General features: G+C 41.1%; 1 protein-coding gene across 3 annotated transcripts; it reads left to right on the top strand.

Moving 5' to 3' along the window:
- The first annotated feature begins 23,760 nt into the window (after positions 1 to 23,760).
- Positions 23,761 to 62,703, top strand: LOC148874337 (erythroid differentiation factor-like protein). Of its 3 annotated transcripts, XR_016101786.1 has the most exons (10): positions 23,761 to 24,076; positions 24,195 to 24,316; positions 43,795 to 44,002; positions 44,091 to 44,670; positions 44,741 to 44,992; positions 45,097 to 45,288; positions 45,376 to 45,450; positions 45,577 to 48,114; positions 61,982 to 62,064; positions 62,155 to 62,291. XR_016101786.1 is itself a non-coding variant. In XM_088952984.1 (9 exons), exons 1-9 carry the CDS (start codon positions 23,916 to 23,918, stop codon positions 62,491 to 62,493), a joined length of 4,467 nt encoding a protein of 1,488 aa, XP_088809110.1. In that variant the 5' UTR covers positions 23,761 to 23,915; the 3' UTR covers positions 62,494 to 62,703. The 3 variants fall into 3 exon arrangements, 2 of the variants coding, with proteins under 2 accessions (XP_088809110.1, XP_088809193.1); XM_088952984.1 differs by lacking the exon at positions 61,982 to 62,064 and having other exon boundaries at positions 62,155 to 62,703; XM_088953067.1 differs by lacking the exons at positions 61,982 to 62,064; positions 62,155 to 62,291 and adding an exon at positions 61,700 to 61,960.
- The last annotated feature ends 9,386 nt before the right edge of the window (positions 62,704 to 72,089 follow it).

The raw sequence follows: 72,089 nt of genomic DNA, 5'->3' as shown, positions 1-72,089 counted from the left end.
CCATTGGTCAAGCTCTTTCTCCTCCATATTCCGGGAGCTGATCTAGGTCTACCTCCAAGTCCTATTTCCCCTTGTCTTTCAAGGCCACCACATAGCACTTGTGAGACCCTAACTAGTTTCCACGTACTACACCCACCCAGTAGTCAATGGGGAACTTCATCGTGAGGTGGTATGTGGATACCACCGCTCTAAGGGAATGCAAGATCGGGTGGCCTAATATAGTGTTGTAGGGTGATGTTGTAGCTACCACCAAAATATCATGGTTGAATCTAATGTTGTTCGGGGTGGACCCCACTGATACCGAAAAGTTTATTCTTCCGAGAGGCCAAACCACCTCTCCACAAATTCTAACTAGAGGTACTTTGGCTGGGGATTGGTCCTTCTTCTACAGCCCCATCTACTCAAATGCTTCCAAGAACAATATGTTTGCCGTGTTGTTGGAGTCCACAAGGATGCACTTCACCTCCTAGTCATGGATGACAAGTTTCACAAAAGGTAATGGACTCTACACATGTCATCTTCAATGAAATAGACATCTTCTTCGATGCATGATTGTCTTTCTTGATGAACTACTTGAGGTATCCCCTCCTGATCAGTTCCTCGATCTCATCTTTCAAGTTCTGGCAATTCTTTGCATCGTGTCCCCTTTATCTATGGAAGTGGCAGAACTTATCTTGGTTCTGGTTGGTGGGATTTCCTTTCAATGGAGTCGACCACTTCAGATACTCGGCCAACTTAATTTCCATCAAGATCTCTCCCCTTTTGGCATTAAGTGACATGCAGTTCTTAGTCTTTATGGGGGGATTCTAGGAGCGTCGGTTAGACAACTTACGACTTCTTTGGAGGGATCTAGTTTTGTAGTAGGGAAGCCTGCTTCTTTTGGGTGAATTGCTTCTTTTTCTATGCTTTCTGTTGCCACCCTAATCATCTTCTTAGACCCAAGCACTTCTTTGGCCTTGATATACTAATGCGTATTTGCTACACTAGCAAGTGCACTAGTCGCACAAGTAATAGAGTGATGAATTGAGTATCGTTTCCCACGAGGACTTATGCAGCAATTACTAGTAGTATATCAACCTTCTATTATCTGATTAACCGAAATGCTAACCTAATCAAAACTGAAATTCTATCTAACAAACTATTTCTAGCAAATTGAATCAAACACCTTTCATGCAATTGAGAAGATAAGCTAAATATGCACAGAATTGCTTCAACAATTAATTTTCTAGGTCATTCGATTAGATTAGAATTCAGCCTTGGTTTGGTGAAACCCCAAGGCAGTGAACAACCTCTCTCAAGTGCATGTTCACTCTATTCATGAGTGGTGGTTCTTCTATCTCTAGCAAGAATCTAATCTCCATGCATGCATTAATATCTAGGCATTCTAGAGCCTCAATTCAGATTGAATGAGCATCAACTGAATTTTGCAATTTATCTCTAACCTTGTACTTAATTCGGTTCTTGATTAGCAGATCCGAAATTCTAGAGTCTTTCTCAAGCACTCTAGAACTTCCAAGAATCAAGAATAGTTTGGCCAAACTGAATTAAAATTGCCTAAATTCTTTCTCAAGCAATTCAGACATTACAAAATCAAGATCAATTCGGATAGCAGTTCTAACAATTAAATTTCTAATCAAGAAACATCAGTGTTGCATTTAATCCATTTGAATGAACCTAGAAAGATAATTATAGATCTGAATTTACAGAAAGAATGCTTTAGTTACAACAAGAAAGAAAAACTAATGGAGAAAATAACATGAAACCCTAGCTGAATTCGATTACCACTTGTGCAGAAATCAAGGAAGAAGACAACCTAGATTGATCTCCTCCAATGGCTTCTCCTCCAAATTCAAAATCAGCATTTTCTCCTTCTTGAATCTTCTCCTCCTTTCTCTCTTGCGCACCTTTCTTCCCAAATCTCCCAAAAGGTCTTGACCCCCTTTTCCCCTCTTTCTCTTCTCCTTTTATATCCTTCTCATCTAGAAAGTTTGGCGCCTTTAGGCTCTCTTGAACCTTCTAGAAAGTGCTGCCCCTAGCTTCTCTCAAACTTTCTAGAAATTTCTGCCCCTAACTTCTCTTGAACTTTCTAGAAGTTGTTGCCCTTAGCTTATCTTGGGCTGCAATTTGGGCTACTCTTGAGCTGCAAATGGGCCTCCTCCTTGTTGGGCCGAATAGGCTCCCTTGGACAGCTGGGCTATCTCTTTGGGCTTTCTCAAATAGTGTTGCATGGGTTTTAAGGGCCAAATAGCCCTCCTTTGACTTTTCGGTTGAGCCTTTCTCCCAGTTGGGTTGTATTACCTCCAATTTGGCCTCTTGTAGCATGGTTTTATGTTATTTTTCCCCTAGACTTGTCCCCTTTGATAATTTCCTGAAATCAAGCTAAATAGGGGTAAGAATTTACCCAAATAAGCATCAAAACCATGCATAAACACCAAAATTTAAATATAAATTGTGCACACATCATATACTTGCCCACCTAGTTGAGGAACTCCTTCATGTTGGCAGGAGGGTTCAACTTGATTTCCCAGCATAGGTTAGTGTGTCAGATGCCATTGATTGTCGTAGTGAGTTGGATGGAATGGTCAAGGTTTGGAACTTGCAACCTCTTTAGGTTGAACCACTTCACATAGTCTTTGAATGACTCATCGCGGACTTAGGGCAGCACTTGCTAGTAGCGAAGTAGGTCATAAATGAGTCCACGAACTACCTCTAGGTTTGGATCAAGTTTGTGGATAGCCCGGAATATCACGTCTGAGTTGTGCCTCAAAAAGTAGTCTAAAAGGCCAGGCACATGCTCACATTTAAGGCCTCGTGTAGATGCATTAGGGCTTGAAAACTCTTGATGTGATCCATCAGGTCGTCGGTGCCATCATACAACTCTAGGATGGGGGCCTTGAAGCCCTTGGGGTGAGGGGCCGTAAGGATCTTGATCAACAATGGGGAAGTGCAAGAAACATGCGGAGTAGATGATGTGCCAGTTCGACTAACTCCTTCCTCTTTCTTTGGGGCTTCATCATCCTTCAGTGTGAAATGACTTTTTCTATGGTCAAGTTGGGTACGTCTTCAGTGTCTTCTTTGGGACCCCTCAATGAAGCTATTATTTGAGGGCCCAACTGAGGAGGTAGCACAATTGGCCTCTTCGCTTGGGATGTATGTTGAATCCCATTCTTCCAAGGTGTAAGTCTTCTCCAAGTCAACGGTCTCGGGTGCTTGCATGTTGTTGGTGAGAGGGATGTTTTGCTTACAGAGGGGCTCTTGCACTTGGTTTTGATTCTACTCACCAGGCTATTGGTTCAGGATGACTGTTGGAGTGGGAAACTAGTTGGTGACGTATTGTTGAGGTACATGTGGCATCTGCAAGTTGGACATAAATTGTGTTGCGCCCAGGCCATCGCAGCGAGATGACCTTCCCAACTCTACATCCACAAGTCGATGCCGCTGATGTAAACTATTGGTCACCAACACCAACGAGAACCACGAATGGCTCGACCTACGGGGAGGCACAGTCGAAGTAGGCAACACCGAGATGCTTAGCATTGTTAGGGGGACTGAAGTCTACCCGATCTGTATATTCTAAGTTGATGCATTCTATACAGGATGGTTCTGCTCCCCAGTTTAGGTGATGTCAATCTAAGCATTGTCGGCATTGTTGTTGTTGTTGTTGTTATTGTTGCTAGTTGAGGTCATTGTGTTGGTTCCTACAAATGGTGCCAATTGATGATGCGCAATCTGGTGCTTCCTACTAGAGGATAGCTTAGACATTGAGGTGACAAGGGTGGCTGGTTTAGCTAAAAAAAATAGTCAGAGTACCCGAGGTGGGCACTCCAATGCTTAAGTCAACGAAGAGTATTTGAAAATTCTAGAAATCCAAAACTACACGCAACTTTTTTGGTTGAAGGGGGTTCCTTTATATAGACATAGGTAGTCGTGAGCTTCACATAGCGCATCCAAGATTTTCGAGAGGACATGGCTTATTGGTCTGCCACGCTCGGAGGTGTTTTCCGCATAAAGTGGTAAAGCTTATCCTGTTATCCCCAAAGTGGGCAGCACAAGAGCTTGCTCCATCGGTCAGGCGATGTGATCCTAGAGGGCTTGGTGATGATAAGTCACACATAGTGGAGGCCGATCGCCACATCACATAGGTTGCCATCTAAACCTCAATTAGGTTAGTGGAACCTTGGAGGGAGGTCGCCACTCATCCTAAGGTCCTTGGCCTAGTCCTAACAATAGCGCCAATCTGCTTTTGCCGAGGTGCATACAAGTCATCCCTAGATGAGGCGGTGTTAGGTGCTCCCCAAGGTGCGCGAGGTGCCTTCAAGGTGTGTGAAGTGGTTCCAAGGTGAACTCAACCAACTTGGCAAATGCACCTCATTGCCTACGTGGTGCCAATGTGTTATGCAATGGTTCGGAAGTGCCACATGGTGTGATGTCACTAGAGGGCCAAATTACCTCTTATCAAATCAGATTAGGATACATTGACTAGGACTTATACTATTTCAGGGTTAAGCCCTTCGACCTCAAGAATAATGATGCCATATACCAATGGCTTTTCAACAGGATCTTCTTCAAATCGGCCAAAACATGAAGGCATATATTGATGATATGTTGGTGAAAAGCGTTAGACAACCAATGCCTTGTCAGCTTGGAGGAAATCTTTGACATCCTTAGAAAGCACAGTATGAAGCTTAATCCGAATGTGTATGTCTAGGGTCAGCTTGAGCAGGTTCTTTGGATTTATGATGATGCAAAGGGGTATTGAAGCAAACCTAGAAAAGATACAAGCCATCCTTGACATGACTTTACATTGGATTATGAAGGAAAGCCAATACTGCTTAATAGGGTGGATTGCAAAACCCAATCGTTTTGGGTCCAGGTTGGCTAAGAAGTGTCTACCCTTTTTAAGTCTCATAAAAGGAAAGGGGGTTCTAGTGGATTGAAAATTGTGAATAATCATTCTAAAAGCCAAATGAATGCTTATGCTTGATGCTGCTTGTCATAGAGTAGAACCTAGTAATGAGCTTTTCCTGTATTTATTATTACCAGACAAAATCATTAGCAGTCCTCATCAAAGATGAAGCTAGAGTTTCGAGTTTGATCTACTACATTAGCAAGGCTCTACAAGATGTTGAGATGAAGTACCCCGATTTAAAGAAGGTTGTCTTGGCACTAGTTTTCTCATCAAGAAAGTTGAGACTACACTTTTGTGCCCATAACATTATAGTGTTGACTGATTAACCGATTTGCTAGATCCTCCAATAATTGGAGACTTCAGGTCAATTAACCAAGTGGGCCATGGAACTAGGACATTTTGATATTCATTACAAGCATCGGCCAGCGACTAGAGCACATGCCAATGCCGATTTCATAGCTAAGTGCACCTTGCCATAGATTCCTTAGCCTCTACCATGTGGACTTTACAAGTTGATGGATCATCCTATTAAAAGGGAAGAAATTCTAGCTCATCTTGCTAGGTAGGGATGTCAATTTTTTCTGTAAAACTGGGTCCCGCATCACCCTGCTTCCAATGGGGTGGGTTTCCCCTAATCTTAAATGGAGATAGAAGCTACATCTGACCCCCCTCAGAATGTGCCACAAAAACATCCTACAGCACATCTCAATTGTGTATTGGGAACATCTCCCAATGACAAGTACGAGAGATGTTCTTAATGCATGTTGAGATGTGCATGTGGGACGTTTTTAGGGTGCATTTTGTGGGGAGCATATGTGAATTCACGAAGATGGGGTGGTGCGGAAGGGGAAAATATTTTTTCCCCAAATTGAGGACGAGCGAGGATAGGATTTGCATATAATTCCTTGAATCCAACGATAAATTATTAAAATATTTCTAGATTTAATATTAATTTATAAAATATCCTTAAATTTACCCCAAATTCAAAAAAAAAGCCCTAAAATCCCATAATCACATATTTAAAATACTCCCAAATTTCCATAATCCTATATCTAAAATATTTTTTATATTTAATGTATTTATTAATAATTTATTCTAATTAAGTAAGGACGGGGAAGGGTAACCCGCCCCATTGCCATTCTTATTGCTAGGCCTTAATAATACTGCCCTAGAGTGCACCATATGGTTTGGTTTCAAGGCCTCCAATAATGGAGTAGAGTGTGACGTCCTTATTGCTGCAATTAGTTTTACCAAGGAGCTTAGAGTGGACAAGTTAGAAGCTTTTAGTGACTTCCAACTCATTGTCAGCCAGGTCAATGATGATTATGAAATTCGGGATCCATCGAGGGCCAAGTACTTATAGAAGGCTTGTAGCCTCATTAGTGGCCTAAACAACGTACTATGCAATAGATACTTTGATTGGAGAACGTTCGAGCTGATTGTTAGATAGTGTATCATCTCAGCTCCAATAGAAGTGTTGTAAATTGATATTTGTTATTATTTCATGTGTGTATGGTATGTTTTTATGTAATACCCATTAAGTCGGACATTTATGAGGGTTATGTTAGCTTAAAATGTTCTTGGATAATTGGTAAACTTGGGGAGTTTCGGCCGATTGATAAATTGGGGAGTTTATCATGTCAAGGCTGACATTCTTGTGCTACCAAATGGTGGAGCAGTATGTCTCAATTCCTTAGGTTGGACCTAAGGTACATGGATTGGGTATTTGAGAAATAATGAATGGGAATATTTTTAGTTTAACCCTAGATATTGGAGATAGATGGGTAAAACTGAAAAGTTGCATTTGATCCCTTGGCTTGACAATGATATATGTTGGGTGGTGGACTGATTTGTTTTTGATATGTCAACTAGTGAAATCTTTTTAGGGTTAAATACTTGGGAATGTTGTAGCTGATTGAAAAGATTCTTTAGTGAGTGATTGCCGTGATAGGATTAATCACTTTGTCTAACAAAGAGAGTATCCCAATTATGTTCTCGTTGTTGGATTTAAACATATTTTGAAATCATTTTATGAAATGTATTTATATTTATAAATAATTTATTTTGATAAATTTGCAAATGATTTTAATTATGGGATGCATTATGAATAGAGGTTGTGACACTACATTTAGAAGTTTAGGAAAAAGGTCCTTTCCTATTTATAGTGTTATACTATTATTGGCTAGGAGATTTTATGCAAGTGACTTCTTAGACCTTAAATACCTGGAGCTCATTAACTTAGTCTAAATTAATGGTCTTGGAATCATAGGGTGGCTGAGATCCAAGTTTAAATATAAGGCTTAATGGGACAATTGTTGGGACCAAAATACTTGAGCGAGTTCACTTGTATGAACAAGTTGAATTTGGCCAATGTGTTTAAGTGAAGTGTGGACCATGAATCGTTACTATGTCATTATTGATTTGGCTGAGATCTTGTGGGTTCTGTGCCAAATGGATAGCTTTTCTCACTTATCCTAATTCCCAACAAGTTTTAGAAGTAACCTAATGATGGTTAAAGTCTAATTAGAAAGAGTTCTTGTTGCAGTCATAATTAACATGTATTGACCGGTCAAAGTCCTAGCTGAATTAGAAGTTCCAATTGGATTGGGATTTTCCTAATCAGATTAGGAGAGGGTTTGGGCAACATTTACTGGATTCTAAGGCTTATATAAACCTTTGGATTGACCAGATCATGCACCTTCTTGCAATCTATTATTTTGAGAAAATTTGTGAGAAAACAGCTCAACAACAATAAGAGGGAAAATGTAAGATTGCCATTAGGGTTTTGTCTCCCAATCTTGGAAAACATTCAGTCTTGTTCTTAGTGAAGATCAAGGCATAAATTGACCATCTTTCAGAGTTTAATCAGAGGTAAAACGTTGTTGGTTCATCAGGGATCAAGGAACAATCTTGGAGATGCGCCATCTTTGTCTCCAACATTGTACCAATGAAATTGTGATGGGGTGAACTACCACTTGGACGATATGCACTTGTGGATTATCAAAATTTTAGATATATGAGAATTTTTATTTTCTTCTTTAGGTGTAAAAAATCGTAATGAAAATTTTGGATGTTGATCCAACAATCTTGGGTGAATTTCGATTTGAAAACCTTTAACTGATTTGATTTGAAAACCTTAAACTGATTTGCTGGATTTGAATTCAGCATGTCATAAAGGTTTTGCACTATAATCATTTCTTTAATGGTATTGGAAAATTAGGGTTTGAATCTTAAGATTTAGATCAGGTTTATCAGCCTAATTAATCAGATTATTTTTCCCATATATTAGTAAATCGCTTTTGCTTGAATCGCTAGAATTGTTCTAAGCGATTTTGGAGAATTAGATCCTCTCGTATTTTTAGGCATATGATCTGAATAATTCTTTTATATTTGCTATAATTTTTTAATTACTTATATGATAGAATGGCTGGAGTGTGGTGGTTGATTAAGGCTTTAATTTTTATGAATAATGTTTGGGCATTTATATGCCTCAGTTGTTATGGGTAATCGACTATAGGTTTACACTATCCTCGGGCGCCAAGGGTAGTCGGCTATAGGAAAATCAGCAGTCAATTATTAACAATTCCAACATCAGAAACTTCAGAAATTTTGGTCCAACGGTTTGGAAAACATTCCCTTAGCTTTCAAATGTGATTTTCAACATTTTAATTTTAGTTTAAAAACTAGGAAAAGCATAGGAACCATGCAAACCTAATCTAACCATTGGTATCTAAAGTTAGCTTAACTTAGTCTGGTGTTGTTGAGCTTAATGTGTTGTGCATAACTAACAAAATTGTTACATCAAGAATCTAATGACAATACACTTAGGGCTTGTTCATTTTCTATGAAGTCTGGCATCTGAAAGTGCAATAATTACATTAAGAGGTATATTGGTATTGGTGAACTTTTATTTTCTCTGAACTCTGAATGTAAATAATGTTGTTCTGAATTCTAAATTCTAAAAATTATCAAATATCCATTTCGACCCCCATAATGAGAGTTTTTGTTTGTCTTTTTGGGGGTATTATTGGAAAATAAAAAGTATGATTGTACTTTAAGAGATAAAAGATAAGAGTAAAGGAACATTCATTTTTCTCTTAAAATTAAAAGATAAGATCTAAGAGGAAATGAATAGGTCCTTAGACTCATGGGACTTGATGCTTATTCTTCTTGAGATGATGTAGCATGTTTTCTTTAGTTTCTCTTTTGTTCATTTGCATCTTGGTCATTTTTCTTTTTTGGAGCTTCCTTCTTCATTAGAGAGAATGATGACGATGTTTAGCTATTCATAAGCAATTCTTCCATTTTCTTCTTTATGGAGTGATTAACAAATTATAGCTCAGTAAAGTAAACTTAACCAATTGCAAGTTTAGCACAACATTAGTACCATCAATGAATTTATTATCATCAAAATACATAGGGTCAACACAATCCTCTAAAGTGCATACTTAAGTGACTATTAGCATCAGTGTACACTTCTATCTTCATATAACCATTATTCTTAAAGAGTATACCTCTGTCTAAACACCTATTCAAGTAGGCAATAGTACTAATTAAAAACATTGATATTGATGTAGCGCGATCTGGTCACTCCTAACTGGCGCTCGCGTGGCTCCTGAGAGGTACCTGAGACGAGAAGAAAGAGGAAGAACTCCCAAGGGGGGTTTTTCAGTGGGAATGCTTCGATGCTTAAGTTAGTATTGTATGCAAGAAGCAAAGGGTAAACGAAGGCTAAGAGTGCAAATGGCACGAGTGATTCGAAGGTACTTTGTTCCTTGAGGATAAGCCTCTTATAACTGAATTCTATTGCTTCAGGCCCTCTAACTTCTGACAGGGCAGGTATAACCACCACTGTCAGTCTGCCACAGCCATTACAGGCAAGGTTGAGGTGGCATGCGTGGGGCCGTCATTGTAGGGTACGTGTCTGTCAGGTGTGGGACACCTTTCTAAAGGTGGCAGGCGTGGTGTTATATGACGAGGGACATGTCTGCTGTCCACAGATTTGACGGGTATGGCAGTCGAGCAGGAAGCCCTCCTGTGGTATACCGAACTACCCTCCCGCGAATTACCCCAAGTCGGGCCGTCCTTTGAATGATGAGCCGCCTGTAGCTGGTTATGCCGAGCTAGCTGACCCGAGGTGCCTATGCCTCAGGGTGTCTAGTGAAGGATCAGTGTTTTCTTGCCTAGGAGTGGGTTACGCGTGGATGTCACGCAATTTGAACTTCGCGAACATCAAAAACGCGCTCAACCATTTTCGCCTCGAGGAACCCGCAGCCTTGGCTATAAATAGGGGGACCCTTGGCCATTTCCTCCGCCACAAAGTTCTTGTCATTATCGTTTGAGCTCGCGTCGGAGGTCTCTTAGCTTGAGTCTTCCGGTTCATCCTGTTCTCCCAGTCCGGTCGCGATTCGTTTGGTGAGTCTCCCCGAGCTTCCTTCCCCTTTTCAATTTGCTTCTTTCTTTTAGTTCGCTATGTCGTCTAGTGTAGATAGCCTTTTCGATGAGCTCGAGGTGGGTACCTCGGCTCGGGGTGGCTCCTCTACTGCCCAATCATCCGAAGTATGGGTGGCGTCGAGTCATCTGGTGTCCACCTCCCACTGAGGTCGGAAACTTCCATAATGACTTCAGAGAGGCTTTAGGACATCATACAGAGGTTCTGCCTCCCTAAGGAATACTCATATATCCTTCCCACTGGCAACTTCCCATGGGAGCACGGTCCCGACGAGATTGTGATCTTCAGGGAGCAACTGATAGCCGGGCTCCAACTTCCTCTTCACCCTCTGATCATTGAGGTGTTGGTACACTTCAACATCACCTTGGACCAACTCCACCCAAACTCCATACGGAACGTGGTGTGGTCCATCTCTCTTTGCTTTGATCGCTCCCTCACCATAGATTTAGATGTTCTTAGTACAATTTTGGCTATAAAGGAGAGCGCTTCAGGCGCTCTTCCCAGGCACAGGCAGTCCTACTACCTGTCCCCCCGCCCGGGTTTCAAACTCATGCACAAGCTCCCGATCCTACTACCTCGGAGCAGTACGGGGTGGCCCTTCCCCACCGATTGGAGGATAGCCGTTCAAGACCCTGGTGTCATCCTAGATGGAAAGACCAAGAAGGTGCTCCAGTCACTGGCTCAGCTCGGGTTGAATTATAAAGACTTCACTTCTGAGGAGAAGCTCGTCCAGGCGAGCTTGAGCCCGGGTAGGTTTTCCCCACTTCGGCTTTCTGTTCAGATGTTTGCTTCGGGTTGTTGATGTCGTGTTTCACTACTGGTCCCATGGAGGTGGAGAGAATAGACAACCAGAAGCTCTTCCGCCAGATAAATAGAAAGAAACACGTAGCCAAGAAGGCGCGTGTTGAGTCCTCGCAAGCTTCGGTCGAGCCCCAACCTCCGCAGATTTCTGCCTCGGGGCCCGAGGTGGTAGCCGCCCCTATCGTTGACTTGGAAGAAGGGGTCATGCCTAAGGGACCCGAGGTGATGGCGAAACCTACCGTTAGGCCCACCGAGCCTGCTGCCAAGCCCACTAGACGTGCTAGTGATAGCGTTGCCGAGGCCAATGCTATTGCTACAGGGGCTCATCTTGCGGAAGTTGCCGCCAAAGCCTCTGAGAGTTACACTCGTGATGTGGAGATGATAGCTTCCAGCTCGGAGGGTCAGGGGAGCCAAATCATCCTGAACCCCCAATGCAGCCTGAAGAAGAGCAAGCTGGTTGCATACCCGGGGGAGGTCAGCGATTGGGCCAAACTCACTCTTGAATAGCTCGGCGCCCGAGCTGCTACTCATACTATGGTGGTGAGTTTTTCTTCTTCTTTTCTCTCCATTTTTTTTTTATTTCTCTCTTGATCGGTTTCCCTTTTGCAAGTGAACACTGCCATTCGCGCCTTGACCCTTCAATCAGATCAGCACCTGAGGCAGGCTCTAGAGGCCGAGAAGTCATCTCGCGCAACCCATACTGAGTTGAGGGCAGCTCGTTGTCAGGTTCACCACCTGGAGAGTGACGCCTCGGCTCAAAAGAGCTTCATCGAGGTGTTAATGGCAGAGAAGGGGGAGCTGGCCCGAGACAAAGACAAGTTGAGGGCCGAGGTGAACGGCCTCAACGTCGGTCAAGAGGTCTTAGGGCTCGAGGTGAACAGCCTCAAGGCTGAGCGGGATGCCTTGAAGCTCGAAGTGCAAGGCCTCAAGGAGGCGAAGGGGAAGCTGGAGCATGAAGTGGGGTGTCTCGAGGAGGACATAAGAGAGAAAACTACAATCTTCGAGGGTGCTCTTGAGGAGGCCAGGACTCAGGCTGTCATTGACTATGTCAACTCTTCAAGGTTCGACGATGTAATGACGGAGGCCTACCGTAAGGGCTTCAAGCTTAGTCAGTGGCTGATCAGGCACCTCTACCCCGACCTGGATACGAGTGCCATCACTACTTCACGAATCACCGACGACATCGTGCATCAGTCAAGAGATGATTCAGATTCTAAAGACGAGGGTGCCAAAGGTGAAGCAAAGGATATTGGCCCAGTTACTACCCCCGAGGAGGTCCCTAACAGAGGCAATGAGCTTCCAAAGTAGTTTGCTCTCTGTATTTGTAAACTTAATTTCCCTTGTAATCAAGTCGTTCTTAATGAAATTTGTGTACCAAACTTCCCATAACGAAGAGATTTTTTCTTTCTTTTTGCCAAGAATTTTGTGCACTCCATCTTGTTGAAGTGGCCATTCACCCCAAGCTGCTAATTTATCGAATTGAACTTCCGAGGTGGGAGTTCCTTGATGACCATCGCTGCCCCGAACTATTTAGTAGGGGTAGCCTTGTGTATGCCCAGCTGAGGGGCATAGTAGGGCTCATGCCCAACCTATCTGCACCCGAAGTAGTTTGTTGCCACTTGTCCTTACCGATTTAACTCTTCGCATGCCAGGGCAGGCTATTTGTCATAAGGCTCGTGCCCGAACAACCTGTACCTCAGGCGATGCAGGTACTCGGTTTGTGCTGATGGGGCAACTTAGCTTTGTATGCTGCCGAGGTTCCTTCATTAGCTCAGCGTTTCAGCCCCTAGGCTGGGGGAGTGGCTCGTGGCCCGCTCTCGGACTTTGCCCATGCCATAGAGGTGACTGGGTCCTATTGTGCCGAGGTCATATTAGCTCGGTATTTTGGCCCTTAGGCTTTGGGAGCGGCTCGTAGCCTACTCGATTCTTGCAGATAGTATTGTCTTAGGTTGACAATATTCCATGCTCGATGTACTTGTTTCCCTTCGAGGGTCTCGAGCTCGTAGGTATCCTCCCCGAGCACTCGCTTCACTCAGTAGGGACCTTCCCAGTTGGACCCGAGCTTGCCAGCGCCAGGCTTAGGTACCATAACTTTACACAAGGTCAGGTCGCCAATGTGGAGGTTTCGTCTCCTGACCCTGGCGTTATAGTACCGAGCTACTCTTTGCTAGTAGGCTACGATCCTGATGTACGCGACGTTCCTTACTTCGTTAAGTAGATTGAGGTTGGTGCGCAGCTCATCTTCGTTTGTCTGATCACTGTATGCTTTTAACCATAGCATAGGTACTTCGAGCAGGGATCACCGCTTTGGTGCCGTAAGTGAATTAAAGGGTGTTTCTCCCGTGGTGGTCTTCTCCATGGTCTGGTAGGCCCATAGAACACAAGGTAGTTCATCTGCCCATAATCGTTTAGCTCGGTCCAGTCGTGCTTTTAGTCCATGGAGGATGGCTCTGTTCGTGACTTCTGTCTGGCCATTTGCTTGAGGGTGTGCGACTGAAGTAAAATTCAGTCAGATACCCATGTCTTGGCACTAGTCTTGGAATTTGATATCCTCGAACTGCTTGTCATTGTCAGAAATCAATATCCGAGGTAATCCAAAGCGGCACACGATGTTTTTCCAAAAGAAGTTTTAGACATTTCGGGCTGTGATTGTTACAAGGGGTTCGGCCTCTACCCACTTGGTAAAGTAGTCCACTGCCACTACTAAGAACTTCCTTCCACCCGTTGTTGGCGGGAATGGCCCGAGTGGATCGATGCCTCATTGTGCAAAGGGCCACGGGCTGGTGAGATACTTGAGGTCGGCAGCGGGTTGGTGGTGAATATTGGCATGTCTTTGGTATTTGTCACATTTTCTAATGAGTTCAATGGCATCTGCCTTCATTGTTGGCCAATAATACCCTTGTCGAAGTGCTTTCTGGGCAAGGGCTCTGCTCCCCAAGTGCCCGCTGCACAACCCCTCATGAGTGTCGCGGAGTACGAGCTCTACTTCGGTAGGCCGCAAGCAATGTAGATAGGGGAGCGTGTTGGATCTCCTGTACAGCCATTCATCTATCATGACGTATTTGGCTGCCTGGTGCTGCACCTTTCTGGCTGCATTGCAATCTGCAGGGAGGGTTCCGTGTAGCAGGAAGTTCGTGAGTGGGTCAATCCAGCTCGGCTCTGCTTGAACGATGGGAGGTCGTACTCGTTGAGTTCAATGGCCCACTTTGTCAACCAACCAGAGACCTCATGCTTAAGCAAGATTTGCCTCAGAGTTTTGTCGGTGAGGACGATAACAGTATGATCTTGGAAGTATGGGCAGAGCTTCCGAGCTACGATTATCAGTGCATATGCTAGCTTTTCCATCTTCGGGTATCTCGTCTCTACTCCTTACAATGCTTTACTAACATAATAGATGGGTCATTGGACCCGATCTACTTCCTTTATTAGTACTGAACTGACCACTTCGTCGTTCGTCGAGAGGTACAGCTCTAAAATGTTGCCCTCCTCGGGCCGGGTTAAGGTCGGCACACTAGCGAGGTATTTCTTGAGCTCATCGAACGCAAGCTGCCAGTCTTGGGTCCATTCGAACCCTTTGCTCTTAATTGCCTTAAAGAACGACAGACAACGGTCCGCCGGTTTGGACATGAAGCGGCTTTGGGCGGCTATGCGATCATTCAACCTTTGAACCTCCTTCAACTTCCGGGCTGGTCTCATATCTAAAATGGCCTTAATCTTATCCCGATTGGCTTCAATGCCATGCCGGTTAACGATGTATCCTAGGAAGTTGCTTGAGGTCACACCAAACACACAATTGTTTGGGTTTAGTCTCATATTAAACTTACGCAGAATTTCAAAAACGGAATGCAAATCTTGTATTAATTCATGTGAGAATTGAGTTTTAATGACCATGTCGTCTACATAGCATTCTACTTTCCTACCGATTAATGGCACAAACAAGTTATTCACAAGCCTTTGAAAGGTTGCCTCTGCGTTTTTCAACCTGAAGGGCATAACCTTGTAACAATATAGGCCAAATTTCGTGATGAAGGCAGTCTTTTCTTCATCCGCCGGGTCCATCTTGATATGGTTATAGCCCAAATAGTCGTCCAAGAAACTTAACAACTCGTACCCTGAGGTCGCGTCCACCAAGCGGTCAATTCTAGGGAGAGGGAAGCAGTTTTTTGGGCAAGCCCGGTTCAGGTCGTGTAGTCGACGCACATGCACCACTTGCCATTGGCCTTCTTTACCAGGACGGGTTGGCTACCCAGCTTGGGTAGTGGACTTCTCTTATGAAGTCAGTTGCGAGGAGCTTTTTGACTTCCTCGTTGACCGCTTTCCACCGCTCTGGGGTAGGTTGCATTTCTTCTGTCTAACAGGCCTAACTACAGGATCAGTATTCAGCTTGTGAGTTATGAGTTTGGGGTCTATCCTGGCATCTCTGTTGCGGACCAAGCAAAAATGTCTAAATTTTGAAGTAAGAAACTTACCAGTTCGGATCGTAGAGGTTCCTAGACCGAAGCACCGATATGAAGCGTCCAAGTTGAGTCTGCTGCTGAGGTCGGAACTACGACTGTTTCTTCTGTGGGTGTGGCTCGTTCCTCGCCTTGCTCCATAGGCCGCTTCAGCTTGAGGTCATCGGCCACACTGGTTTTTCCCTTCAGGGCAGCGACGTAGCACTTGCGGGATTCGAGCTGGTCGCCTCGCTGTCACAGGGGTAGTTCTACAGCGGAAGAAACCCATGCGGCGTCTGGGCCAAGGTAGGCCAGGACAAGCCTTTATGCGCTTAGAGGCTGGGAGTTGCCCGATGGGATGGCTCCACCAAAGTCAGTAGCACTGGATCATGACCTCAAGTCCAATGGCCGGGGCACTCTCCTGGCTCAGACCGGTCCATGAGAGGTGTCGCTTATGTGCTAAAAGGGGGGCAACCATAATGCAAGGTGACCATGCGCCGATGAGGTGACTTGGCACCGATGTGAAGGGTCTCCTGTATGCCGATGATGACAGGCACCTGTGTGCCATGATGATAGGTAACCGCTTGGGCTGAAACACACCCATGCGCTAGAGGCAACGGGATAGCTCACTCAGCTTGAGCAAGGGGCTGGCGTGGTGAAGGGACATGCTTGAGCTAGGTCCGCATGCCAAGCCTCCCTTGAGTATCAATAGCATAGTGCTGGTCCAACACTGTCCCCTTGAGCAAGTGCACGCCCATGAGGAACCCTGGTAGCCATGCTAGTCGTTAACCAGGGCCGCCCCGCAAGGGGATGATGGTCTAGGAGTGCCAAGGTTAGGCATCCAAGGAGGTCAACCACCCCTCCTCAAAGAGTACGTTAAGCTTTTGGTGGTCTGCCTGAAGATGACATCAGTTCTCCCAAAAATCTTATAGGAAAAAATGACGGTCATGTCCCTAACGTAAGCCTACCAAGCGTAGGCAAGGCTAAGCCTGTGTTGAATCGTCATAGGCTCCCCCACTCAATTCATTGTTGTCATCGACAATGACTCCTTCCGTGAATGGGCGTTTGTGTCCTGTACCATCCATTCTTCTACCAATTCTAGGGCTCACCTGGCCAACCCGGGTCTTGCCTATGTTGGTGTCCATTTATGGGGACAGAACCATTTCACCATGCTGCCCTGCCTGGACTTTACCTCCCAGTGTTGAGGTTACTCGAACCGCGCAATGGTATGCCGTTGAACTATTAAAGAAGGGCCCTTGAAGAAATGTGTGTGGTGCGTCGCGGAGGTCTGCCCCATGTATCATCTTACCTCAAGGGTCAACCGTCTTCTTGGTAGCTTTTTAGTGATGCTACCGAACACACTGATAGGTCCACTCCTCATGTTGGCGATGACCTGGGTACCCTTTCACCATGCTGGCCTGTAGACTTCACCTCACCGATTCGGGTTACTCAAACCTAGCCATGGCTTATGATCTCTTGGCCCTCAAAACTACGCTTCACCTCGTCGACTCGGGTTACATCTTCACTCCAAGGGGGCCCCACTTCAAACGCGAGTGTGGCAACTTTTACCCATAAGTTTCCGAACATGCACTCGCCTGATGATGAGCTTCTGCTGCTGCAAGTGATCCACTTGAAAATTGAGCATGTCCACCTGATACTTTGCCAGTGTAGGGCCGCCATGCTCCAATGGCTAGTGTAACCACACTCCTAACAAGGCTCACACGTCTGCCCCCGCATGAGGACAACAACCAATGCGTCTGCACCCGCAAGGGAAGTTGTTTTAGGGTCATTAGAATGGGAGCACGCACAATGAATGGCCTCTTGCTAAGCCTGATAAGCAATCTGCTCGAGCAGTGTACCCACATTCCTATCAAGGCTCATGCGTCTGCCCCCGCATGAGGACAACAACCAATGCGTCTGCCCTCGCAAGGGAAGCTGTTTTAGTGTCATTGGAATGGGGACATGAACAATGAAATGGCCTCTTACCAAGCCTGATCTGAATTCTGCTCGATCCTGGGTGGAAGTGCCTAGGGACCACACCCCACAAAATGTTGCTTGTCATAATGACCGCTTCAACTGGCTCTGGGCTAATCTACTGAAAATCAACTATAGCTGCAATTGGCCAACTTGCTCTGATACCAACTGTCATGAGGGTAGTTCTACAGCAGAAGAAACCCGTGCTGCATCCAGGCCAAGGTAGGCCAGGACAAGCTTTTATGCACTTAGAGACTAGGAGTTGCCTGATGGGATGGCTCCACCAAAGTCAGTAGCACTGGATCATGACCTCAAGTCCAATGGTCGGGGCACTCTCCTGGCTTGAACCGGTCCATGGGAGGCACTGCTTACGTGCTAAAGGGGGGGCAACCATAATGCAAGGCGACCATGCGTCGATGAGGTTACTCGGCACCGATGTGAAGGGTCTCTTGTATGCCGATGATGATAGGCACCTGTGTGCCATGATGATAGGCAACCGCTTGGGCCAAAACACACCCGTGCGCTAGAGGCAACGGGATAGCTCACTCAACTTGGGCAAGGGGCTGGCATGGTGAAGGGACATGCTTGAGCCAAGCCCGCATGCCAAGCCTCCCTTGAGTATCGGTAGAGCAGTGCCGGTCCAACACTATCCTCATGAGCAAGTGTGCGCCCATGAGGAACCCTTGTAGCCATGCTAGCCATTAACTAGGGCCTCCCCGCAAGGGGATGATGGTCTAGGAGTGCCAAGGTTAGGCACCCAAGGAGGTCGACCACCCTTCCTCAAAGAGTACATTAAGCTTTTGGTGGTCTGCCTGAAGATGACATCAATTCTCCCAAAAATCTTACAGGTGAAAATGATGGTCATGTTCCTAACATAAGCCTACCAAGCGTAGGTAAGGCTAAGCCTGTGTTGAACCGTCACACCGCGCTACCCCCACACTGAAGTCTGTTGGAAATTTCATAGCCAAATGGTAAGTGGAGACCACCACCCGTAGGACAAGGGTGATCAGTCGACCTATTATGGCATTGTAGGGGGAGGGGGTCGCGACCACCAGGAAGTCGTGCTTGAACCTGACCACACAAGGCCATGTGCCGACTTCCACAGGTACTGTTATTTTTCCAAGGGGTCGGACTTCTTCTCCACTGAAGCCCACTAAAGGAGTGTCTGTAGGTCTCAGGTCGCCTCTCTACAACTGAAGCTGGTCAAATGCAGCTTTGAAAAGGATGTCGGCTGAGCTACCTGAGTCGACGAGTACGTGCCTGACCTCGTAGTCATTGATTCTTAGCTTTATTACGAGCGCGTCGTCGTGGGGGTAGTGGACCCCTCGCGCATCATCTTCTGTGAAGAAAATTGGCTCTTCTAGCCTCAGCCGGTTTGGGGGGTTCTGCTCCTCCCGGGTGGCCTCACGAATCGACGTCCGAGCTGCTGCTGAAGTGCAAACCACAACGATCGAACCTCCCACTATCATGTGGATGGTCCCCCGAACTGGCCTCTCCTCCGGAGGCTGCCTCTGCAGTTGTTCGGTCGCCCTGCTGCTGGACTCAGGAGAATCCTTACTGTGCTCCCCTTGTTGACCTATTTTATTACTATTATTATTATTTTGTACAAAGTTTCTTAGATATCCATGACGGATGAGCTCCTCTATCTCGTCGCGGAGGTTTTTTACAACTCTCGGTACTGTGACCGTGATCTTTGTGGAAACTACAATACATATTCTTATTTCTTTCATTGGGATTCCCCCTCAGACGGGGTGGCCACTTCACGTACGGGGCATCCTTGATCACCATCAGGATTTTAGCCCGCTTCGCGTTCAGTGGGGTGTAATCAGCTCGGTCCTCTACAGGAGGTCGGAATAATTGACCTGGCCTTGCTCCCCGAGTTGTGTCCTTTTTCTTTCAGCTGTCCCCTTGACTGGAAAGCTCTCCTTTCCTCTTTCTTTTTTCGGGCATGCCCTCGCCCTTTTGGTTGATCTCCTCTTCAGTGGCTATGAACTTGTCCGCAAGCTTCAGAAACTCGGTTATGGTCGCTGGTTGGTTGAAGACCATGTGCCATTTGAACTCTTTGTGTGTCACGCCCTTCTTGGCTGCTGCAAGGTGTACGATGGGGTCCAGGAACAGTATCTACATACAGGCATCGTTGAACCGCTTGATATAGCCCTGGATGGATTCTCCCTCTCTCTGCCCTATGCTGAGGAGGCTTTCTTCAGTTCGCGAGCACTATTTGCTGGTGACGAAGTGGGACATGAAGGTTTGTGTGAACTGCGTCCAACTTCTTATTGACCCAGATGCCAAATTCCAGTACCACGTGCAAGCTGCTCCTCTAAAAGTAGTGGAGAAGGCCACGTACGTGCACGACTCACTAGCTCTTGCCAGGTGCATCTGTGACTGAAAGGCATCTACATGATCATTTGGGTCAAACGACCCATCATACTTGTCAAGAGGGGGGAGCTTGAAGTCTTTGGGCATTGGGATTGCCAGGAGTTCGGAAGACAGGGAGGATTGAACCGAGAGGATGGAAGCTTTGACTTTGGCCGAGCTTACCTCTTCTTTGTCAATGAGCTAGGGCAAATCGCGGGTGACAAATCGGCGAGCTCGGCGACGGTGTCTCTGCTTCTTGGTGGGCTCGACATTCGTGCTGCTCACCTCTGCGCTGTCCGGAATGGTTTGCGCAAGAAGTAGCCCGATCTGCTGGTGATGGCTGCGGACAGAGGGGTCTTGCTTGGAGTCTGTTGCCAGGATCTCGAACCAGTTTCCAAGGATCGGGGTTTCAAACTTTGACTGCTGAGGTGATGTAGACTTGGTGAGCTAGGGTCCTCCTGGCCTGTTCGCCCGCGGCGAGACCGAGGCAGTCGGTCTCTCTCGTTTGTCGTGGCAAGAGGCCTGGTTTTTTGGGAGGTTTTGGGTGGCCTCTCCTTGGCCAACGGGGTGCTCGTCCTAGCGGCTAGACTTAGCTTGCTACGAGGCTGGGTGCCGAGACGGGAACTGCGACTGAAGTTGAGGTTGAGGTAGTTGGGGGAATTGCTACTGATGCTGATATTGGGAGACCTGGTGCAGTACGTGTTGTTGATAGAGCTGAAATTGCTGGAACTGTTGCATTTGGGCTTGCATGGCCCGCATGCACTGCATCAAGTCCTCCAGTTGGTGTGGGCTGGCCGCTTGGGGCACGACTGAAGGTTCGGTGAACGTCGCTCTGACTGTAGCAGGGAGCGGGGTGATGACAGGTGCCACTGTGAGAGGCACATTCAAGCTAGGGATTCCGTCCACTGAGAGGGGGACAGTGAATTGTCCGATATAGATAGTAGGGAGCTGGGGTTGTTCCCTGGAGTTATCCATTTCCATGCTTCATCCAGCGTTGCTAGAGGAAGCCATGAGCGTTGGATCATTTCAAGGAAGAAAAGAACTATGAAAGTTTAGAGAGAAAGGCCTTTTGAAGTGTTTCCCACAGATGACGCCAAATGATGTAGTGTGATCCGGTCACTCCTAGCTGGTGCTCGCGTGGCTCCTGTGAGGTATCTGAGATGAGAAGAAAGAGGAAGAACTCTTGGGGGGTTTCCCGGCGGGAACGCTCTGATGCTTAAGTTAGTATTGTATGCAAGAAGCAAAGGGTAAACGAAGGCTAAGAGTGCAGATGGCGCAAGTAATTCGAAGGTACACTGTTCCTTGAGGATAAGCCTCTTATAACTGAATTCCGTTGCTTCAGGCCCTCTGACTTCTGACAGGGTAGGTATAACCACCATTGTTAGTCTGCCACAATTGTTACAGGTAAGGATGAGGTGGCACACATGGGGCTGTCATTGTAGAGTACGTGTCTGTCAGGTGCGGGACACCTTTCTAAAGGTGGCAGGCACGACGCTATCTGACGAGGGACATGTCTGTTGTCCAAAGATTTGTCGGGTACAATGGTCGAGCAGGAAGCCCTCCTATGGTATACCGAACTACCCTCCTGCGAATTACCCCGAGTCAGGCTATCCTTTGAGTGATGGGTTGTCTGTAGCTGGTTATGCCGAGCTAGCTGACCCAAGGTGCCTATGCCTCGGGGTGTCCAGTGAAGGATCGGTGCATTCTTGCCTGGGAGTGGCCCAAGGTCCATTGGGAGGAGCTCGGGCCTTAAAAGAGGTTAGGGTGCCCCGAACTTGGGACCCCCCGAAGTGCCTTAACCCCGGGGAGGAGGTGCGGGTAAGGCGGCTTCTTACGAGTAATTTACTTGCTGAGTTGCCGAGCTGAACTCGGTGGGACTTTCCCTCCGAGTTGTGCTCACGCTCGTTGCGCTATCATGCTGAGTCACTGTTTGAGCAAGGTCACGCCCACGTGTACCCGTGTTGTGAGGTAGGGCCAAATCACCCTCCAGATATCATAGAAGGTATTAGGATTTTTTAGACAAAAATAGACAATCTTCCCTATAAACAATTGGTACATGGCTTTGTCTTCATGAGGCCCACCACCCCCTACACACATCTTACAATTCAACTAAATTGTTGTTGTTGTTTTTTTTTTTTCCAGGACATACTTCCTCTAGGAAATAAAATGCTATGCTTAGACTAGGCCAAAGCATAATCTGAGTCACAGATTGAGAAACAAAAGACCTCCCAATTTCTTTATTACTCTTAGGTGGTTGCTCAAATAAATAGTTCATTTACCTAATGACCAATCCAAATCACCTTCATTATCACTAAATTTTGGTGAATATAATGGTTAGGAAAAAAAGTTACTAATTAAACAATTTTGATTTTTGGAAATATTACTAGATAAATGTAGATTAGTACTTAGTTTGGGAACATGAAGTATTGAAGAGGGGGTGATGACATTAGACTCCTTGATGTCTCCCTTGCTAGAAATAAAGGCCAGAAAGTCATTAATATGAATTTTGTCTTTGCCAAAGGACAATTGATAAGAGGTGAATAAAGAGGATAAGTTGGTCATATGGTCAACGACACGAATCTACTATTCAAAAATAAGTAGTGTTACTTAGAGTCAAAGCATGATAGGCAATGTCCCTTGTACCTAAGTGTGCAAATTGAGATGATTCAATAATACCAACCTCATTAGTAAAAATCGAAACTATTTTTTAAAAACTAACATAACAAATAACAAAAAAAGAAAGAGAGAGAGAAGGGTTGATTGGTGGGGGGAGTGAAAGAAATTGGCTGGTTGGTGGAGAGTGAGAGAGAGAGAATCACACTCCCTTTTATTTATTTTTTCTTTTTTTTCTAGGGATGGCAATTTTTCCCATTAATTCAGGGTCTTGCTCACCTTGCCTCATTTTCCCAAAGGATGAGGGGGATTTTTTGCCCTTAATCATGTGCATATAATTCCCTAAATTTGTGGAAACTTGATGATCAATTATTAAAATACCCCTAGGTTTATAATTAATTTCTAAAGTATCCTTGAGTTTTTTCTCAAATTCCTAAATCCTCATGATCCCATAATTCAATTTTTAAAATACCCCCAAAATTGATGTATATTTAAGTGGTTGCTTGGGATAAGGAAAATTCTAAAATTTCCCATCCTTGACAAGGAGGGGGTGCCTCACCTTAAACCTGTCTTGTCATTGGATGGTTGGGAGTAGGGTAGGGGATTTTGTCTATGGAATGGGGAGGGGGTGCCCCCACCTAAAACCAACCTCATTTCCATTCTTCTTTCTCGGTCACCTTTCTCACTTTTTCCAATAATAACATTACGTATTTATGACCAATGTATCTTCTTAATCTAATATAATATTCCTATCTAGTGGTCAAAGATGCAATATAATATATAATTTTAAATTGAGTTCAACTATTTTAACCCGTTTGGTCCAAACGGTTCACCCATTGACCCGAGAGGCAGAGGAAAATAGCGGTTCCATTTTCGGGCTAATATTTATGTTTTTTTTTTGTTAATAATAATAAATACTTAATCTTAAATCGTTAATACTCAATAATCAATAGTTAATAAGGCAGTGTTTGGTTGCAATGTAAATATATTTATACTGATACAAAATTATGACAATACAAATGATTTGAGTGTAAATTCAAACTTATTTTTATTTTAAATTTTAGTTTATTTTATTTTATTACGATACAAATTAAGTAAAATAAGACGTTGAACAGAATAAAGTAAAATATAATACAAAATTAAATAAGAATTTGCATTTCCATGCATCTGTACTGGTGCAAATAAAATTGCACTTCAACCAAACGCAGCCTAAATGTAAATCTCGAAACTCGAAAGGACGAGAACCTTCTCGTCGCAGAGAACACAGGACCATTAGCGAATTGGTGAAGCAATTTCATAACCGAATTCAACTATTAAGAAGAATACGATAAAACCCGGTGAAGGTGCTGGCGCTACTTTGTTAAGAGAAGAAACGATGGAGGGCTTCGGCTCTGATGGCTCCGGCGACCTCCAGTGCATCGGCAAGTTGGAGGTCGTCAGTCACAAGCCCGTTGGGTTCCTCTGCGGAACTCTTCCAGTTCCCACTGACAAAGCTTTCCATGCCTCCGATTCCGCTCTTGTTCCTTCTTCTCAAACGTAAAAAACCCTTCTCTCTCTCTCTCTCTCTCACACACACACACACACACACCCCGTTGTTCTGAGTTTTGTTTGGAATTTTTGATTCTATTATATTGTCATTTTTATGGATTTACAGGGTTAGTGCACCTCGGTATCGATTGCTTCCGATGGAGACTGATCTCAACACTCCCCCTCTCCTCTCCAATTTCCCAGACAAGGGCTTCCCGATAAGTGCCCTTCATCCCAGGACCAGTGGAGGTTTGTCTTTTGTTGAAAATTTTGGACCTTATAAGTGTTTAAACTGTAATGGAATGATTACAAATGATAAATGCAAGTGGATTGCGGTTATGAAATCGGATTGTCTGGTCCTAGTTCCTTGTCGGGAGTTTCCGGATTCATTTCTAGCTAAAATGTTAAAAAGGGATGACAACAATCTCTGTATAGATAAGAAACGGAAATTGACCTTGAATTAATAGGTGATTCAAGTTATTTTAGTAATTAAAGAACATATGGATAAGCTCGATAGGGAAAGGAGCCTTCAGAGTTTTAAAATTGTATGGGATGATTGTGCTTTGGGAATTGTGATAGTATTATTCACATGCATGCTACTCTGTCATCTTAATTGATCTTGTTTGGTCTTACCAAAGTAGCTTTGGAAAATGACGCTGGCAATTGATGAAAGCAAGTTTGGATGAACTTCTATGTGGATGACTATCGGACTCTTCTCTTAATGAATTAATATTTGTAAGGTTCCATATGTTTCCTGGAAGAGGATTTTAGGTTTTTCATATTTAGAATAAATGTGCTACTAACAGGAAGTAAAATGGATATTTGGAACTTGGGTCTTGCTAAGGAACCTTTAGATTTATCAGATTGTTTTTCTGCAATCAGAATAAATTTCTTTTCTTTTTGGGAAAATTACAAATAGGTGCCTTGTAATTTGGGGGTAGTGACACCTAAGAGCCTCAACTTTATAGTGCGATAACCAAGTACCCTGAATTTTCAAAATTCAACACTCAAGTCCAGCACCGTTAACCAACATTGCAGTGAATGGTAAAATTACCAAACTGCCCATTTTAAATTCTTTTTATGCAGTCCTGATAATGAATTTGTTGAACTGGTTTGGGGGAATGGTCAGATTCTGATGCAAGGTCAGTCTAGTAAAACTCAAAAAAGCCTCTCGTGAAACTATCCTATAAAATATGTAAAGAGTAGTTTTGGGATTTTGAAATGTTTCAAGGCACCCGTGATATCTAGGGATGGCAATAGGGCAAGTTCAGGGAGGGTTTTGTAAATTCTAGACCCTAACCACCTCCCTAAATCTCTCAACGCGTACAGTCGTACCTGTCCCAAAACTCGTAGTAGGTTGGATTTTGAGAATCCTTACCCTCCCCGACCCTACCCTCCCCACATTTAAGGGTAGAACTGGTTGGGTTTAGTACCCACATCTAATTTCCTATTATTTCTTGTTATATGTAAGCAATAAATAAATAAAATAACATAATGAAGCAGCAAAGTTTCCAATTATTTGATTAAGACATGTAAAAAGCACATAAATTATCAATTACCCTTCACATAAAATTCAAAATATTATTAAGTTCAACACCTAATACATAAAGTTCATATGCTTTCCAACAATATGTGGGTCAAGGAGGGTTGGGTTTAGCCTAATTCTGTACCCTACCTGTAACTGTAGGGGTTGTAGAATCCCAAAACCCGTCCGCACCCTAAAATCCATCCTTCAAGCAGAAAAAGCCCACCCCGTACGGGCAGGTAGCCACTGAGTAGGGTAGAAATTGCCATCCTTAATGACATCATGTGCTGCAGATAATTGATGGAAAGCTAGCAGGTGGATTTAAGTGTTGATTTTTTAAAGTTCAGGCCCTTGGTTGTTGCACTTGAAAGTTGAGCCCTTAAGTGTTACTACCCCCAAAGTACAGGGTACTTATCTATAATTTTCCCATTCTTTTTTTTTTTTTTTTTCTAGAAGCAATAGTATCCAGGAGTTTTACTAGCATTATAGAAAAGAAGAAGCCCCAGGGGACAATTTCAAACAGCAAATGATTGACAAAAACATGTCAAAATTTTACATCAAAGTAGTTGGGTATTTTCCCATTCTTTTTACTAGCATTTGATTACGATACTGGAAAAACTGGTAACTAATCAACTGGTATCGTAAAAGTGGTAACCAATCTGGTGATATTTATCAAAATTTATGGGGGTTTTGATTGGCCAAAGCTCTTCTAGTATCATGTCTTTCTGGCACAATAGATTTTCCGCTTTTACTATATTAGTGAAATATTGCAAAATATACTCTAGTATTGCCATGAGGTATCCAATATCATTGGATACATATTACATCTGATTCAACTACAGTGATATTTCTGTACCCCCCCCCCAAAAAAAAAAAAAAAAAAAAAACGGTGAAAATAGCCATTGGAGATCCCAATAGTTATATTATTTGGGTGGATTGGCATGTTTTGGCTCCCTGCCGGCTGCCATCCAGGCTGTCATGGGCCAATTTTTCATGCCATGTCGTGTTGGCCCGTGGGCCTCAAAACCCCCTGCCTGGCATAGCCCAGGGGTTTGGGCAAGCACTGCCCGGTTACTAGCGGGGTTGTGCTGGGCTATGCTGGTGTGTGGGCAGGCTGACCCACATTACAGTTGTATGATAATGTAGTAAGGCATCCATGTATTATAGCTTAGAAATGAGAATATAGGCATGTAAGCTCAAAGTAGACAAATTTAGCAACTCCTTAGGTTTAGATATTTGGCATAAAATCATCTTTCAGTCCCATTAAAATTTATACTGATTGGTTATATAACTTTGATGGTGGCTCTCATGTCAAATAAAAAAAAAAAGGAAAAAGAATGAAATGAAAAGGAAGTAAAATGAAAATGAAAATGAATGAAGTGCTCATAAAGATAGGTAGGCTGGACAGGCTGGAGGATGAAGGTAATGTGCCCTTGGCTGCTAAGATGGAAAGAGAGAGACTACAAAGTGAACTGGAAAGAATAATTCAGAGGGAGGAGGTGAACTGGAGGTAGAAATCTAGGGCTTTCTGGTTGAGAGCTGGTGACAAGAATACGGTTTTTTTTTTTTTTTTTTTTTCACGCCTATGCTAATGCCAGACGCAGGAGAAACACAATTTCTAGAATTAAAGTGGGTAATGAAGTGACAGAAAGTTGGCCAGAAATCCAAGAGGAAGTGGTGGTATTTTACAAATGTTTATATTCAGCTAGGCAGAGGAGTTAGGTGGCATTAGGGGGAATGAGCCTAAGAAACTAAATGAGTTTTCTGCCCTTTGGCTTGAGAGAGAGTTTGAGGTGTCTGAAGATAAGGAGGTGTTAAAGGGAATTATAGGAGATAAAGCATCGGGACTGGATGGGTTCAATTTCTCCTTTATTAAATATTGCTGGAACGTGCTAGAGGAAGACTTAATGCTAATGTTCAAAGAACTTCTTTGATTCTAAGTTGCCGGATAAATTGGCTAATGCTTCATTTATCTCACTAATTCCTAAGAAGGATGTGGCTCTCGACATTAAAGATTTCTGCCCTATAAGTTTAATTTGCAGTCCTTATAAGCTTGTTGCAAAAAAGTTTTGTAAGAAGGTTGAGAGGGGTGATCCATGAAGTAGTGGGCGAGACAAATGACATTTGTGGAAGGCAGGCAAAACCTGGATGATGTTCTTGTTGCTAGTGAATGTATTGATTTAAATCCTCTGTGTATAGGGCTTCATCAATGTCCTTAGAGCAGTGTTCTTTTCCCAAGTGTTGTGCAACCCTTGTAGACACTGGTTGAATTTTTGTGGGCAGCATAGCTTCTTGGCCATAAACTAGTTTATAAGGGTAGGTTTCCGTTGCTTCTCTTTTAGAGGTTCTGTATGCCCAGAGTGTATTTGGCAGTTGATCTGCCCAATTTGTCTGATGTTCATTTACTACTTTCTTCAACATCCTTATTATTGTTTTATTTGTGGTCTTGGTATGACCATTGCCCTAAGTAGAATGTCCTAGTCTAGTAGCATAATGGTCTAAGAGGTATGGCACCGTTGAGTTTTTGAAGGACAATGTATTGTCTATCAATACTCTCATGGTTACTCCAAACCTGTGGATGATGTTTTGCCCAAGGTTCAAAGTTTTTATACAGTCGGATACACCAAATTGGGTGTATCAGACTTTGTATCAACACTCTTAGTTTTTTTTTTTTTTTCAAAATATGTTCAGGGGGTCGGTTAAAGGCCTGGTTAAAAGGCACGGGAGGCACACTCCTGGAGGCACACCTCCAGGTGAGGCACTCCCAAAACGCCTTGAGGCGTATGCCAGAGGCGCTGACACCTCTGAGGTGTACGCCTCATACGCTTTGTTCACGAGGCGTGCTAGAGGCGTATGCCTCATGCACACCTCATATAAAAAGACAGAAAAAAAGAAAAAAGGAATGGAAAGGAAAAGAAAAGAAAGGGAAGGGAATGAAAAAGAAAGAGAAGAAAAAAAGAGAAAAGGAAAGAAAAGAAAAGGGAAGGGAAGGGAAGAAAAGATAAGGTGAAAGAAAGTGGTTTGCCCCCAGCCCCTTCAACTAGTGCTATGCATCTTTGTTCTTTTCTTTATTTTTTGATCAATAACAATATTTCATTAATTAATTGCAGAAGTGATTATATGGAGGAAGATAAACTTTCTTATCTTCCATCTGAAACTTGAGCCCTCAAGAAGAGAAAAAAGAAAAAATTACACTTGTGCCCAAAACATTGACAACCTCTCGATCCCTTGCTTAGCTAACCCAACAGCAAAAGAGTTAGCTGATCTTGACTTCATCTCTTGAACTAGCCACCAAAATTTCCTCCTCTCACTATTGTACATCCATAACCCGCTATTTTCTTTACTCAGCCACCCTACCACCATCTCCGAGTCCCCTTCAATTATGAGTTTTTTTATACTCATCTCCTTTGCTCTTTGGACTCCTTCCAAAGATGCAAAGATCTCGGCCCTAAGAGAGTCACCCACTCCAATTAGGCCTGAGAACAGGGCTAAAACAAGCCCATTCTCATCCCTAAACACACCCCCAATCCCTGAGTGTCTAGGATTCCCCCAACTACTCCCATCAAAGTTTAGTTTTAAAAAACCAGCAGGTGGAGGGGTCCAAGACACACTCAATACTGTTTTGGTCTAGGTACAGTTAGCAATCTCACCCCACTTCCTCAACAAGTCATCCACTGTGATGTCTGTAAATAGCTTTGAAGATTTCACCCACTGTACCACCCTTATATGGATCAGTTCTCTCAGTTCTTCATTGCTTCTCTCTACTTTAGAGAAGATCTTGGAGTTTCTTTCCTCCCACAAAGCCCAACATACCGCAGCCCTCAAACATTTCCACATGGTCCTTCCCCTTATCATTTTCCACCTAAAGAAGGAAGGGGAAAAAAGGCATTGCAAGTTTGATAGAGGGTTCCATCTACTCCCAAAAAGAGAGAAAGCCCACTCCCAAATGCACTTTGCAAACCGGCAAAACAGTAGTAGGTGAAAACTAGTCTCCCCATCCGCTTAACAAAGAACATACCTGTGAGGGGATAAACATGTCTTGGCCTCTTGGTTCTCTTCTTTTGAACCAGATCACCAGTATTGATTCTTTCCAAAAAAGCTTCCCAACAAAAACTACCAACCCTAGGAGGAATTGGTTTGCACTAAGCCTCATTACCGGGAAGGGAGGGGCTACAGGGCTAGGGGACTACTTAAGGCTTCAATAAAAGAGGCACAAGAAAATGAGCCTGTGGGGGTGGGGGTCTAGATTCTAGAATCCAACTTAGCAGGTCCAAGAAAATATTATCAAGGATTCCAAGGAGACTCGTAGAGAGGTTAAGTGAGCAAAACTGGAATGTTACACCTGACCTCTAGACTCGATTATGATACTACACTAGGTGTCGGATTGGGCTGTCTTTGATGTGCCAATCAGTGAGATCCTTAGAGGGGGTCAAAACCTGGGTATGTTGGGACAATTCGAGAATTCATCTGAATGGGTGATCATAGTGACAAGATCAACCCCTTTGTCGGACAAAGGTAATAATCGGGGATGCACTCTCTCTGATGGAAAACCAAAACTGTCGGCAGTTGATTTCAATTGTTGAAATTTGTTTTGCAAAATATATTTTATATACGGATATATATATATATATATATATATATATATATTATGGTTTCAAATCGTTTGCAAAAAGGTTTTAATTCCCGGGATCCATGTGAGTAGAGAGTGCAACACTGTTCCTTGCAGCCGAGGGAGAGATCCTCTCTTGTCGGGCAGTGTATGATCATTATGGGCTAAGAGGTCAAGTGTAAGACCATTGAGGGTAATACCTGATGGGCTAATCTTGCATTTGCCCACAGTCCCTGGGTTTTTATAAGGTGGCTTGGCCCAGGGACCACTTAGTGTAAGTGTTGGGCCCATTAAGAGTCCATGTGATGGGCTTTAGGGGGTTCACTGTCTTTTTAGTGAATTCGGCCAGACCTTGTAACAGAGGCTGGGCTGAACCCATGTGGCTGATGTGTAGATCAATGTTTGGGTCCCATGCCATGCAAAGAAGCCCAACTGGGCAGCAGCTTGGAAGCATTCTGAGCACTTAGACTTATTGGGCCTAAAGCCCATTTCGAACTGGCCTAATTTGATTAGTTAAATAAGGGGGTGGATTTGGGATTAAATCAGCAGATAGGATAGGGTCTTATCCCTATCCACTTAGAGAGTCTAGATCTGAATACAGATTTGGATTTAGAAACCTCCTAATAGATTAGGAGAGAGCTGATCTATCCTGCAGATAAGATAAGGTCTTATCCTTATTTCTTAAAGAAAACTCTTTATCCAAATACATATTTGGATTACGAAACTCCTAATGAGATTAGGAGCTCTCTTTAAGCCTATAAAAGGAGGAGGGGGCGAACCATTCAGCCCATCCCAAATTCCAGAGATCAGATCTTAGTTTACACATAGAGAAGATAGCACCGGTTTGATTGCGCCATCTTTCTCTCTGCGTTCTCCTCTAGTTGCTGCCATACTACCAGTTCGATCTCCATTGTAGGAGCGATCAAGAAGAGTCTTGATATCAGTCTTTGGAGAAAGGCTAATCAGAAGTCGTGCTCATTGCCTCCATTGAATTCTTGCTGAAGAATTCGGTTCGTTGGACGAACCCTGCTGATTCTGCTCCAATATTTGCTGTGTTATCTTTAGTGGGAGTAGTCTTTGGAGTTTTTCTTTGGGCGTGAACACCTTCATTGGGAGATACTGCATCTTCATATCAAGTATATCCCTCTCCTATTGAATTTGTTCAGATCTGGTTCGGTTCTTGGTTCAAGATTGATCATTGAAAAGCAGTTTTCTACAACAGGGAATGTGATTCCCACATGGGGGAGAGAGAAATTTTTGAAAATTTGCCCTACCTTCCTGTAGGGTTCGGCCATCCATATGATGGATCTCTCATCCCTTCAAGAACACCTTGTGTCACACCTCTGCGAGGAGAGAGGACTATGTCATAGTCTCATTTCCTTCTCTCCATCATCCTTCACACTACCATTGAAGGAGATCGCACTGCTACCGTTTTTGAACTACGCCTCACGCCTCTAGGTAGTGGAACACCTCGCGTCACACCTCCACATTTTAAAACATTGCTTTATATTTCGCGTATCGGTGACCCACTGATATGATACGTATTGGCCGATATGTGATGAAATTTTGAACCTTGGTTTTGCCTTATAAAATTAGCAAATTAGCTGCTGCAATAGAATCAAACTCTAATTGAACAGTTCGGGCTCGAGTTTTATTAGGCTTGATTTGAGTTTGATTTTAATTGAGCTTGAATCGAGTTCAGACCTCGGGGTAAGCTCGACTAGTTATTTGAGCTCAAGCTCGACCAATAAAAAGTTCGGCTTAAAAGCTCGGGAGCTTGGCTTGATTGACACATACATACATACATACATATATTTTAATGAAAATATGTATTTATGCAAATATATATTATGAAAAAATATTTTTATATTCTATATATAAGAATATACTATATATTATAAAAAATATATCATATTCTATCCATTTTCGAGCCTTTGAGCTGAACTCGAGCTCATTGAATATTTAATCAAACCAAGCTTGGACTGGAAAATTGTAGTTTGAATCGAGCTCGACCTCGAGCTCAAGCTCAAGCCTAGTAGCATTTTAGTCGAGCCGAGCCGAGCCAAGACATGCCAAAGTTTAGCTCGGCTTGATTGCACCTCTGGCAGTGACCTTAAGAGGAATTGTTTCTACCCACTTTGTAAAGTAAGTGGTGGCCATTAGGATCCAACAATATCCGTAGGACGGTGATGTAATCATCCCTATGAGGTCCATACCCTAGGTGTGGAATGGCCAGGGTGTGAGGATGGGGTTGAGGGGTTGCATTGGTTTGTGAATGAGTAGGGCATGGATTTGGCATTGTTTGCACTTCTTTACATGTGTTGTGGCAACCTGTATTATTGAAGGCCAGTAAAATTCTATTTGAATAATGTGGTTAGAGAGGGCATGTTGACCTTGGTGGGCTGCAGGCTCTTGGTTATGTGCTAAGGATAAAGCTTCCTATGCTTCCTCTTCTCCTAAGCATCTCAAAGGGTTGTTTGTGAAAGACCTGAACAAAACTCCATTTACCAAATAATATCTCTTAGCTTTTTGAGCTAGGGTTTCTGCAGTTTTCTGATTCCCCGGCCAAGGTTCCTTATCTTAGATAAGCTATTTAGGGTCGTCTCCAGTCTGTTGTTGCTATATGCAAGCACTCTTGCTTGTCAAACATAGGTAAACACTCGACACAGTCCTGCCTTTCTTTGGCTTCTTTCTTCATTTATGGCCAATAATAGCCTAACCTCTGTAACTTTCTATATAAGGTGGTCAATGGGTTTCCGCAGCACTGGGTGTGTACTTCCTCTAGTACTCTCTTACTTTCTTCATCCCCTAGACACCTGACTCTCACTCCATCTGCCACCTTGTAGTATAACACATCTTTGAGGATTTGGAATTTAGTTAAGAAATGATTCCCTTTTGCTGAGGCTGCTGGGTTTTGAAGTTTTGCTACTATCTCATACCCCCAGTCTTCCTTGACTATGTTCTTGGGATGTTCTACAAGGTGTGCTAAGTTATCAGGGGTTGATTGTACCTTTTTAGCCATTGTGACCGTGACCTCAGCTCCTTCAAACTGTATCAGTGAACTTAGTGTTGCTAGTGAGTTTGTGAACATGTTTTTGGCTCTGTTTATGTGATTGAAAGTTACTATAGTATCTTAGCAGAGTTGGTTAAGTAGGATCCTATATGGTAGTACTGCGGTCTCCTTCATTTCCATTTCGTACTCAGCTACATTGTGTGACCTTGGAAACTGTAGTTTGAAGGCCTTGGCTATTTTAGCACTGTTTGGGAACTGCAGGATGACACCAACACCCTCCTGCAGTTACTGTTCTGTCAAAGTATAGTGTCCACTTTGCTTCCTCTATGTTTGCAACCTTGGGTACTTCTCTTAGGACGTCCTCACTGATTTCTGAGGTGTCCACAGTAGGGAACGTAGCTAATAAGTCTGCAAAGGCTTGGGATTTGATTGCTTTTGGGGCTATATACTTGATGGAAAACTCACTAAACTGCATTAGCCAATGTACCAGATGCCTTGAGAGGGGTGGTTTGCCCACAAAATACTTGATAGGGTCAGTTTTACTAATTAACAGGTTCTTGTGGCCTAGTAGATAGTGCCTAAACTTTCGCACTGCAAACACCAGGGCTAAACACTTTCTTCATGTTTGAATTTTCCGACTTTTTTTTTTTTTGATTTTTTAGCTTTTGGTATCTCTTGGTGCTATCTAAAAAAGGAAAATGCCTTTGGAAGACTATTCCAGCCGCTGTGATTGGCTCCATTTGGACAGAAAGGAATAACAGATTGTTTAGAGATCAAAGAAAGATTCCTGTGATTGGGTGAATGAGAGGTTTAAACATTGCTCTGGGTAGTTTGCTTTGAAGGGGCTGCAGGTGTGAAAATGATAAAAAAATTAAAGGCCATTAAGGAAGGATTGAGGGAGAGAAGGAAGGAGACATTTGGAGGGGAAGAACGTAGAAAAAGGAGATTTCGGAAAAACTAGCTAGACAAGACAGAATTAGAGAGGAAGGTGAATTCAAGAGAGAAGCCCAAATTGAGATGGCAGCTTTAGAGTTGGAGCTGGCTAGACTGGACAGAATTAGAGAGGAAGGTGAATTCAAGAGAGAAGCCCAAATTGAGATGGCGGCTTTGGAGTTAGAGCTGGAAAGTCTAGTCTTGAGGTAGGAGTAAGGTGGAGACAGAACTCAAGAGCTTTATATCTAAAAGAAGGAGACAAGAACACTCGTTTTTTCCATGCCTTTGCAAATGGAGGAAGAAGAAAAAACATGACCACTAGGGTGTTGGTCGAGGAGGAGGTGGTGGAGACATGGGGGGAAATTCAAGAAAAAATGGTGTCCTATTACAAGAGGCTGTATGCGGGGAGAAACTGGTGCTGGGTGTCATTGGGAGATTTAGAGCCAAGTCAGCCAAGTGACAGTTCAGCAATCTGGTTAGAGAGGGCTCTTGAAGTAGCAGAGGTAAAGGAGGCATTGAAGAAGATAAATAGTGATAAAGCACCCGGTCCAGATGGATTCAACTTCAACTTCATCAAGAGTTGCTGGTACTTCTTGCAAGAGGACTTTATGCAGTTATACAAAGAGTTCTGGGAATCCAAAAGTTTAGACAGAAGGGTAAATGCAACATTTATAGCTTTAGTTCAGAAAAAGAGTGGAGCAGTGCACATGAAAGATTTCAGGCCAATAAGTTTAATAAGCAGTCCCTACAATCTTTTGGCAAAAGTGTTGGCAAGCAGGTTGAAGAGAGTGATCCAGGAAGTGGTGGGGGAATCTCAGATGGCTTTTGTAGAAGGAAGGCAGATCCTAGATTGGGTTTTGGTGGCTAGTGATTGCATTGATTCAAGAATTAGAAGCGGAAGAAGACCATGTCTGGTTTGTAAGCTGGATATAGAGAAGGCGTATGACCATGTGGAATGGGTTTTTTTTTGGAGGAGATGCATTGATTGATGGGGTTTGGGGAGACTTGGAGGGGCTGGATGTATGGGTGTATTTCATCTGTGTCCTTTTCTTTACTTATCAACGGGGTATCTTCAGAATTCTTTCAAGCCTCTAGGGGATTGAGGCAAGGGGATCCAATCTCCCCGTTGTTGGTTGTGTTAGTAATGGAAGCCTTAAATATGGTCATGAAGAAAGGAGTTCAGAGGGACTGGATTGAAGTCTTTAAGGTTGGAGCATAAGGTTCTTGTATATCCCATCTACAGTATGCTTGTGACACATTAGTTTTCTTAGATGCCTCAGTGAACCAAGTCTTGAATCTCAGAGCAGTGTTAGCTAACTTTGAGATGCTGACCGGTCTGAAAGTGAACCTAGAGAAGAGTCTACTGATAGGAGTTGGAGAGATAAGTGGGTGGGGGGGGGGGGGGAATGGAACAGTTTACAGGGGTGCTGGAGTGCAGAGTAGGGGAGCTTCCTTTTATGTATTTAAGACTTCCGGTGGGGTCAAGGCAGCAGCAACAAGTATTTGGAAGCCTCTACTAGAAAGAGTAGAAAAGAGGTTGGACAGATGGAAGGCTAAGTACCTATCTTTGGGAGGGAGAATCACACTTATAAAGAGTGTTTTGGCCAGCTTACCAACTTATTACCTTTCCTTTGTAAGAGTACCTAATGAAGTGGCTAAGAAGGTTGAGAAAATTCAAAGGGACTTCTTATGGGAAGGGGTGGGGGGAGCCAAAAAATATCACTTGGTCAAGTGGGAGGAGGTGTGCAAGCCAAAGGAGAGGGGAGGTTTGGGGCTGAAAAGGGTCAAGGTAATAAATAAAGCACTTCTAGGGAAATGGCTGTGGAGGTTTAGGCAAGGGAGGGAGAGGGAGGCTCTATGGAGGAGAGTGGTGGTTGGAAATATGGTGTGATAAGATTCGGGTGGGAACCAAGGGAAGTGAGAAGCTCATATGGGGTGAGTGTTTGGAAAGGAATAATAAGTTTCAATCAAGATTTCAGAAAAATGGTCAAGTTTATAGTGGGGGAAGGCTCTAAAGTGAGGTTCTAGGAAGATGAGTGGCTTGAAATAGGGAAGTTAAGTGAGGTGTGCCTAAGGTTATATAAGTTAACAGAACAACAAGTCTCAATAGCCCAATGCTATGAGTGGAGAGGGGAGCAATTGATCTGGAATCCGAACTTCAGAAGGCCTCTTCTAGATCAAGAAGTGGAAGAGTGTATTGTGCTTCTGGAAAAGGTAGAAGGAACCAACATTTTTAGAGATATAGAGGATGGTCTCTGGTGGAAAGAATGTAAGGAAGGCAGATTTACAGTCAAGTCATTTTACAAAGCTCTAACGAGAGAAGAAAGGGGTACATACCAGATAAAAGAGTATGGGGTAACCCAGTCCCCCCAAGGGTAGAAGCCTTTGCCTGGTTGGTGGCACACGATATTATTCTCACCTCTGTTCATCTGAAATTAGGGGTTTATATCTTGCCAACTGGTGTTATATATGCAATCAGGGGCACCCTTTGCAAAGCAAACGAGGAAAGTTGCTACCATTTACTAATCACTTGCTCATTTGTTGTAGGCCTTTGGGAAAAGCTTTTTGATCTTTTTGGCTGCAGGTGGACAGAACCGGTGCAGATTTGCAATCTTTTTGATCCTACAACTTTCATTTGGCCAAAGAGAAGAGGAAGAGTTTTGTGGAGGGGTGCGAGAGCTGCTTTGGTGTGGACTGTGTGGGAGGAACGAAATGCTAGAATCTTTAATGACAAGGAGAGGGGTCAAACTTGTGTGTTAGAAAGTATCTTATGTAGGGCCATAAGTTGGGTAAAATCATTGGATCTGTTCTCCTCCTACACTTTTGATGACATAAGGAGAAGTTGGGAACAATTAGCTAAAAGTTCCGCGGTCAGAAGCAAGCCAATGGTGGATTGGAAGTCTCCTGATGCAGGTGTCATTAAACTAAATTTTGATGGCAGTAGCTTGGGCAACCCGTGGCCATCTGGAATAGGGGAAGTCTTTAGAAATGATCAGGGTCAGATTGTAGCTCTATTTTCTGGTCCTATAGGGCGGGGAGACTCAGTAAATGCAGAACTCCAAGCTGTATTACAAGGAGCAGAATGTGCAAGAGAGTTGGCAGTGGAGCATTTAATGATTGAAGGTGATTCTAAATTGGTTGTTGGATGGCTAAAAGAACCAGAGACGACAGCCTGGCCGTACAGGGGGACTTTGAGAAGATTTAAGTGGCTGACTTCAAATATTTCAGTCACAGTTCAATGGGAAAGAAGATCGGCAAATGGGCTGGCAGACCTCCTAACTAAACAAGGAGTACATAGGACTCAGCTCTTTTGGGCTCAATTGTAAGCTTTATGATATAGTTTGGAGGCTGCACCTCGCGCCTCTTAGTGGGGAATTGTATGATGCATACTTAGTTCTTTAATTAATAAAATTATCATTACCTTTATCTATCAAAAAAAAAAAAAAAAGAAAGTCTTCCATTTGTTCTCATGCAATATAGCAAGCTTCATATGGAAGTTCTTCTTCTTTCTATTTGGGGTGAGTGGATTCCATGCATCGACTTCAGCAGAAAGAAAGCTAAGATTATTTGGAGCTGTGTCCCTTTTGCAGTATGTTGGTCTATTTGGAGGGAGAGAATCAGGAGTTTTTGAGAATAGGTCGAATAACATTGAATATATGGTAGCTGCAGTGACCAATCTGATTTCAGAATGGGTTCTCAGATTTCCAGATTTCAATCAAGTCTCCAAGGCTGATTTGTTGGAAAATTTTTTGGAATATCCTTGAATTACAGCCTTGTAATGTTGAATCCTTTTCAATTTGAAGTTTTTGGAATGTATGTGGTGCATCAACTAGACAACCAAGGATGTTAGGATGTAACTCTTTTTTCTTTTAGTGAAATGAAATTTTTTTCTTGATTCTTGAAAAAAAGGGGAAGAAGTACAAGCAAGTGCAATACCTGTTTTAGGCTTTAGCAAAGGCACTGGAAGGATCACTAGAACCAATAGAAGTGGACATTCCATTCTTCTCCAAATGCATTAGGAGGCTTCTAAGCTTATCCGTTACATCACAGGAGCCATGAGGAAAGGTCAGGATAGTAGATTACGAAGCATCAACACCAACAATAGTTAAATGGGGCATTACCCTTCTTTCCAGTTTTAAACCTATCAGGCTTCAAATGTAGGTTCAGCTTCTAGCATTTTTCCTTAGTACGCCTAGGTTTCTTAGTATATTCACAACTATAAGACTTTTCATTGGCAATTTGCTTACTTATGCTTTGTTTGGCTTTAAAAAACATAAAGGTTGAGTGCTCGACCACAGTAGGCTGCATCATAGCAGTTGTACTCTCCTCATCTTGCACCAAGGAGTAGGTGGCTGCAAGGGAAACAACACTAAGAATATATTGCCTGGTGAAGTCAAACTCAGGATTCAATCCAACAAGTAAATCAAAGACTTTGTTCTTCTCAACATATTTCCGGTATTACTCACCATCTTCCCAAAGTGACTGTAGAGAAAAAAAATACATAGCTACTATTCTCTCCTCTTGATGCATACTACAAGCCTCCCTTTGGAGTTGATAAACCCGGGCTGTGTCTTTTGCCTAGGAATAGGTGGCAGTAACCCCATCCCAAATTTTCTTGGCTGTGGAGAGGAACATGTAGTTATGGGCTATATGGAACTGCATAAGCAAACCAGCCAAGACATTACCATCGAATTGTCCTGTTCCCGCTTGGAAAATTTTTGGTCTTCAGGTTTTTGCTTTGCCTCCTTGCTTGTAATGTAAACCATCTTACCTCTTCCACAAATAATAAGTTTGGCAGGTTGAGATCACTCTAGGAAGTTGGTCCAATCAAGTTTTATGGTAGTTATCATACCACCAAAGGTATCAACACTCCTGATAGGAATGCTAGACAACTAAAGGTTACCTGCAAATCCTTGGACGAATCCATAGCTCATGAAGAACTTTCTTGACAGCCCGATAACACTTCAAATACCAACGGGCAAACAATAGACCCAGCCAACTAGGTTTAGTCTTGGTTTAGAGGCACAAGGAGGCCAAACATAAGCTGGCTGCAAAAAAGGGATAGAAAAAAATCTTCCAAAAACTATTTAGGGCTTAGAAAAAGATGGGATCACTTTCTGTTAATCTGGAGATGTAAAACGACCCAATCTTACCAGGTCTCATAGAAAGAAACAACCTCATATACACAACACTCAAAACGTCAAACTTGTATTTTCTACCATTTTTGAATATAAAATACCACGAAAAATCATGGAGGCTTCATGCAGCTTTAGGAATCACGCAAAATGCCCCTAAAGCATAAAATTGTACCAGATTGGTGAGTGCCTGTTATGGGCTCGAGAATAGGATCTCGTCACGGGTCGGTCCACGGGGAAAACCTCCTGTTTTCCCTTGTTCCTCCCTTTTCTTGAAGAACCTATCTTGTCGCCCTAAAGGTGATTTGTTCAAGAGATCACCTAACTCTCCTTGCTCTCTTTCTTGATTGAAATTTTTGATGCCTTTATTCAATATTCTCAGCTCCTTAAATAGGAGATTACAAGAGATAAGAGTCCTACTTTTAGGAAGACTCTTTGCTAATTAGGAAGACTTCCTACTAATCTATCCTATTGAACTGATAAGATAAGATAAGATAAGACTCCCTTAATCTATCCTACTGAATTGATAAGATAAGATAAGACTCCCTACTAATCCATGCTATTGAACTGATAAGATAAGAACACTGAATAGATAAGACTCCTACTAATCCCTGCTACTGACAGCAAATAAGGTAAGAATACTGAATAGATAAGATAGGATGAGAACACTAAATTGTTGCTGCTGAGAACACTAAATTACTGCTGCTGCTGCTGGCGCCCACATCATTACTCCCCTTTTGGACTACGAGCTTGTCCTCAAGCTCGAATTCAGGATGGGTGTCTTGAAACACAGTCAAAGGAATCCCGGATAGGTGGAATGATTTTGCCCTCCTGTATCGGGTTCCAATGAAGAGGGTTCATCCTCAGACAACTGTAGTGATATACCAAGATTTGACCATGCGTAGCTGCATTCTTTGCCGTGGCCAACTGCAACCTTAAGGTACTTTTGAGATGTCTTGAACTGTAGAGTACAAAGATTGTGAAGGCCAAGCTGGTGCCATTGAACCGCATCATTTGGATCCTCTTCTATTGCATGCTTTAGTGTGTACAGAGCTCGCTCTTCCACTTCCGTCAAATCATTATGTCCAATTCCAAATGTTACTGCAATTTCATGCTGAGCCTTGTGAACCATGGCAAGTCCTGCCCATGCTATCCAAAGCTCAATTGTTGTAGAGTCCCCTTCTCTGAGTATTGAAGCCATTTCATTCGCAACCCATGAAAATTGTTCAGTGGGATCTTGAGACCTTTCTGCATCCTTGATACGATGAAGCGCAACAGCATATCAAGTTGACATGCAATTAGGCTCCGGTTTTGCTGCCTTCTCTAGGCACTTTCCAGCACTTCTATGATCACCAGCCAAATAGTATGCATTAGCAAGATTCACCTAGATATGTGCAGCCCTAGGATCTGATCTGACTGCAGCTAACAAACACTCTTTTGCAACATTTGCAGCCACAACATGAGGCATACAAGCTCCTTCACCAGCACTTGCCCCAACACCTGCAACAACTTGAAGATATGCAATCCCAAGATTCTGCGACACCTTGACGACACTGGATTCCTGCTTAATCGGGACATTCTGGGTGTTGCTAACCTGCGCTAGGGCAACGACCTGCTGCTCGCCCGACGATTCTGCCATGTCTGGTCGGCGGCCGGTTGTGGTTGTAGCCCCTTCCGGGTTCTTTTCCTTGCTGGAAAAGTACAACTCCATCAATCGCCTTAATTTTCGGACGTCATCCTTGATCTCGCGCACCTCCGTGCTGTTTTTCACGATCTTGAGCTCCGGTTCATGAACCCTAGTCGTCAACTGCTCAAGGTCACCCATGACGCCTTGCTCTGATACCAAATTGTTATGGGCCCGAGAATAGGATCTCGTCACGGGTCGGTCCACGGGGAAAATCTCCTATTTTCTCTTGTTCCTCCCTTTTCTTAAAGAACCTATCTTGCCGCCCTAAAGGTGATTTGTTCAAGAGATCACCTAACTCTCCTTGCTCTCTTTCTTGACTGAAATTTTTGATGCCTTTATTCAATATTCTCAGCTCCTTAAATAGGAGATTACAAGAGATAAGAGTCCTACTTTTAGGAAGACTCCTTGCTAATTAGGAAGACTCCCTACTAATCTATCCTACTGAACTGATAAGATAAGATAAGATAAGACTCCCTTAATCTATCCTACTGAATTGATAAGATAAGATAAGACTCCCTACTAATCCATACTACTGAACTGATAAGATAAGAACACTGAATAGATAAGACTCCTAGTAGTCCCTGCTACTGAATACCGAATAGATAAGATAGGATGAGAACACTAAATTGCTGCTGCTGAGAACACTAAATTACTGCTGCTGCTGCTGGCGCCCACATCAGTGCCACCACCACCTATACGAACTGCTGACATCATCCAATGGCAGTTTGGTGTCAGCAGTTTTCCCCTGGAACGAAGGTCAGCAGTAGAAACTCCCTCAAGTCTCAATGAGCTCTAATACCAAGTTACACGTGTGGAAGGTAAAAGGAAGAAGAAGAAGAAGAGGCAAAAGAGAAAGGGATGTGTCCAAGAGAAGGTGTGAGTTACTGTTCACACCATCAAACCAGCAATCTATGTTTACTATTAAGCATGAGATATTACAACTATGCCCTTGGGTGCCCAAATACAAAAGAACATAAAAGATAATATTGCCCTTACAAAGTATTCTCAACAATGATGATGATGATGGAAAAAATGGAGGTGAAGTGGTGATGGGGGTAAATATCCAAGAACATAATGGGAGTGAAAATCAGAGACCTTTGAACCTAACAATTGGAGAGTCAAGGTTCGATCATGCTACTCAAGATTATAGCCAAGCTTCTTGTGTTTCTAGAAGGCAATATTAATGAAAAAACAAGACAATGGGAGCCAATTATGAAAAGACCATGTCAGAAAACTAGCTTAGCAGGGATGAACAACTCTTCTAGTCCTACTGAGTGGGGCACTTCCAGTTCTACATCATCACATGCCTATGGGCATTTTAATCCTAACCATATACTTATAGGCTCTATGGACAAGCTTCTGATAGGGCGTCTTCTTATGAATAAGGATATGGATATGGAATTATGGAGAATACCCTCAAATAGGAGTTTTTCTTAGAGAATTGACCAATAAAGCTACTGACACTATGTAGAGTATAAGAGGGTATTTTAATGTGAAGAATTGACAACAATATTGTAGGTATGTGGAGTAGCAACATTACTGCACACCTAATGGAGTTGATGACCAGTTTGAGTCAACTTGAAATTTTTTTCGGATGTGATGTTAAATCTTAGTTTTTGTTTATATAATGAATTATTTTGTAGTTCGAAACTTAGAAGGCAAACAAGGTGACTCCAAAATATAAAGACAAAATAACCCCAGATATCACGATGCATTACAACACAAAACTTTTCCATCACCTTAATTGTACTCCCCTGAAATCTTCTTGTTACCCTTCCTGGTTTTCTTCACCTTCTTATTTGGTCCAACCCCAAAAAAGCCCCTCCTCAATCTGTCAAACACATTCAAAACTTTGAACAACTCTTTGACTTTTCCTCTTAAAGCATCCAGCTGCATTAGGATTCTTTTCTAATTCCTTTCTACATTAGAAGGCAACCAAGTGTTGTTGATACTAATGGGAGGATGCAGAAGGAAAATGTAGGGTGTTTGGTACATCTTTTGCACCCGGTCAATAAAGGACAAACAGAAATATGCAAACCTCTTACCAATAGATGGCAGAAATTTGTGTATTTTGAATTATAACTATCATCATGCATGCCTTATCCCAACTATATAGGGTTGGCTACATGGATCCTATTTTTGCCAATCTGTTTTATTTAATGCTTTATCTGATTGTTCAATTATTAGCACATAAATACTTTCTTGCATGATTATGACCTTATTCCAATTTGGATCATTTGTCATTTCCTCTGTGAGTTTTGCACAATCCTTCCACTTAGTATCTATGTTACCTGGATATGGCAAAAGGATGACTGGACAAGGTATCAGATAAGAAATCTATACCAAAAATTTAAGCATCTGATATGATACAGCACATGGATCCTATTTTTGCCAATCTGTTTTATTTAATGCCTTATCCGATTGTTCAATTATTAGCACATAAATAATTTCTTGCATGATTATGACTTTATTCCAATTTGGATCATTTGTCATTTCCTCTGTGAGTTTTGCACGATCCTTCCACTTAGTATCTATGTTACCTGGATATGGCAAAATGATGACTGGACAAGGTATCAGATAAGAAATCTACACCAAAAATTTAAGCATCTGATATGATACAGCACTCTTATAGAGGAGATGTATCCAGTATCATAGGTTAATATATACTCTACTTGCTAGCTTCAGAATGCTAGTTAACTAATTTTCCACTTGTTGCTTCTACTTCCTTACCTTTTAGGGAACCATTTAACTAAATCATTCTCTTCTTTGTTTCTTTCCTTGAACTTCTAATATTTGAGCTACGTTTTGTTCATTGATGTCAACAGATTTTCATTGGGAAAGTGGGGCTATCACTCAAAATCTTGCTAGAAAATGTGAGATGCTTGCTGTATCTGGTCTAGTGGAATATGGCGATGAGATAGATGTCATTGCTCCAGCTGATATTCTGAAGCAGATCTTTAAGATGCCCTACTCCAAGGCTCGTTTATCTATTGCAGTTCATCGTATTGGTCAGACTCTTGTTCTTAATACAGGGTATGCCTTATAAACAGAAGCTGCTTTTTTGCATGTTCAGCTTGTAATTGCAAACACACATCCTTCAATTTTTCCTGAACATTTGCAGGCCTGATGTTGAGGAGGGAGAAAAATTGGTTAGAAGACATAGCAATCAATCTAAATGTGTTGATCAGTCTCTCTTTCTGAATTTTGCCATGCATTCAGTCAGAATGGAGGCTTGTGATTGCCCACCAGGTAAATATGTCCCACACGAAGAGGAGTCAAACCCAACCATTTTTCCAGGACAATTTGACTCTACGAAGGGATCTTTTGTCTCTCCTGTTCTTCCAAATCAAGGCGATACATCACAGGTTCTTGGTCAGAGTGGTGGTGGCAGCCAGAGAGAAGGATTAAATGGCCATGCACAGTATCCACAAGGGAATCAGGGTGATTTCTTTTTGGGTGGTAAGAAAAGTAAGAGAAATAGCAGGTGTGATGCTGTCAAGAAAGCTTCACAAGTTGGTGAAAAGCCCAGATGCACAGTGCAGGAATCTGAAAAGTACAGGAGGGTTGGTGGTGATGATTTTCTAAGAGTTTTGTTTTGGAAATTTCACAACTTTCGCATGCTTTTGGGAAGTGACTTGCTTTTATTTAGTAATGAGAAATATGTTGCTGTGAGCTTGCATCTGTGGGACGTTGCACGACAGGTAACCAGTATCTTGCTGTATACAATGATATTATGTCTCTTTTCTTTCTCATTGTATTTCTCATCTACAGGTCACACCATTGACTTGGCTGGAAGCCTGGCTTGACAATGTCATGGCAAGTGTTCCTGAATTGGCCATCTGTTATCATCAAAATGGTGTTGTCCAAGGCTATGAGCTTCTTAAAACAGATGATATTTTTTTACTTAAGGGCATCTCTGAAGATGGCACACCTGCATTCCATCCTCATATTGTCCAACAAAATGGCCTTTCAGTTTTGAGGTTCCTTCAGGAAAACTGCAAGCAAGATCCTGGTGCATATTGGGTACTGTTTCCTGGTTTTTATCTGGATATGGAAATGGATGTATTTTAAATTGCTTATTACAATTTGTAACTTTCATGATTCTTATGTTGACTAAATATTTTCAGTTGTATAAAAGTGCTGGAGAGGATGTTATCCAACTCTTTGATCTTTCTGTTCTCCCTAAGAACCATTCACCCAGTAACCATGATAAAAGCTCTAGCTCCCTGTCATCTATAATGCATAGAGGGAGAAGGGACTCCTTGTTTTCATTGGGGACTCTTCTGTACCGAGTTGCTCATAGACTATCATTTTCAGGGGTATGGAATCAGATATCTGTCATTTTAGATTCTTTGCCCTATAGGATATGGTTAACTCTAGTTGATGATCGACTATTTTTACTGCAGGGTGCCAATGGTAGGGCGAGGTGTGCAAGGTTTTTCAAAAAATGTCTGGATTTTTTGGATGAGCAGGATCATCTGGTATTACTGCTTTCCAGGATATGTTTTATATTGGTCATGCTGTTTTCTTTTTGGTTGATTTTTTTTCCAAAATTATTGGATTGAAAGATGATTTTTATACTTACAATTAATTTGGTGGTGAAATAGGTTGTTCGTGCATTTGCTCATGAACAATTTGCAAGGTTTATTTTGAAATACCATGAGGAGCTTGATTTAACATCTGAATCTGTTCCTATTGAATCTGAAGTTACAGTTACTGATGCAGAAGATGAACCCTCTGACTTCTCTCTAGGCATGACTAGATCATTAATCCATGATGAATCATGTTCTCAAATTGCAGAAGATGCACAGACCCCTTCATCTAAAGATGGAAATAATCTTCAAGATTCACTGTCAGGGGAGCCCTCTCTGAAGATGACTTTAGAAGCAAATCTGTTTAGCCCAAAAAAATTTGTTGCACCACAAAGAATGGATGGGGGAGGTTCAAAAGGAACTGTGCCAAGTTCTTGCAGTGAAGATAGCCTTGCAGTATGTGAGATGGCTTCAGCTTCTGCACATATGGTTCAAACTGTTGCTGATCCAATCTCCTCGAGATTAGCTGCAATACATCATGTATCTCAAGCTATCAAGTCTCTCAGGTGGAAGCGTCAATTACAGGACACTGAATTAAAGCTGATTGATCATGGTAGCAGCATCCAGGAAAGATCATCTACCCCCTTTACTGTATGTGCTTGTGGTGATACTGATTGTATTGAAGTTTGTGATATTCGGGAGTGGCTTCCAAGATTGAAAATGGACCACAAGTTGTGGAAACTTGTTCTTTTACTTGGAGAGTCTTATTTGCTTCTTGGGCAAGCTTATAAAGAAGATGGGCAATTGCATCAAACTCTAAAGGTTGTAGACTTGGCATGTTCTATTTATGGATCAATGCCCCAACATATTGAAGAAGAACAGTTTACCTCATCCATGGTAATTAGCACATCCCAATCAAATTTTGGTAGTTTGAGTGGAAAGACAAGACCATTCCTTGACAAACAATTGCATTCTGATTTCACCGGAGATTGCCTTCCTATTGAATGTTGCTCTTCCCCTTACCTTTTCTGGGCCAAGGCGTGGACACTTGTTGGGGATGTGTATGTTGAGCACCACATGGTAAGAGGTAAAGAAATACCAATACACCCAGAAAGCAAACCTTGTAGTCGCAAATTGAGAATGCCATCTGAAGTTATGAAGGAGGTAAAAAGGCTCAAAAAGAAGTTGGGACAATATAAGCAAAACTGCAGTACTTGTTCCTTGATAAACTGCAGTTGCCAGAGTGACAGGGCAAGCAGTGGTAACAGTGCAAGCAGTAGCACTGGAGATGTCCAACCATTAACTCATGGTAGAAAACAGAGTAAAAGACTTAATGCAAAGAAATCTAAAGATGCTCTTGTTGGAACTCTGGATGATAGCCATGTTCAGAGCAAGGAAGAACCTGTGAATGCTTTCGAAGGTGGATGTTTACCTAACAATAAAGGTGGTAACAAATCTGTTGAAAATTCTAAAACAATAACAAATAATTTAGGTGAAGCATCTTGGACCACTAATTCTATAGTTGAGGGTCCCTTGGAAGTGCAGGATAGTGGGTCTTTAGCAGCTACTGATGTTGAAACTAATACTCAAGAAGCATCCAAAGAGAAAACTGGTGGAATTTTCAAATTTCTTCAAGGGCCTGTATTTGCAGATGAAGATTCCAATCTTTCATCTGCCATAAGCTGTTATGATGCGGCTAGACAAGCAATGGATGGCCTGCCCACTGGTTTAGCAGAATTACAATCTGTACTTAAAAAGAAAGGATGGGTGTGTAATGAACTAGGTCGACAGAGGCTTGAAAGAAAAGATTTGGACAAAGCTGAACTAGCATTTGCAGAAGCTATAAAAGCCTTCAGAGAAGTTTCTGACCATACTAATATTATATTAATTGAATGCAACTTGGGTCATGGCAGAAGAGCATTGGCAGAAGAAATGGTATTGAAGATAGAAAATCTCAAGGCACATGTGATCTTCCAAAATGCATATAACAAAGCTCTTAATACTGCAAAGCTTGAATACTGTGAATCACTACGATATTATGGTGCAGCCAGGTCAGAGTTGAATGCTCTAGGGGAGGGCACAGGATCAGTGTCAAGCACCTTGAGGAATGAGGTATATACACAATTTGCTAATACATATTTGAGGCTCGGTATGCTTTTGGCCAGAGAGGATATTACTGCAGAGGTTTATGAAAACAGAACTCTTGAACATCTATCTTTAAGCCATCTAAATCCTCTTGATAGGAGAGCTAGGAAAGAACTGAGGAAACATGAGATTTCAGCCAATGATGCTATTAGGGAGGCTGTATATATGTATGAATCACTGGGTGAACTGCGCAAACAGGAGGCTGCATATGCTTATTTTCAACTTGCTTGCTACCACAGGGATTGTTGTTTGAGGTTTTCAAATGCAGATCATAAGCACATTAATCCATCTAGAGGTGAGAGCAACAGTCTTCAGAAGGTTAAGCAGTATGCATCTTTGGCTGAAAGGAACTGGCAGAAATCGATAGATTTTTATGGAGCAAAGACACATCCCATCATGTACCTGACTATTCTTATGGAAAGATCAGCTCTTTCATTGAATCTCTCAGACATTTTCCACTCAAACACAGTATGTTCCATTAACTTGTTGGTTCTCTGTCAGTTTTCTAATACCATAATGGTTTAGCAATTATATATTGGTCTTTATTTAATGCATGTCAATTTTTTTTGATCAATAACTTAACATTTTATTAATTAAGAAGAAGGATGGTAAAATACATTAATACAGTCACTGTGAGGGATAAAGCCTCTTATCTCTCTCCCATACAATCTGATCCCTTACAGTTGTGCCCATAATGAATCTCTCTCCACCCATTGTTTAGCTAAGGCATCTGCTACATAAAAAATCTCTTAACACACCCAACAACTATTTCCAAATCTCTCATTGTTGAAAAGCCACAGATTTGACCCCCCATCTTGTAACCAGGTAATCACCTGTTTGGACTCTCCTTCCACAAATAGCTTTTGAATGTTCATTTGCTTTGCCTTTTGGATGCCTTCCACTACTGCGAACACTTCTGTTCTCAGGGAGTCTCCTCCAACTGGCCCTGAGAACATGGCTATTGGAACTCCTAGTTTCATGATTGATACCTTTGTTTTTAGAAAATGTCAATATTATTAGAGGTATAAAACTTGAGGCATGCCTTGGTGTGAGGCATTGTAAAACATACTTTTCAAGGCGCCTAGTCTCCTAGGCAGACACTTAGGCATCTAGGCAATGAGTTCTTATTTTTAATAAAAAAATATAAATCCTAGGGTAGTTCCCTAGGTTTCATAGTAATAAGCAGTATCGTTAACTAATCATTACCATAATCCTCAAGAAATAAGTATAAACTCCGTATCAAAAGATAGAAAATCAACATATTTATGAGAAGAAAAATATGAAAGAAAACATACAAAACATAAGGGATGAGCCTTTATTGTTCTTGTGTTTCAATTGGATAAAATCTTCAAGTGTTTCTTCCTTATCAATTCAGGTTTTAAAGCCCTAAAGTGTTCAAGACTATGCCATGAATTGTCTGCCGATTGAATCCAAGCAAGTAAGAAAATAATAAAAAGAAACTGGTATAAGAACAATAATATTAACACTATAAACCCACAATATGAATAATTTAGTCTAATAATATCTATTATACTACTAATAACAAAATATAAAAATATTATGTGGTGTCTACATATAAATTTGTAGGCATTTGGGCAAGGCAACCCTCCAAGAATGCCTTATTGCCTTAGGTGTTGCCTAGGCATCACCTTGACAACTATGTCGCCAAATGCCTGATGTGGGATTGGTGAGGTACCCATGTCATGTGAAGTGTGAGTAGTGCATGAGAAAAGAAACCAGATTTGGAAATTTCTGGATTTTCAAGTATTTTTTTATTTTTTACAGTAATGATATTTTGGTTATTCTATATATTGCTTTTAGAGTTATTTTCTTTATGTTTGTTAGTGTGGTAGAATCATAATTTTGAACTTCATGGTTCAAGGAGTTTAGTTGACTCTAGACAGTACATTTATGTATATTGTTGCAAAAACATGATAAATTGTAATGAAATGATATATGAGTGATTTTTCTGCATGTTATGCTTATGGTGAATGAGAATGAACCCATAAACCTAGAGAGATGCCTGGTGTCCATTGAATGATTCTAGTCTTCTAGGTTCTCTCTTCTCTCTCTCTCTCTTGCTTTCTAATTCTTCAATTGTTCATTATAGTCATCAATAATCCATAAATTATTCATTAAAAGAGTTTATTATCTTTAAAGGACTAAAAATTGATCTAGGTACATTTTCTTTAGTTAAACATAAAATCGCTTGACTTTTGCATTTCAGTCATTTTTCATCCTTGTCAAACCATATCAGAATTCTCCCATATTTGGATATCTTATAGATTTCTATCACTTTTCATCCTACCAAATTTTATGCCAAATTTTATTTAAATCATAATTCATTGGATTTTGGTGGTTATTCTCAAGGAGTTTTTTTGTCCTTTGTGGAAAACTTACTCAAAATGCTTGAAATCATGCATACAATCCATCATTCTAAAATGTTTACAAAATTTCTTTAGAAAATTCCACTTATACATATTTATTTAAAATTTCCATTTTCTCAAGGTCCTAAAACCTTTCCAACCTCTGTTTACTCTTTTATTTAGTCCTAAAATTATCCCTAAATGCTTACTAGTCCATTTGCTGCATTACAAGGAACTCAGATTGCTCACCAGCTTAGCCTAGTAAATTTGATAATAGGAGATTCCAAGTTGGTGGTGGGTTGGCTACAAAACCCGGATTTTGTTCCTTGGTACTACAGAGATGAAATCAAGAAATTCAAATGGTAAACAAGGGACATGAATGTAAGAGTACACTGGGCCAGAAATCTGCAAATTCTTTGGTTGATTGTCTTGCTAAACAAGGGACAAACAAGGATACTTTATATTGGGTTTAGCTGTAATTTTCTTTTAATTTGTTTATTTTGTTCTAAAATTGGGGTAGGTCGCAACCCGTGCCTCTCAAAGGGATGCTTGTACTGATTTAAGCCATTGATATCAATAAAGTATTAATCATTTATCAAAAAAAAAAAAATCCTTCCTAGCCCATTGTTTTGTTTTCAAGAAAAGGTAATGCATACATTAAAGATGAACTAGAAAGACCATACAATAGAATTAATTGAATCCCTAAATCCTTTCTAGCCCCTTGCTATATAGATAGACAGAGAGAGCGAGTATAGACAAAACAAAAAGAAAGAAACAAAAAAATAGCAAAAAGACTGTACATACCTTCTTTGTCATCATTCTTCTTTTCTCTTTCTTTGGTCTTCATCAAGTTTCTCCTTTTTGCAAGAAGTAGAACCCTAACATGTTGGACCCAAATCTAATATATATGCCATCCGTTGCTCATTTTTATTTGAGATACTTATTTGGTCCCTATTATATACAAGGAAAATGGTACCTTGGAAAGCTATAAAGATTGGCGGCCAAGGGATACACTTCAGCATATGATATAGACTGCATGGGAACTTTTGCCCTTGTGGAAAAGATGAATTTAGTTTGAGTTTTATTATGTCATGCGGCATCTTATTCTTGGCCACTGATCTAATTCAATGTGAAGAATGCTTTTTTTTTGAAAATAAATAAAAAAGAGAATATATTAAGAAAGAAAGAAGAGAGTTACAAAAAATGTGATAAGGCATCACCCCAAGGAAGAAAACCCAACCACCAATCTCACTTCCAGACACCCCACTGAATAACACCAAAAAAAATACACTTCTACAACTTCAGCTGAAAAAGAAAAAGAAAAGTGAACCCAACCAACCACTTCCACTGAGCACCTCAGACTATGTTTAGCAAATAAGTGGTTTGTTAATTAAGTACTTATCATAAGCACTTCTTTTTAAGTACTTCTTCAATTAAGTACTAATTAGTGTTTGGGGAGGTCTTTCTCAAACAACTTACAATTATTTTAAGTACTTATTTGTGTTGCAGTGTTTGGTGAGCTACTTATGCTATAAGTACTAATTGCAACACCACAAGAACCACTCAAAACTAAAACTCCAAGTGAAATCTTCTCAGGCTTTGCTTGAAACCTCATCTCCTTGAGGTTCTAAATTGGAGAAAACTTTACTCTTCATATTCCCTTCATTGAACTTGTATCACTTGAACCCTGACAGTGATCCACATTTCTTTAGTCTTCGAATAGGTGTCAAAACTCTAACCACATAAGGAACTAATAAAAAATATATAATTTTTTGAAAGAAATAAAAGGAACGATATAGTTTATCATGTTTATCTTACTATTATACAGTCAAAATATAATAAACATTATAACAACTAAAGAGCTTATATATAATCTCATGGTGTTTGGGCGAGGTGAGCCCCAAAAAGCACTTAGATGCCTAGGCGCCGCCTTGACAACTGTGCTGAACAGTGTGAACATTCTTCTTATTTCTGAGTCACCTCACTGCATTAAGCTTTTTCTCCAGCCTCTGCTCCTCCAATGATTTGGGATTGATTCTTTCTAACTCTAAAACTGCGTTCTCCTAAAAAATCTGGATGGAATTCTGCTCTATATCCCTTTTAACATCAACCCCCACACTCCAACTAAACTCAAAAAACCTTGATCCTCATCCTTTTTATTTTTTAATTTAACAACAGCTTCACCAATCTCAGTCACTGGTGTCTTGTAAATTTTCTTGCAAATTCTTCTTGTCCTAAGAAACGCAAGCCCAGGATTTTATTTAGTAGAAAACTACCGAATCAAAGAATCTGTAAAGAAAAGAGATGTTTCTAGAGGAAGAAGAGAAAGAGAAGAGATTGAGAAAGAAAGAGAGAGCAAATCAGTTCTGGGGCCCTCTTCACTAGTATTTATACTTTTAATTGAAAAAGGGTACAATGACTAATATGCCCTTATAGGGCGGCTAACACATAAAACTGCATAAATAACTTAAAAGAACCACTCAAAAGGGACCCAAAGTGTGTTGTGGTCCTCACTTCCTTTCTAAACAAATAATAAACAAAACAGCTACTAAATCTGCACAAATTTGCCCAAAATCCTCAATACTCCCCCTCAAGTTGGGAGTAAAGTGTCACACATTCCCAACTTGTGTAGGTCATATTCAAGCTTGTTCTTTGCAATTCCTTTGGTGAAGACATCAACTAACTGTAATTCAGAGGAGACATAAGGCAGGCAAACTTCTCCTGTTGTCACCCTCTCTTATAAAGTGTTGATCAACCTCAATGTGTTTTGTCCTGTCATGCTGAATTGGATTTTGAGAAATATTGATTGCAGCTTGGTTGTCACAATATAACATCATGGGCTCCTCAACTTTTATCCCAATCTCACTCAGCAAGGATCTAACCCAAAGTAGCTCTGAAACACCATGGGCAATAGATCTATATTCAGTCGTTGCACTTGACTTAGCCACCACTAATTGTTTTTTACTCTTCCATGAAACTAGATTTCCTCCCACAAAGGTGCATACCCCTGATGTGGATCTCTTGTCATCTAGACAACCTGCCCAATCTACATCTGTATAGGACTCCAGTTTTAAATTCCCATGGTCTAAGAATAGAATCTCTCTGCAAAGGTGCTTCTTCAGGTATGCAAATATCCTATCAATGGCTTCCCAATGCTGAACCCGAGGAGTCTGCATATGCTGACTCCCAACACTAACAACATAGGAAATGTCTGGGTGTGTCATACATAAATATAATAGCTGGCCTACCATCCTTTGATATCTCCCACATCTTTAACCAACTTACCATCCAAAGCATTAATCCTATGGTTCGGGTCAATAGGAGTATCAACTGGTTTAGTTCCTAGCTTCCTAGTTTTCTACAGTAAGTCCAACACATACTTCCTCTGAGAGATGAATATCCCATGCTTGCCTACCATCCTTTGATATCTCCCACATCTTTAACCAACTTACCATCCAAAGCATTAATCCTATGGTTCGGGTCAATAGGAGTATCAACTGGTTTAGTTCCTAGCTTCCTAGTTTTCTACAGTAAGTCCAACACATACTTCCTCTGAGAGATGAATATCCCATGCTTGGATCTTGCAACCTTAATCCCCAAAAAAATATTTTAGCTCACCTAGATCCTTGATCTCATACTCTTTCTATACTGACTTCTTGAGTGCATCAATTAGTATTGACACAAGTGCTTCTCTTCTTTTCACAAAGAGAGTATGATCGTACTGAGTCTGTGTGTATCCAAACCGGATAAGTGCTCCTTTGAACTTATCAAACCATGCCCTAGGTGACTGTTTCAAACCATATAATGATTTCTTCAGCTTACAAACTTTTCCCTCACTAACATTTTCATAAAAACCAGTTGGAATGTCCATATATACCTCCTCTTGCAAATCACTATTAAGGATTGCATTTTTAACATCAAACTGGTAGAGGGGCCATCAATAAGTAGATGCTAGAGACAAGAGAATTCAAACTGAACTCATCTTAGCTATTGGTGCAAAGGTCTCTAGGTAATCAATAGCATAGGTCTGTGTATACCCTTTTGCAACCAACTTTGCCTTGTACCTCTCTATATTTCCATCAGCCCTATACTTCACAGTGAACACCCATCTACATCCGTCTGTCTCTTTGTTTGTAGGAATGTCAACTATCTCCCATTTTTTGTTCTTAACCAAAGCCTCCATTTCTTCCTGCATAGCTGTTTTGCACTTAGGTTTGGAGAGAGCCTCACTGATATTCCTGGGTATAGACACAAAATCCAAGGAAGAAAGGAAGACACAATGGGAAGGTGATAAGGCACTATAGGAAAGATGGTGTGAGATGCAATGGGCTGTATACTTGATCTTTCTCTTGCGGAGTGCAATGGGAAGATCAAGATCAATGGGATCAACTGCAACATCAGTGTTAGGTATAGAAACATCATTAATGGGATTTTAGGGGAAATAACAAGCATAGGCTCAAGGGAAATAGCTGGAACTGTATCAGCCAGACCTAGAATCTCAAATGGATTGATGGAGAGTGGTGCAGGTTCTTCTATTGGAGCATGTGTGGAGTCAGCCCTCTTCTTGCTTTGGTGCTGAAAAAATTGTAAGGTTGTCCGTAGTGGATCAAACAGTGGGACTGGAGCTGTTGATGGTGGAACAATAGGTGGAACTAACGGACCAGATGAAGGAAGAGGAACAAATAAAACAGGAAGAGGAATCAACTATGAGTTCTCCTCCCCAAAACACTTCCCCTGAGGAGAACCACTAGAGAAAAAGAATGTAGACTCAAAGAAGGTAACATTCATAGTGACAAACCTGTTCCCCTGCGCTGGATCATAACAATACCTCTTTTGGTTTTGATCCTACCCGAGGAAAACATATTTCTTGCCCTTAGGATCTAATTTCCTACGATGAGGACCAAGAATGTGAACAAAGCAAACACACCCAAAAACTCTCAAAGGTATATGAAATCTCTTCCCATTTAGAAAAAGAAGACTGAATGGCACCTTAAACCCCAGAATGTGTAAAGGCACACGATTAATCAGATACACAACCGTGAGAATTGCATCCCCCCAAAAACGAACAAGAACTGAAGCACACACAATAAGACTTTTTGCCACCTCTACAATGTGTCTATTTTTCCTATCTACTACCCCATTCTACTGTAGTGTATATACACAACTGTTCTGATGAATCACTCCATGCTCCAAAAAATATGTGGCCAAATCCTTCTCAAAGTATTTTCTAACATTGTCTGATATGAAAACCTTAGTCCTCACTCCAAATTGTGTAAAAACCTTTTGGTAGAACTGTCACACCAAAATAGGTACCTTATCACGTGATCTCATCAAATATATCCAAGAATACTGTGTGTAATCTTCCACAAACAAAAGAAAATAATGATAACACCCATGGAAGAAATATGATAAGGTCCCCATACATCAATGTGAACAATATCAAAAGAAAAAGAACTTTTTTAATTACTTGGTTTAAAAGAATGTCTACAATGCTTTACCAACTGACAACTTTCACACTCTAGACTAGATAACTGAAAAGAATCAAACAACTTTGGAAGCAAACATCTCAATGAACTGAAAGAAAGATGACCCAAACGATTATGTCAGAGAATAATTCAACTCACTGACTTTGATCCACTACTACTATTGCTACTAACATGGTGGCTCTGATGTCTCGAAATCTCATCCAGAAGGTAGATTCCATTCACCTCATGACCACTCCCAATCTTCCTTTTCGATTCCAAATCCTGCAAAGCATAATTAACAGGAAGGAAAGTCATTGAATAATTCAAATTTCTTATCAGACTATTCACAAAAATAAGATTGGTATGGAGTCTAGGGACATGTAAGATAGAGGATAAAGTATTGTCATCAGTCATTCTAATTGTCCCTTTCCCAGCAATGGGAATATGGGAACCATCTGCCGTAGAGACTCTTTCTCTACTAGAGCACAACTGGTAAGAACTGAAAATGGTAGATATATTGGTCATGTGCTCAGATGCTCTTGAGTCTATAATCTAGGTAGGTCCCTCCTTACTTGAGGTGGATACATAATTTGCAACCGCATATGAACTATCTGTATGAGCAAAGGAAGTAGTGTGACTGGCTCCTGCATTCTACTGCCCGTTCGAAGAACTAGAATTAACTGAATCCTTCTTGCTCATAAGCTATCCATACTTCTCCAATTCAGTTCTAATTGCTGCTACTGCAAGACTGCAACAGACTTCAAGTCAGCTTGGGTAAGAGGTCCCGAAGAGTATCCTGTAATTTCCACATTTGCATTTCCCCTCCTGCTCTTGACCTGAGCTGGTATGAGATGTAGTTGGAGCTTCCAACAAGCGTCTCTGGTGTGCTTAGGCTTCTTGCAATAGTCACACACCAAGTCATTCTTATCCTCCCTCTTAATCTCACTACTCCCCCTATCTCCATTTGGCTTAGATTTGACTGTACTAATCATAGCTGACTGGTCAATCTCAGATTGTCTCAACATGACATTCCTCTTTCTCTCCTCTCCAGAAACAAAGGCATAGGCTTGAGAAAGAGTCGCAATTTCTCTGGAAAGGATGTGTTGCTTGGCAATATCAAATTCAAGGTTCAGTCCAGCCAAGAACTCAAAGACCCTATTCTTCTCCACCAACTTCTGATAGGTTGCTGCATCCTTCATACTCTCAAACCACAATCTCTAAGTGATCTATCTTCTGCCAAAGTGTTTTCAGCATGGAGAAATACATAGCAAGTGGTTTATCTCCCTATTTTGTATTAATCACCTGATTCCTTACTGGTAAGCTCTAGCTACATTTTGTTACTAGGAATAGGTTTTAGTCACTCCATCCCAAATCTCCTTTGCAGTATTAGCCCACAAAATATTTTTACCAATGCGAGGTAACATAGAATTACACAGCTAGGACATCACCATATAATTCTCTTGTACCCACCGGGAGGATTCTGTATCAAGTTTCTTTTCCTCCCTAGTGATGTACCCCGGTTTCCCATTCTAAATAATTTGTACCATCCAATTTTATTATGGTAATAATTCCAAACCCAAAAGTATCACTAGTACTTCTTACACCCAAACCCATGTCACCGGTGGACTTCTGCTTAGTACTCCAACTCTTGATTTCAACTTTAAACAATTCAAAACAAGAAATAACTAGGTAGAAAGCCTCCAAGGTCAAATCAATCTCACACACAAGGGTAACAAATCTTTTCGGAAGAAGAAAAACCTATCCAGAGAGAAATACCTCTTCTCCCACCTTCTCCCACTGGAGAGAAAAGTGAACTGATCACTCCAGATGGTTCATAAACTGCTAGAAACCAAACCACCCCCTATATAAAACCTAGAGAAGTTCAAAAAGGTCTAAGTTCCCAATATTAGATAAAAAATAAAAAGTCCAACTTGACTAGGGCTCTTCCCCCCACTCCATTTCTTCTTGATTTTGATGCCAAAACATAGATCACCTCTTGATGACTGAAAACCCACCAAAAAATCCAAGACCTGGGCAGTCTGAAGTGGATCGATCAACCCTTTATCTCCTCATGTAGTCGGCTGATCTAGGATTGCGTAGTACCCTAGTCTTGCTTTGGTACCAAGTAAAAAACTGCTGATTCAAAGAATCTGTAAAGAAAAGAAATGTTTCTAGAGGAAGAAGAGAAAGAGAAGTCCCTTTTAATTAAAAAAGGGTACAATGACTAACATGCCCTTATAGGGCGGCTAACACATAACACTGCATAAATAACTTAAAATAACCATTCAAAAAGGACTCAACAAGTGTGCTATGGTCCCTACTTCCTATCTAAACAAATAATAAACAAAAACAACTACTAAATCTGCACAAATCTGCCCAAAATCCCCAACATATTTACCTCCACCTTTGCGTTCACACAATCACACCCTCTCCAAATCATTTGAATTTTCAATTTTCATGAGTTTCATCAATTGTGACCTCTTTATTATTGGAATCAAACTGTTCAGTTTTCTCCTCTTCTTGATGATTTCTTTTGTTTTTGTTATGCATAGATTTCGTTCTAAAATTTATACACCCTCAAAACTAAGCCTATTTCTATTGTCCTCTTTGTTCTTTTTTTTTTTTTTTTTTAAAGGTAGCTATTATATTCAAAAGGGACAAAAAAGGGGGGGGGGGAAGAGATGTACATGAGATGATCCAGGAAAGATCATCTCCCCAGAAATGTATAGGAACATTGGAGTTTAGCATAATGCTTCTAGTTACCTCCAATATATGCCTATTCTTTCTCTCAACAACTCCATTTTGCTAAGGTGTACGAGGACAAGTGCTCTAATGAATAACCCCATGGTCAAGGAAGTATGAGGCCAAAGGTTTGGCAAGATATTCTTTGGCATTATCTGATCTTTTGACTCTAAATTGGATCAAAACCATTTGATGGAAGTTCCGAGTCAGGGTAAGGACTTCATCTCGAGAGTGCATAAGATAAACCCATGAGAAACGGTTATAGTCATCAACAAACAACAGAAAGTATCGATGACCCCCCATAGTAGTGATGTGGTATGGTCCCCAAACATCAGTATGCACAATTTCAAAAGGAATAGTACTTCTTTTATTGCTCAAAGAATAGGTGGTTCTACAATGCTTTGCAAGCTCACAACTTTCACATTTTAAACTAGACATTTGGATTGACTCAAACAAACTGGGAAACAAATTCTTTAAAGACCTAAAAGACAGATGACCTAACTGATTATGCCAAAGCATAATTTGACTCACTGACTGAGAAACAAGAGACATTCCAACTTCTTTATGAAGGCTGTGATTTGACAAGAGGTAAGGAATCTGAAGGATTTAATAATTTACTTTGAAAAGGCCTCGAATTTGAAGGCAAATTTTGAGAAGAGTTGTGTTGTGGGGGTTCATTTGAGTAGAGAGGAGGTGGAGTCTATAGCAGCCTTGTTAGAATGCACTTGCTCTCAATGGCCTCTATCCTATTTAGGGCTTCCCCTAGGTGCAAATCCAAAGGAAAGTAGGTTTTGGAATCCGGTGGTTGAAAATTTTGAAAAAAGATTGGCAGCTTGGAAGAGGAACTACATCTCTGTGGGTGGTAGAGTTACTTTGATTAAAACAACTTTACCCAACTTGCCTTTATACTTCCTACCAGTCTTTAGAATTCCTAAAAGGGAGGCAAAGGGGTTGGAAAAACTGATGAGGGACTTCCTATGGGAACTTGTTTAGAGAAAAAAGACCACTTGATTAGGTGGGAGGTGGTGAGTAGGAGCAAAAAAGGAGGACTAGGCTTAGGGAACGTGGTGAGTAAGAATGAGGCTCTTTTAGGTAAGTGGCTTTGGAGGTGGCCCCTGGAGAGGGAGAGGTTGTGGAATGAAGTAGTGAAAAGTATCCATGGCTGTTCTGAATGAGGTTGGGATGCGGGGGGTATCCCGAAGGGCTTTGCTCACAACTCCCTGGAAGGCTATCTCTGGCATTCTCCCTAATTTCCTCAGGTTTGTAAGGTACGATGCTTGTTCTAGAAACTCTATTCTTTTTTGGGAAGATACTTGGGTGAGCACTCAACCCCTAAAAGACCGTTTCCCTTCTCTCTATTCCATATCCCTCTTTAAAAAGAAACTCATTTCTTGGTTCCTTCCCCCCCCCCCCCCCCAGTTTGCCCTTTGGCTTTAAATTGGAATTTTGGGTTTTTGGAGTGGGTTAAGGGATGAAGAAGTTCTTTGTGTCTCAGAGTTGTTGCTTCTAGATTCGGTGTGCCTGGACCCCACTAACCCGAACAAAAGAGTCTGGTCTCTAAACCCGGTTGGCTCTTTCACTTGCGCATCTTTCTTTAAAGCCCTTTGCTCTAACCCTTCCTCTCAAATTTTCCCTGTAAAGAGGTTTGGTCAAGGCCAATGCCCCCCAAAGTAGCAGTGTTCTGTTGGGAAGCCTATTATGGTAAGATCAATACTGTGGAAAACTTGCAAAAGAAGAAACCTTCTTTGTGTTTGTCCCCAAATTGGTGCTTTGTGTGTAAAGTGAAGGGTGATGACTGTAACCATTTGCCGATATCGTGTTCCTTTGCTGCCAATAATTGGAATTGGGTTGTTTCTTTATTTGGGTGTAGGTGGAACTTGCCCTCTGAAGTAAAGCTGCTGTTCACTCCAGATTCTCTTGGGAGATTGGCGAAAAGGGGGAAGATAATGTGGAAATGTATCAGAGCCGCCACCTTGTGGATTTTATGGGAAGAGAGAAATGCTAGAATATTTCAAGAAAAGGAAAGAAGTTTTGCTGAAAGTCGAGGAATGTATATTGACAAAGACAATTTCATGGCTGAAATCTTCACAATTGTTGGCAGATTTCTCCTTTGATGACTTAAGTAAAAATTGGGAAGCAGTGGCTTCTACAGTCTCCACTAAGAACAAATTACAAGTTGAATGGAAACCCCCACCGGATGGAGTGGTAAAATTGAACTTTGATGGCAGCTGCCAAGGTAACCCAGGGCCATCCGGAATTGGAGGGATTTTGAGAGAGAAAGACAGCAATACGTTGTCTCTCTTCTCAGGACCAGTCGGTGAAGGCGATTATGTAAGGGCAGAGCTGCTAGCAGCAGTACAAGGCATACAGATGGCTAGTCGATTAGGAGTGAACAATTTGTTAGTAGAAGGAGATTCCAAGGTAGTAGTGGGCTGACTGAATAGCCCAGACACAGTTTGTTGGGGCTACAGGGATCTGTTAAAGAAAGTTAAATGGATGACAAGAAATATGACTGCTAGGTTCCAGTGGGTTAGCAGATCAGCAAATGTAATGGCCGATTCTCTGGCCAAGCAAGGGGTGATCTGTTTTGGGCTACTTTGTAATTTGTATCTCAAGTTTGGGCATGTTTTAGTTTTTATGATTCAGTCCTTGGGGGAGGTAACATCTCGTGCCTCTTCTTAGGCTGCTTGTTTTTCTGATTTTATTTCAATAAAATTACTCTCATTTATCAAAAAAAAAAAAAACAGGATGTATTCAGTTACAGTTTGATCATACCTTATCCATCAAGGTAGCAGATATTTTGTTGACTGTATTCATTGTTTATGTTGATGATACTGTGGTGATTAGTAATGATTATACTTAGGTGGATTGATTAAAGTATTTCTTACACTAGGAGTTTGAAATAAAAGACTTGGTAGGGCTTCAATGTTTCCTAGTGATTGAAGTGTCTAGGTCAAAATATGAGATATTTTTTATCCAAATGCGTCAATGTTCTTAACCTATAGGAGACAGAAGGTAGGGGTCAAGCCTGTGGATACCCCAATTGATAAAAAACCATAGGTTGAATACTAGTGGTGGAGAGGGACTTAAGATGTTGGATGATATTATTAGCTAGGTGGTAGGTTACTATTGTCTATTCATGCATTACTAGCCCTAATATATCAATTGCTGTCAGTGTAGCTAGTCAGTACATGCATGCTCCCAGGAGTTTCATCAGATTGCTGTGGAAAGAATTTTAACCTATCTTAAAATGTGTCTAGGCAGAGATAGCGTATCTTCCTTGACATTTGCAGGTATTAGATCCCCCTTTTTCTTGTTCCCAACAACACTTATCTTCCTCACAATCAAGGGACCAAATCCATATCTTTATGAACCTGAATGGTCTCTTCTATGGGGGATGAAAAAGTTTGATCTTTGAGATTATATAGCAATCTAGTGCTCTATCAAACTTACTTATGAGGTATTCTATTGCACTTGCAGCCACCATGCTTCTTGGCCCAGCCTGAAATCTCATTTAAATTATGGGTTGTCATCCAAGGTCCCGTTCCAATGTCTACCAGACATTATTTCTGTAAGCAGCATCAGGTTCATTGTAGATAAATGTGCATCTTCAAGAATGCCTTAGTGGGGCCTGAGCTCCTTCCTAGACGCATAGGCAATTTGGTGGCATCCTGTTGCTTAACTTTTGTCTTGCTGCCTGGATAGCTAATATATGTATACAACCAAATGTACGCATCTGAGTTTAGGCTATTATATGTATAGGCTCTCACAGAAGCACCCGCACTACTCTGAAAGGGTAGATTTGCCTGGGCATTTCCAACATTTACAAATGAATATGCATGCATGTAAGATGGTGGCAGAATTTTCTTTATTTAATTTACTCAGCACTCTAAATAATGGAATCCTGATAATAACCAATCTTGTTTGTGTTCCAGATGCTGGAATTGGCTCTATCTCACTTGCTTGAGGGTCGTCATATATTTGATGATTCTATTGCAAATTCTTTGAGCAATGACCATGCCGAAGTTTATACCAAGTTTTGGAGTCAATTACGACAAGTACTGAAGAAGATGTTAGCAGTGGGCCTATCAGGAAATGCAAACAAGTGTTCTGCTACCCAGACAGCTTCAACGAATAGTAAATATGGAGATATTGGGAAGCTGAAGGAGCTGTACAGGGTGTCACTACAGTCGACAGATTTGAGTCAATTGCATTCTATGTATGAGTTGTTGATGTCATTAGCTCCAATGGGCTCTGATCCTGTTATATCCTAGTCTAAATATTCTGATGCTTGTTATGGAAACAGATTCAGAATGGAAATTCTGGTTTCTGAACTTAGATGCTCTGTAGAGTTGCAAGAGATCAGAATCAATTCACAGGATTGGCCCGGCCTGACCTGTATATATTTAAATATGTGTTTTATATGTACATTTTTTTTGTTATATTGAGGGTGGGTAATAATATATGGCGCAATGGTTGGGTTACTCTTGTTCCATTATGACTTGGGTGTTCAAGGTTCAAATCTTGGAAACAGATTGTGTAGAGAGGAGTTCACATTGGTGGGAGGCTTGTGCATTGGGCTGCTTCTCTTAATTTTATGTTATATTATATGTATTATGTATAAATATTATAATATGATACTTATAATATATATTATAAATAATATTTTATGTTATATAATAATAAAAACAAATTTATATGCTATTCAATATGATATATTATATAATTGTAATATTTTATATAAAAGATGTAAGTCTAGAATCAAACCTGGCCTGACCCACGCTTGAGCCTAGGCTATTGTCCTTATCATAGGTGCAAAGATCGACCCATGATCACTCCTATTGCGAGGATATAGATTGTGTAGAGAGGAGTTGCTGAACAATTGATTCAGGCCCAATCAACTACGTTTAAAAAAAAAAAAAAATCAACTATGTTGTAGGTGTAAGACGTGAGTATACATTTAAAGGTGAAGTAAAATCTTGTAGCTATGCATGAAGTTCAAAGTAAATGATGAAATGAAGGCCTAGTTGATTCGGTCTCGCAAAATAGTGGCTGAGCTCAAGATATTACTTTGCGAAGTCAAGATATTCTAGTCTTACAAGTTCCCTTGCGTGGCGGTGTCAGTCGAAGCTCATAAATTGCCTCGTGAGGCTGCATTAATCTGACCTCGTGAGTCACCTCACCGAATCATCTTGCGAGGCCATAAAATCTGAATTGCAGTCCCTTTCTAGTCTACTAGTAGTCCCCCTTTAAACCGCATCTTACATGTAGATTTGACATCAATCCACGGTCAGGATTTAATCCACCCCATAGAGTGGAGCTCTAGATTTTCAAGGGTGAACTGACCTATAAAAACCCCAAAAATAAATTATTCTGCCTTAGGGAGTTCTATCCACTTTGCTAATCCCGCCAAGTGTTTAAAGTTAAATATGCATATATTTCTTGTGAGGCAAATTAAACATCAAATAGAAGAGTACAACGAGAGTCATGTTGAGGATGTTAGATGCATGATCAGTGCCTCAGGAAATCACGACTAGTTGTGCCTGAAGAGACCCAATATCATGTTCTAACAGCCTTGCGGTCTTGAGGGACACGTGTCCCAAAAGAAGCGATAAGCGGGACCTATGTTGTATAAGTTAAGGAGTATTCTAGAATTTCAGCTTTATGCAGTCGTTCTCCCTTAACATCATCTATAAATAGGGAGACCATCCTCTGTGAAGGGGATTCGATATTCATTCCACTCAGATAATTTCTGCTCACTATTCTCTTTGGTGACATCTTCTTTTCCAATTTCAGAACCCTAAGTCCATCTTAATCCCTATTGGCTTAGATCAAGAATCTTTAGCTTGAGTTCTATTTGAAGAATATGAAGATGTCATCATGCAGAACACAATGGATGAGAATCGAAGAAGTTATACCAATTCCACCACCACCATCGGAGGAGTTAGTTCACATAGATCCACTAGAGACGGAGATAGACATTCCATCTCATGGAAGATAAAGACGATAACGTGCACGATGATCAATGGGCTAGTCTGCCCGAAAAAATGTACGAGTTGCAATACTAGCTTTACAGAATGGAGGAAGAACAACAATAAGGATACAACACATGGAGCAAAAGCAAGACTACCTATTCTAACTCCTATAAACCCATTTCTCGGCATCTGAAGTCCAAACTTCGCTAGCAGCACTAATAGCCCAAACACTACTGGATTCATCCCTTGATCCAATCGCACTAGCAGGAAGCCATCCAATCCTAGGAACATCTAAGATTCATCTAGAATTATAATTCCCATCAACATCCCAATCTCCCACACCCCTATCACTACCAATACACCACCCACTATCCCTAGTTCTGGTAGATATAAGTTCAACAATACCTGAGCATTGGAAAGAAAAGATCCAACACCTAACCAAGGAGAAATCATTGAGTACCTACAGTCGGTGGTTTCTAGAAATAAGCCTAAACCCTCATCCTACTAGAGAACCTACCCCATCCACATTGCAAGAAAACCTTACCCACCTGGTTACTAACCACCACTAACCTAGCAAGTAACACATTAGTAAGTTTGATGACACTCTAGGACCCAACTCCATGGATGGATACATGAAGCAAAGAGATTTCTCAAAGACTCTCATGGGTTAGGTGTATTCATGGTTCATAAACCTAGTGCCCAATAGTATCAACACTTAAGAGGACCTGATGGAGAGGTTTGTGATGAAGTGGTTCACATTGGAGAGAATGATGACCTTGGCTGATTTGAGGAACATAAGGTAATATAGTTTAGAGGAATCAGGAAATTATGTTTATGATTTAGGAAAAAAGCAACAAAAATGCTTGGAGAATATGAAGAAGAGATCATAGTAAATGAATGCATTCGGGGGATGAACCCTAAGGACCGAGTATGAATAGAAAACCTTGACATAGTAAATTTCTCAAAGCTATATTCTGTGCAGAGAGGATTGGAACATGCTAGATTGCTAGCAAGGCACAAAAATACTCACAAGGTAGGTTTTCACGAGGAGGGCGCATACCCCCTAGACAAGGCATAGGAAGATCACCTCGTAGCTCACCAGCAAGGCTAGATTTCAGTCCCTCCACAATTCCCCTGCACTATAAGATAGAGCTTCCATGAGGATGTTGACTGCATATGAGAAGATAAAGCAGCCACAAACCTCACTTATGTTATGCAACAATTCCAACCATTAGAGATGATAATATTGAATAATGCTGAAATCACATAGGAGAAAATTTTGGGTTTTGAACCATGAAAGATCTAATCTTTTGGGTCAAGATTCAGTGCATTACCTGATTTTTAAGTCTACAATTGTAGAATTCAATGTATTGTTTATACTCAAGCCACATCTTTCTCAAATCACTATGAAAAGTTGAAGATTATGCAACTTTGAACTTGCAGTTTTGGATTCTTTCTCTAGAAGTTACAGAAGTAAAGGTTCAACATTTTTCATGTTTTAGGGAAAGATTTTTTACCCAAAACAAATTTGAAAAAGAGCTAGATAGAGTGGATATAAGGGCTGGTCGAATGGGGTTCAAAACCCTAGTCAAAATCTCTCACAAAAGTAGGGTAGAATTCAGCTAATAATGAGAGAATGGGATATCCGACCCCTTCATGTTCCAATCTATTTATTGATTTGGGAGGGCTGCATGAGCCATCTCCTAATCTAATGCTAACTCCTAACTTATTTAGGATAAGATTAGAGAGTCTAACTCTCTTAAATCGACCATTAAATTGGATTCCATCTAACTAGTCTTAGTCAAATCCTAGTCTTACTAGACTTTTCTACCACATAGTTTGACTAGGACTCTAATGTGAGATTTCTAATTATCTATTAACACTATAATAGTTCTAGACATATTTTTATTCAATTGAGAAATTACATCTTGTATGGTGCGAGACACACAAGTCAATGGGAGATCCAACATGTCACATATGCTTTATGCAAGCTAATGGGCCAGCTAGTTACATTCTGATTAGCCTCATAGGCTAATTCAACCCATGCTGATATGGGCTTAAGTAATCAAGCTATCGTCTCTAAACAGTTAAACTACTTGGGACCTTACCATCTTAAAGGCCCAAGTCCATTGGTTCAACCCATTATGTGACAATCAAGTCAATGCAACCCAATTAGTTACTTGCAATTAATCTCTCAGTTAAAAATATTTGACACCACATTAAGGGAATGACTTTTTCCCTCTTTATCCTTATGACATAGTGTCTAATTTCCAACACCAGTTGGATGACTGGATCCTTCATTGAGGATTCAGATAATCTTACTATCGATAAATTAAGGAGTCCAAAGAGGAAATTGTACAAAGTATTTTCTATGTCTATACATAGTACTAGATCTTATCACATTGATCATCAGTTGAAATACTATCATTGAATGCCCCAACATACCCAGGTATATGACCCCAGAAGGATATCATTGGTTAGTATATCAAAGACAGACAAGTTTGATACTCAAATTGATACCAATATCAGGTTCAATAATTAAAAGCAACACCTAGTTGTTCCACATCACAAAGTCCAGGGACAATCTGAGTTTGGTTTAATTCAATATTTCTACTAAACACTCACCCTCACACCTTATATTACAACCTTAAGTAGTTGAGACTCATTATTCCACAAACTTGGGTAGTGTGAGAATGACAACCTTGTCAAGATAGACTTCCCCAAGTGTATTCACTGGTTGTGAAGATTTAAGCGCATATTAAATTAATTATGTGGTCTCATACATAATACTAACATGAACCAAGGATAATTTAGGAGAACAACCTAAATGACATATGAAATGAATGTTCCTTTGTTCATAATAAATTATATACAATACATCAATTGGAGATGAGGGCATACACACTGTCTAACATAAAAAGAGAAACAAAAGCCCATTTATTGTGAGTTCCACCGGTCCACCATACGTGATTTGATTGATGTTATAGATTGAGAAAGTTATTCAAAGAATTGGTCTACTTTGAGGACCCAAGGAAAGGGCAAGGCAACAAGAGCAATATGGTAGACAATAATCCACTCCCACATCACCCACTAGATAGAAGAGTCAACACTATCAATGTAACAGTGATCAACAACATAGGCAAAGAACCCCTGGAAGCAAAGTTTAGTCGGAATCAACATCTACAACAATTATTTTCAAACCAAAGCAATCCTGGAGGAAGTGCAATAAAGAATGATAAAACTAATGACAAGAGTAAGGATCATAGATGGAGACTTAGAGGTTACATTTGGCCTTGAAGATATGTAGGTTGAGGACCTAGAACATAACAAGCCACTATATATCATAGCAAGGCTAAATGGCTATGAGGTGAAGTGAGTCCAACTAGGCTATGAGAGGTCTGCAATGTAGTATCCAACCATGTTTTAGAGCAAATGGGAATCCAACCAAAAGACATAAAGGAAATGCCAATGGAGGTATCAAACTTTAATTCTAACATCTCAACAATCTTATGATCCATTTTGTTCAAGCTAGAACTAGAACCCTATAGATTAGAAGAAGAGTCTAAGTTATTAGAGGTAGAACAATTTACCATGCCTTGTTGGGAAGTCCACTAATTCACAGATTGAGGCTAATTTCATTTACTTATTCTCAATGTGTCAAGGACATGTACAAGGAAAAACAAATTTAAATCCCAAGAACAAAAGCACCATTAGCAATATTATCACATCACCATGATGCAATTTATTTCATAGGACTCGTCATCGAGGTAGAAACCCGGCTAGTGAAAGTGATTGGGCACAACCTATAGGAGACCTCACCAAGTGCTATATTAATTTAGAAGAGATAAAAAGAGAGAAGGAAGAGTTATAAGAGCAAGTATTCAAAAAGAGGAGGCTCAGGGGGACATATTGTGTGCAAGTCATCAAACCAAAAGGCAAGTCCTATTATGTAATAATTCCAAAAGAAGCATATGAAGGTCAAGATGTTAACTACTTATGGGAAGAAGGGCAACGATTAAAAAAGAAACCCACCTCAGCAACAGGTACAACCCCAATCTCGACAACCATCCTTAAGCACTACTGACAAAGACTCCTCCCCCCTCATAGAGAAGGAAGTAAAACTATAAAACCTAAACTGTAGATAGCTCCTTAATATCTCATCTGAATCATTTACTTGTCTTGCCAAAAGATAGAACTCTACTCTACTACTAATATCCTAGTAATCATTATAATTGTAGTTAGCACATGCTTTAAAACTAATCTCACTCCATGGCCTTGTCGTTTTGTCTATTACCAGTGTTAGCACTTATTTTCACCATTAGTGTATTAGAGCCATGTAGCAAAATCAAGTTAATGTTGCCATCATTATCAATCTAACTATTTTCTCCTTGACTCTTAACTTTCTTGGAAATCCCTCACTATTTAGAATATCCATCTCACTATCTCAAAGTCTCATTACATGATAACATTGCAAAAAGATGTATTGGTCATATAACATTTAAAACATACATCAATATTGTTTATGAACTTGTACATGAACACACACACACACACACACACACACACACTAACTACATCAATACCAATGTTCATAACATAATACATGTAGTCTATATCAATGTTCAAAGAACTGGATCAGGCATAGAACTAGAGAAGGGAGAGGTTTACGGGTCAAAGGTTCAAATGGGGTCGAACTAGAGGTTAAACCGTGATGATGTGGCATACACACACACACACACACACCTTAAATATGGTGTATTGATGGCATGTTCTTAGTTTTTAAAGCAAATAACTAGGGCTAAAGTCTCTTAATTTACATTTTCTTTAAAATACATGCTTAACAAATTAATATGCATAATAAAGAGTCATTAATTAACACAAGTTAAAAGGTAGACTAATGACTATTAAGCAATATATGAAAATAAGAGGTCATGGGTTCAAATATTGTCAAAACACATTTTTAAAATTTCAATTGGTTAAAGACTTGGATGGTTTCATGAAATCGGGACCGGTTCATCGGTTTTTTGGTTAAACTAGCCGATCAACCAGTTCCATCATTTTTTAGCAAAAGCGGTTATTGGGGTGAGACCGAACAAGCCAAGGTCCTGAGTCATAGTTCAACCAGTTTGACTAAATGATCCGATCCAATTTTCTAAACACGGGTTTATAATCAATACTAAGCATAAGATATACAATGTTCACATCATTGCTATACCGTCAATGAAATCCAAACAATAGAGAAAGGGGAAGATAGACCTAAAGAACAAACACAAGAACAAGATGGTACCCCTTCAAGCATAAAACACAAATTTAAAATAAATATAATACGAAAAATCAACAGCCTAATAAAAATAATCCTTGTAGATACACAAACAAACACTATGGAGTACGTTGATGAGGTCTACCTCGCACCAAAACAACTATAAGAAGAAAATGGGGTAGTAGAAGAAAAATTAGAAGAAATCATGTCAGACAAGCCAGATGAGAGAAGGCCTCTTTTCATTTTAGCAAGCTTAGCACTAGATGAGAGAGAGAGAAACTAATAAACTTACTCAAAGATAATCCATCATACCACTCACAACCTCACAAGCTTGCAAATTGCATAATAATAAGAATCTTGCAATCCCTTTTAACAGAATTCAAAGACATCTTTGCCTAGTCTACAATGAAATGCTTGGGTTGGACCTTACCCTCGTTAGCCATGCTTTACAGATAGAGGCCAGTAAAACAATCACCACGAGTATTCAAGCTAGAGATAGAAATCAAAATCAAAGAGGAAGTAGAGAAAATCTTTAGGGTAGTGTTCATAAGACCCATATTCCACTCAAGAAGGCTTGTGAATGTGGTTCCAATAAAGAAAAAGAATAGGTAACATGGGTTAGTAATAGAATGTTTTTTTTTTCAAATAATACGAGACCAACAATGTCAACACTCTAAAATGACAAGTTCCTTATCTTACACAGGTGTTGCATAGACTTCAACGACCTTAACAAAGCCTATCGTAAGGATGAGTTCCCTTTTTCCCAATATAGAAACCTTGATAGACTCCACAGCATGACACGAGCTCCTCTTTTCTTGATGCTTACAATGGATATAATCAAATCCAAATGCACCTAGCTAATGCACCACATATAGCCTTCAAAACACCTTTAGGCAACTTCTACTACAAAATGATGCCATTTGACCTAAAGAACGTGTGAACAACTTATTAGAGAGCAATGATTTGCATTTTCCATATTATGATACACAAGGAGATAGGCGATAGAATGCTATATGGATAAAGTCATAGTTAAAGCTATAAGAGAGATCACACAAAATTCCTAAGAAAAATATTCATGAGAAGAAGAGAATGCAACTTCTACATGAACCCCACCAAATGTGCTTTTGGAGTCAAGTCAGGGAAATTTTTAGGATACAAGTTAGATGCAAAAGGAATACATCCAGATGAGTCCAAAGTCAAGGTAGTTCTAGAAATGTTTAGCCTATAAAATGAGAAGTATCTAAAGATGTTCCTAGGAAAAGTATCCTACCTAGGAAGATTTATCCCAAGCCTTGTTATAGCTATAATCCCCCTTACTCAAGTTGACAAAGAAAAATAATCCTTTCAAATGGGAAAGCGAGCACTAGCTTTAGAAGGGAAAGAATTCAAACAATAGCAGCCAGTCTAGAAGAAGTCGGTTACATATTAGCTCAGGACAATGGAGAAGGACAAGAAAGGCCCATCTACTATGTTAGCAAAATCCTCAAACAAGCTAGAAAATTTATTCACCCATGGAGAAGCAATGCCTAGCAATAGTGTTTGCTACATAGAAGTTTAGACATTATCTCCTAAGACACAAGGTAATCCTAATGATTAGAAATGACCTTGTTAAGTACTTCATAGACAAACCTCCTTTCTCAGGGAGACTAAGTAGATGACTAATGCAACTAAGCGAGTACTCCATAACTTGACAACACCCAAGGGAAATCAAATGCCAATTCACAACAGACCTATTAGTAGACTTACCATCCAATGATAACTTGACAGTCACTGAGGATATCCTAGGAGAAACCTCCATGGTTGTAGTAGTAAATGAGGCAGGGTGGAAACTATACTTTGATGTAGCATTCACAACGAAAGATGGAGGTGGTGCAAAAATAATTCTACAATCCCCTAATGGGTCTAAAATTTTTCAATCCTATAAACTCCAATTGCTAGGCTCTCACAATGTAGTAGAATATGAGGCCCTAGCCATAGGACTCTACCTCGTGAAGGAATTAGGAGTGGCATATGGAGACTCTCAACTAGTGATGCGACATATGAAAGGCGACATGGCATGGCTATTAAGGAACTGGTTTTTCCACCCTACAAAGCATTGATAAAAAAACTTGTTCCAAGACATCAAAGTCACTTTTAATTACTTGAACAAAGCCAAAATCCAGTTTACAGACTAACTAGTTGCACTAGGATCTCACATAACCTCCGCAAAAAGAAAACATCAATAATTAAGGAGCAAGCAACACCTATAGAAAGTGTAGCCACAATTAGAGAATAGAAAAAATAAAGAAGCTAAAAGAGTCCAAAAACTCCATAAAAAAGGAAATGTTGCAAAAGTTCTAATTAATTGGTGAGGTCCTATAACATAAAGCCCTAAGGTTGTGTTTGGTTGAAAGAAAAGTTGGAAAAGGAAAGGAAAGGAAAGGTAGGAAAACCTATACAAGGTTTGTTAAGACGTCCCTACCTATCCCTACCTTTTCTTTCCAAACAAACATAGCCTAAGGGAAACTCATGACAATTGTTGTGAAAATCAAATGTCAATCCTATATAGAAAATTACAGAGGCTCAAGCACTATTGGCCATAGATGAAAGAGAGCAAGCCAAGGAAATCCAAGAAATGTTCAAAAATTGCCTACCA

This window comes from Nelumbo lutea, chromosome 1 (assembly GCF_056320005.1).
Source record: "Nelumbo lutea isolate HS-2025 chromosome 1, American lotus-T2T, whole genome shotgun sequence".
Lineage (NCBI taxonomy): Eukaryota > Viridiplantae > Streptophyta > Magnoliopsida > Proteales > Nelumbonaceae > Nelumbo > Nelumbo lutea.
This window is presented reverse-complemented; position numbering and strand designations above follow the sequence as displayed.

What these genes read in the sequence shown, in the direction of transcription:
- LOC148874337 (XM_088952984.1), top strand. Translation starts at nt 23,916, where the DNA reads ATGGAGGGCTTCGGCTCTGATGGCTCCGGCGACCTCCAGTGCATCGGC. An exon ending in TCATCCCAGGACCAGTGGAG is followed by an intron (nt 24,317 to 43,794) that starts GTTTGTCTTTTG and finishes TGATGTCAACAG; the next exon opens with ATTTTCATTGGGAAAGTGGG. An exon ending in ACTCTTGTTCTTAATACAGG is followed by an intron (nt 44,003 to 44,090) that starts GTATGCCTTATA and finishes GAACATTTGCAG; the next exon opens with GCCTGATGTTGAGGAGGGAG.